The sequence below is a fragment of the Sprattus sprattus genome (assembly GCF_963457725.1).
Source record: "Sprattus sprattus genome assembly, chromosome: 19".
NCBI lineage: Eukaryota > Metazoa > Chordata > Actinopteri > Clupeiformes > Clupeidae > Sprattus > Sprattus sprattus.
This window is the reverse complement of record NC_137917.1, coordinates 6163239-6223961: the sequence shown is the minus strand read 5'-3', so window position 1 is coordinate 6223961 and position 60723 is coordinate 6163239. Positions and strand designations below refer to the sequence as shown.

Genomic DNA, 60723 nt, shown 5'->3' with positions numbered 1-60723 from the left:
CAGTGGGTTACTGGTATAACCTGCCCTGACAGCAGTGCATGAGGGATAATCTGTGAAAAAAAATAATGTTCCTCTGGCTCCACCAAGTGCTTCTAATGCCGAGTGCAAGAATCCACCGCGACTGAATCAAAACATCCAATCAGAGCTAGGAAGAGTATCTGACGGAGTGTCAGTCTCTGCTTGTGCACATGCTCCTTCCCCCACATACCCTCACTCCTGAAGCTCAATATCTTCTGTGAGTGGCATCAAGCACCAACGCTTTGGCAACCACCAGCAAGACTGCCCATCTCTCCTTTCCCAACAACATGTTACACAACAAAGTTAACTGAAGACGACCACTGAAGAAAAGCATGCCAAAAAGAGAATAAGACTGAGCCCAAGATAATACGGGGGTAAACCACAAAAGTGTTGTGGGCAGCAGAGGAGATGAGGACAAAGGCTGAAAGAAAATAACCCCGTAAATGGTCATATTTGAACATAAATGTCATTTGTTTGGCTTTTTTTAAGTAACGCGTTACTGTAATTCCACTACTTTTAGCGGTAACGAGCATGTAACTAAGTATTTGTTTAAATCGAGTAACGCAGTTACAGTTACTGAAATCTAAATGAGTTCGTTACCCGCGTTACTATCTTTTGTGGAAGATAGACCTACTTTAGCTTCTTCTGATCTGACGTCGCAGGACCAATGCGACCGCACATGAAAGACTCTCTGCTACCCAGATCCACGACCGCTTACACACACAAACACACACACATTGCACCTGCATACAATCACGCACGCACACACACACAAAGACACGCACAAGGCTGTACATACGCAACTGTTTCTCCCATTTTCCAGGACTGCTAACACACACACACACACATTGCACTTGCATACAATCACGCACGCACTCACACACGGATATACAACCGCAATTATTTCTCCCATTCTCCACGGGCGCTAACACACATTCATTGCACTTGTATACAATCGCGCATACATATGGAAAGAAGGCTAGGACACCGATCGTGGTTTCCAACATTTATTGTTTAACCAGAAAACGCGTGGAATCTATTACCAACTGGTTCGTGTCCTCAGTCATCTTGGCTGTCGGGGCAACGGCGAAAGAAGCGCCACCGGGACCGGTGGGAACTTATAAACAGTTCCTACCTTGATCAGGGTGGGGATTGCCAGCGATTAGGATGTATTAGAAAGATATTATTCTAATTATATATTTAGCATATTGTGAATACTGTGTGGGTGTTTCAGGGTATTTTGTGAACTGAACCACTAATTGATTATTTTGTATCCCCCTACTCTTTATATGGTGTTAATACTGTAAGCCAATCACTTTAACTACATTGGGCCTAATGAAGTTAAAAAAAAAAAAACACTGTTAAATGACAGACAGTTATTTTGTGTTAAGTTAAGTGTTAAAAGGTACATTTGTACTACTGCTTGATTTGAAGGCATGTTGCCCTGTTGTTTAAAATAATTAGGTAAAAAATATATATGTTTATTGTGTTTGACTGTTCAGTACTGTTCATATTCATTATATTAAACGCAGATATAAAAGTAACTTAAAAGTTACTTTCCCTAGTAACTAATTACTTTTGATATACAGTAACTGGGAAGTAATTCAATTACCTTTAAAAGAAGTAACTAGTAACTGTAACTAAGTACTAATTTTCAGTAACTTGCCCAACACTGCTAATCTATCTATGTATTTCCGCAGGTGTCTGTATTGAAGTTGTGAGCAAATATCGTTTGAAGGTTTTTTAACGTTATGTTAGTATATTGGCTTTGAACAAGACGTTTTACGAATTTGGTGATGTAGCTTATTTGTGTATAGTTAGCGATGGCAACGGTTCTCTGCACCCATCTGCAACTCTCTCTTGTGGATTCCGGCAGTAGATATTTTGCGTCCGTTGGAGGTTCTGACAGAAGGGGCTGGGATCTTACGCTTGCGGGTTTCTCCAGAATTGTTTACTCTAGCATGTCATTTGTAGCACACTGGGGGTTAGCAGGGCAAAAATAGCTGAATTTCAGTTTATTTAAGATTATTGCTTAAGATTATTTTATAAAATTTTAACTTTTTTGTATAGCACTTTGTAGAATTAAAGTGGGTGAAGTCATACAGTAATAACAATAATAACAAAAAACATTAAAATGAAATATCATTGTTAGGTATTTGCTTTGAGGAACAATACTTTTGAAAATGCATCTGATAACATTCATCATTCAAATTCAGAATTGTACTGCTTACTTGAGCAAATTGGTTATAAAAGAATATGGTGATGGCCACAAAGTGTACTCATAATGCTCCATGACATAGAGTGCCCAGTAGATGGCGCTCCTTATTATCTTGCAGGTAAGATAATCATACTGTGGCTTCATCTGAGAATTCTTTTTTTTTAGGATGCTTGAACTGAAGATGGATTATCATTTGGCACATTTATATTAAAGCATCTCTACCAGAACATAGTGTTTCTATCACATTTCAGTTCAAAGGTGGCTGTGTAGAGGAAATTAAGTTTTATCTGACCATATGAAAAGCACTTGACATGTTCAGTGTGTTCAGTGACAAGTTCAGTGTGTATCAGATAGTAAGTGAAGTTTCTGAAGTTGTATTTATCATTCTGATGCACTTGTAACCATTCAGTTCCTTCCCGACTTTCAGTTTCTTACCACTTCATCTTATTGTCTATTTCTCTTCAGATTCCTGTTTCACTTGTCGTTCCCTGCTCTCACTTGCTTAGTCCTGATGGAACCAGCCATAGCATTTGTCATACTTTCACAAGTGGGATTGTTACAATTCCTAGAGCCCCTGTCACCATTCTGGGGGACCTGGCTTTCACATGTATAACAAACAAATTTATAAAGCCCGAAGGCATTAGCACAGCTTTTGTTTCAAGCCAGTGAAACACCACATGAGACATGTCTGAATATCTACTCAATCAGGCACCAGCATTGAACACAGCTGTCAGAGCAGGCCAGAGGAAACCATGATGTGCACAGTTTGACAACCCTTACCCAGGACACACACCAAACACATACATCAAGGCTTTCACATCACTGACCATAAAGCTTGACATCCAACCAGAAAACTATTTACTTAAAGCCCCATTATTTTATATTATCCTATTTATTTATTTTTTATATCTGACTTAAGCGTTTTTATTACTGTGATTAATTGTTTAACCCTGTAAAGCACCTTGAGACTTATTTGTATTTTAAAGTGTGCTATATAAATAAGATCCTTTATTATTATGTGAGAATTGGTCTTTTTTTCTGCTAAGAATCGCCCTTAAGTTACGGAAATGTAGTTCACTTTTACAGCACTGTCATAAATACAAATCACGCTTTGAGACGACCATTACACTGGTATACATGTATCTGTAATGCAAGGACAACTGCAAAGTCAAAGAAGCATGTCGACTGACAAGGTACAGTAATAATACAAAATAATTTACAGAAATATAACTGCATATTTCAATTATTTGTGACATCAGAGAGGTATGTTTACAAAACAAAACAAAAAACACATTTTATTTTAGTAGTAATGGCACATTTTAATTGCTTATGTCTTCAACCTATAAACATCGTTTTCTAAGCGTTTGAAGCGAGACGCAACTGAGGTCAATGACTGGGATTTTCGAAAAACTACAAATCTCCATGAGACACTGATGAGGTTAGAACATATGCCGCATTCTTTCATAAATAAGATTGACATGGATGTTTTTGATGAAAAACTAGCGAGTTGACAACACAAGACAGTAAAACAGCTAATACGTTTTACTGACTTTTATCTGATTAGCATACGTTTGTCTCTTTTGCTCTGACTCAGTAAAAACCAGTCTGAGACAAACTCTTGTTTGGTCTCTTGCTCGGTTACTCTCTCTCTTTCTCTTCCTTGCTTCCTCGAACAACGTCTTCTTCAGTTTCTTCGCCGCCTCTGCCACAATGTCCATACAGAGATAACTGCACTAGCTTCTTGTAGCTAGCAGAAGGGTCTAGTTATTGTCTGAGGTGGTGCCATAAAGCATTATGTAGTTCTCACCAGATGTGTCGAGCCCTGTCCACCAAAGTTACATAGTGCAATACCAGGCGCGTGGCAGCCGCCATAATCCGTATTACAAGTCACTGTACCACCAATACGATTTTGAAGCTGCACGGTTCAGGGTCCTGATAATTAGCCCAGCACGAAGAGTTGATCAGGCTGTTGGAATCCCGGACGAGCCCCCAATTACGTTAGGTGAAATTTCACACTCAAGTTTACCTCGGACTCCGGAGTTGTGTATAAATAATATTTGATTTAACAACAACAACAAGCTTGTTGGGCTCACTCATGTCCTGGCAGACAAGAGAGGATGAGAAAGGATGTTCTGGAGGATGAGAGAAAGAGAGCCCGGGCTGAGAGAGAGTCCCAGACTGCAGCAGACGAGAGAGAAGCAAAGTTAAACAAATCACACAAGGTTCATATAGAATGAAGTAGGTGTTCTCTGACGCCAAAGCACTAGAGATAACCACATGGACGGTCTCCCTCATCCGAGGTCATCTGGCTATGCTTTTTGCAACGTAATGCATCAGCAAGGCAGAAAAGAAGGACTACTTGTTCTTCTTATCAGCTCCTGCTCATGCACACACACAGAAGGTACACTTTTAAGCACATACACAGAGTGGAAAACGTCAGCACTTAAGAATCAACAATATACAGAAACAGAAAAGTAATTTTTCAGCTAATGAGAGCATATGATTAACATGCATATATACTTGATTAAAGTCATATTTCTCTATCAATTTTAAGGTATAATTGTTGCATAATGTTTCTTTAAACTGGAATTGCAGGTGGCACTGCATCTTCACACAAGAATGCTTCATCCCCACCAAGCCATTGATGGACCATCTACAGGACCTAAGTGGTGAAGGCTTTACAAAGACTATGATCCAGGTGCTTAGAGTGATGGTGGCACAATTCCATGTCGGACTGTCAGAAATCAGAAGTGGTAATATGACATCCCAAAAGTTATTACTCACTCTACCATTAGTTTTATAATTTGCAGACTGTTGGTAGACTACTGTTGGTAGACTACTAAAATGGACTACCTGCAAATCGGGAGGCTCTGAAGCAATGATGCATAGAGGCCACACATCTGGCCTCGGTGTCTAGAATGGAAATGTGACTGTGGTCACATTGGGTGGTCCCTCCTTGCACGACGACTCTGCCCTAGATTCCCTGCAGCTTTGCAGTGCAATGTTTAGGTGCTGGCACTAGGCCATCTGCAGTAGTTGGATGCTGGTGTCTGGCGAAGGGCACTCTCTGGTTCTTCCTCTTCAGAGGCAAAGAGGACCCCTGCTGTGGCTGTCGGTATTGCCTCCACTCTCTGCTTTAGCCAGCACTATATGGGGAGACCTAGATGTGACCAGAGCAGCAAGTTGACATAATGTGACTTGCCTGTGGCAGGATCTTGCTTGCTCCATGTTTGGCTGCCAGGCGTCTGGCCTGGCTTCACTCCAGGCCTTGGCACCAGCATCTTACACCCAGTGTGGAGCCAAATTTGGAGTAGGGGTTTCCGCCGTTCTCTCTCAGATACTCCGGTCCCCTGAAGTCAGAGTACAATGGTACTGCCTAGCAGTTTACCAATATGCACTCTCTAATGTGTCATACTCCAACCACTCTTTTTGTGTATGAAATAGTGGTTGAAGCGTGAAGCTCATGTTTGCCGGCATAGGTAGGATGGCAGAATCCTCTCTGCTTTCTCCTCGATCAGGTCTGGGTGTACATTCTCACTGAACAGTAAAAATGCCCAAATGGAACCCCCAAAAATGTGAATTATGTCCTAAATACTTTGGCCGTGCCAAATCAAATGTAATCACATGTCTCATCAAATGACTGTGCTAAGTCAAATCTAATCAAATGTCTATCAAGTGTAAATCACAGGCAAATGGTTTATAAGATGCGTCACAATGGACAGCCTGCCAGAAGCCAGAATTTACAGCATCACCTCTGGCTGTCACTGCATATTGTATGGCTTCTAGCAGCCACTCCACTTTGAAACCTTTTAATCTTATATTAGCTTTGGGAAAAAGATGATGTAATCATGTCTCAGTGGACGTAAGTTTTTTCACATAATGCTGTGCTGATATAGCCTTATCGATGAGGTTTGGTAAGTCAGATGGTGGTGCCACTTCTCAGTCCCCTACCCACTCATGTACAGGCAACCTGTATCAGGCCTATTCATGTTAGAATAATGGTTTCACAGTTCATAACTAACTAAAGGAGCTGTCTGTAGTGCAATCAGTACTGCATTACAAATTCAAAATATTGGAGAGCGTTGTCTCCCTCCTCCCCATACTCGTAGCTCACGCGGGTTGCCAGGTTGAGGGCACTGCACCTGCACGAACAAGCTCAACATGAAACTTTGACAATGGCAAGTCTTCTAAAATGTGCATATGATTTCTCTTCAATATGAGAGATAAGTAGCTTGTAGCTAGGATGGGCATGAGTAACCTACTCTGTTTGGACATCAGTATCCGTTCAACATATAAAGTCATCACGTTCGACTGAATTTAAAGTCAAACTTGCCGTTTCTGTTGTATATTTCTGTCACACTGGATGATGCCAAGGTAGTAAACACTTGTGGCCCTTTGCTGCTTCTTCACTGGCTGTGTGTCTCAAATACTCTCTGCCTTGATAACCCAACTGCACATGGACCACAGAGTATGAATGTGAGTATTGGAATGTTGAAATGACTTAAAATGTGCATCCCTACTAGCAGCCATGATAAATCAGCTGAACTAACTAGAAGCCATGATAAATTAGCTGAAGCTCAATGCTCACCTGTTCAGGAAAAAAAATTGGGAACTAGGCATCTGTCTTAAAATCCTTTTGGGCTCTTAGCTGTCTACAACTTTCAAATGCATCTACAGTATTTACCCGCATTTACTACGTCTTTGGTCATGCAGCTTTTAAGAAGGATGCAGAGGCTTTTTTTTTGGTATGGTAGAATTAAACATTGGTTGGTCAGTTGGTCTACTTCAATGGCGGTCGGACGCTATGTTCACGTTCTTTTCTGACACCCAGGGTGTCAAAATAGCCCTGGAGGAATGGGCAAAGGGTGGAATCTCACAGACTGAAAAACAAACAGACGTTCCACTCCGGAACAGACATTTTAAAGGGGGAATACACTGACTGTAGCATTGTTGCCAGAGAAACCAGTATTTCAGTTTAGCGTAATCTCTGTTGACACATCAGGTTTATTTTATAATTTAGTACAGGACGTGTATTACATACGGGTCCTTTAAATCAGGTGTAAAGGCCTATAGCATAGCATCCTCAACTTGCAATGAGAGAGATAACATCTTCACACTTGATGCTTGTCTTTTTTATTAATTTAGTGTGTTTAATTGAGATATCCTGCCCTACACGTTCCACTCTAAAAGTATTGTAGTTCTCCTATGAATCAAAGTGACTTCTGATCAAGTAGTTTTGTTTGAGACATTCTTTGAAATCTGGGGCCGTATTCACAAAGCCTTTTATCTTACCACTAGGAGTGCTCCTAACTCGCGCTAAAACCTTTTACGTAGGAGTAATTTTTTAAAAGTGATTCACAACGGCTCTGAGACCTACTCATACTAAGGATAATACCAACTCCTAAGCTTAAGATAAAAACTCCGTTGCTATGGATGACGTCGATTCTCATGCACGAGTTTAGAAGGGGTGAGGACGGTGATTGGTTGTTGACAGGCTCTCTCATTAAAAACTCATTCGTGACGTCCCTCTAACAATCCCACTATATCAACTGAAAATAAGAGAATAACCTAGTCATATTAAATAGTTATGGACAGTGCAGTTAGCAGAATGCACACGCATGATGACAAGTTTGTGCATCCAACGGGAATGACACTTTGCACGATAAGATAATTAGAAAGCGATCAATATATAATATGGCAATTGCATGTAATCAAGGCAGTAATAATTAAAGCACCCAGCAAACTGTTAGGCTATTATATTTCCAGCCCTTGACCACTTCAAATATCAGCACATACGGCCCTTCAAGCCCTCCAATCTTAATTGATCAAAGCGAAACGAACGTGAACCGTAGCCTAGGCGAAAGCCTACTGGTCCCAGGACCAATAGCCACTGTCACCCCAGCGGCATCCAGCTGGTAAGTTCTCAAAAACCTGCGACCGCTCTCCGTTGAAATGCACGAGTCATCGGTACATCCAGGCCACGGTGGACGATTTATTGTAATGTGTGTCCCGTCACTGGACATTCCTGCGATCGCCATGGAATTTACTTTGATATTGTGTAATAGGCGATTGTCCAAAAGCAACTGGATAAACTGTTGGATGATGTGGGGTCTACAGTGCGTTGATAGTTTGATGAATTAAACGGCTGACTGATGATTCCCAGTGTCGTCATTTGCGTTTTCCGCGAAGCCAAATAAGGCTATCTTTATGTTTCCAAACATTTCACTTCGGGACACATCGTTGTTTAAAGGCGTCATTGCATCCCGCGCTAATTCTACGACAATATTAATACCTTCACGGTTTAAGCAATGTCTTTTATCAATTCCAAGTCGGCTGCAGCCATCTTACGATTTTTTGTGAATAGGTCTTAGTGATTTAGGAGTCCTCATGAGGAGTTTTAAGCTTTCCTAGACTTAGGTGCTACTTTTAGGGATAAAATATTTTGTGTATTGCTCTTAGTAAAAATAATTAGGAGTCCTACATTTAAGACTAACACGCCCATTATTTTTAGGAGTTTCTCCTAAATTCGCCACTTATGAGCTACTTTTAGCCCTAAGATTCTTTGTGAATACGGCCCCTGATATTTATGTTAAAAAACACTGATGTTTCGCTGTTTTTATCAACCCTCCCCCATACTAAGCTAGTCATCAGTCTGTAAATGGTGTTTACCAATGTGGAAAGAAAAAGAACTGTAGAAGCGCAGAAGCTGTTGTATCATAATATAGGTCATGCTGTTAAAGTGAGATGCTTCTATAACAACCTTTTCTGTCCCTTGTTATGCATTTGTATTTCCTATTCAACATCAACACACTTGAGTAAGCCCAGGTGCAGTTTACATTTTCTTGCTGTCTACTTTTATCAAGCTGCAGTAAGCTAATTGCAATACTATACTCCCTACTGTATACAAATTAAATCATATACAAATTCACTGAAGACAAGACCTTATGTCTGCCAAACGTTTTAATAGTGCAGTTGAAGGGTTATTTATACTTAGTGCAGAAATACTTCTTATGACCTTGGTAAATAATATGCACTGTCCTGTAAATTCGTATTTATTATTTAAGAGAGAAAATATGCATTCTGAAAATAATCTTTCATAGCATGTTATATGGAGGTTAAACTTGTAATGACAGAATCTCTTCAAAATGTGTTTATTTACCCTAAACCATTTTTGTATCAATATTCACATTTATAGATATATAGTTAATAATTTATTTATTGAACTTTGGCTGCTAGTGTACACACATACACAAGACTTCAGTATCAGCCCAGAATACTTAGAGAGAGAGTTTAAATCTAAACAGCTGTGTCAATTTGACGACCCTTCTGCCCACCCCTCATGGTAAAGTGCAGAGCGGCGTGTTTCAATGGGTCTATGATTATTTTCTTTAGATTCATCCACACCATTGCAGGGTGTCTTTTCAGACCCAGGCGGCCACTAGCCATTTTGCTGAATGCAGTTGAGCTCTTCACCTTCACACAGCCCTTGCCAGCGAGGCAGCAAATTAGAGCAGCATTTCATTAGCATGTCAACCTAGAAGGGTGTTTGGAGAGAGCAGCCCTCTGACAAGGCCAAATGATCTCGCAATGTTACAGAAAGTGAAAAAATTAAATCCTGGATCAGCCCCTTGGCTCCAAAATGTTATGGGTTCTTCCTTGGCCCATGTTACACCCCTCCACCAAATATTTTATGGAAATAGGCCTTTTAGTGGTTGTGTAGAGACAAGCAAAAAAACAACAAACAGATACGACAACATAACCCTCTTGGCTGAGGTAACCAGGGGCCATAAAATTGTCAGGGGCTTGATTCTCACTATGTAGGAAATGACAGACTAAGCAACAGACTCCTGAAGTGAGAGGCAGTTTTTTATGTTCTCTCTCAATATTTAAAAAAATAAACACAAAATACAATAGGCAGCAAATTGTATTATATAGTCCATTGTTCTCTCATGATCCCCTTGCTTTTCCTGGCTTATTTTGGCAAGGTTTATATCAAGCATTGCTTTCCGAATATTAACAGTCCACTATCTCTTCACCCCAACTCACACTCGCATTTAATGTCATTAACAGGTGGTTGTCCAAAATAGCCTAGACAAACACACACACACACACACACACACACACTCTCTCTCTCTCTCGCTCTCTCTCGCTCTATCTCTCACCATCCCTCTCTCACTCAGAGTGTTTTTGGCCTCACATGGCCAAACACAATCATATCTCTTGATCACAAGTCTTACGATCACAGGTGGGACAAGTGTGTGGTTTCTGCAAGCTTATATGTGTACACATATATGAGCCTATGAAACCACACCCCTTTCTCTTCTCTCTCTCTCTCTCTCGCTCTCTTGCTGTCACTCCCCTCAACTTTCAACTCAAGTTTCATGAGTCTCTTCCTCAGAACTGAACAACACACCAAGCAGGTCAGAACACATTTTGTCATTGTTGCTATGGCTATCCAGTGACTTTGATAGCTCTTTGAATGGCTGTAATATGATGTGTTTCAATGGCAACAGGGATTTTAACTTTGATAAACTGAACTGAGTTTCTATTACTGGACATTTAATTGGGCGTTAAACCTGTGCTTGTCAGCACTATTAAAACACTTGTCAGGACAGAAATGGGAAACAAATATGACAGCAGTGGTATTTTCACTCACATACTCTTTAAACATTTTGTATTTTTTAAATAAATATTATAAACAATTTAACAGGAGTTGACGAGTGGAGTTTTGTCACAGTTGTGGAAGTTTGGAGTCAAAACTGGTTAAAATTAACACAAAGCTTTCTATGATATGTTAAATATATGAAACAGCGTTATTATATGGTAATAATATAATATATTATGGTGTTTATAATGTAATGCATGTGTAAATGTGGAGGGAGATATCCATAATAGAAGATGTTCCCTGTGTGCATGGTTGCATCCATGCACATGTTTGTTAGATCTTCACTGAAAGATGATAATTGATCTCTTCCATAATGACAGCCATAGATGTCAGACAGACTTCCTGGCTGCCAATTTTGAAAGAGGCAGCCGTTATCCAGACCATAGTGTCCTAAAAGTGCTAATGTTGCGAACCATGTTTACAGTTGTTGCTGTTGTTGCATTACTGGCTGAGCTACGGTTACCCACAAGCTTGCTGACAGTTTTGTGAACTGTGAACTAGAGCTCTCACCCCCATGTTCCAATACTGAAGATGCCAAGCTTTCTGTATTTTTAGAGGTAACCCTAAAATATAAATATTCTAGTAGTCATGTAAAAACGTTGTGTGTATATATATATATATATATATATATATATATATACATATTATGGCATGCCGTTCAGGAAATTAACATTTGAATATATATATACAAAAGTCTGAATATATATACAAAACTCTGAATATATATACAAAACTCTGAATATATATACAAAAGACTGGATATATATATACAAAACTCTGAATATATAGGCTATACAAAACTCTGAATATATATACAAAAGTCTGAATATATATACAAAACTCTGAATATATATATACAAAAGTCTGAATATATATACAAAAGTCTGAATATATTTACAAAACGAAGTCTGAATATATATACAAAACGAAGTCTGAATATACAGCCGCGGAAAAAATTAAGAGACCACTTCAAAATTATCAGTTTCTCTGGTTTTACTATTTATTGGTATGTGTTAAAGTAAAATGTACATTTTTGTTTTATTCTATAACCTACTGGCAACATTCCTACCAAATTTCAAATAAAAATATTGTCATTTAGATCATTTATTTGCAGAAAAATGACAATTGGTCAAAATAGCAAAAAAGATGCAGTGTCTTCAGATCTCGAATAATGCAAAGAAAACAGGCTCATATCCATTTTTAAACTACACAATACTAATGCTTACACTTAGGAAGAGTTCAGAAATCAATATTTGGTGGAATAACCTTGATTTAAAATCACAACTTTCATGTGTCTTGGCATGCTCTCCACCAGTCTTTCACATTGCCGTTGGGTGACTTTATGCTACTCCTGGCGCAAGAATTCAAGCAGCTCGGCTTCTTTTCATGGCTTGTGACCATCCATCTTCCTCTTGATCACATTTCAGAGGTTTTTTATGGGATTCAGGTCTCGAAATTGGGCTGGCCATGACAGGGTCCTGATCTGGTGGTACTCCATCCACACCTTTACTGGCCTGGCTGTGTGGCATGGAGCATTGCCCTGCTGGAAAAAACACTTCTCAGAGTTGGGGAACATTGTCAGAGCAAAAGGAAGCAAGTTTTTCTTCCGGGACAACGTTGTGCTTTGCCTGGCTGAGGTTTGTAAAAGACCATAAGGATTGAAAAAGCGGACTGGAGGTTCTTCTAAGTTCGTCTTCTCTGATGAGTCCGATTTCACAGTAGGTGCAAGACTCTCTGGCTTGTAGGCCTCTCCAGGTCCCCGTCTAACCATCAGACGACCATGTGTTGGGCAAAGCTGAAAATTGGACTCATCAGAGAAGACGAACTAGAAGACCCTCCAGTCCGCTTTTTTCAATCCTTATGGTCTTTTACAAACCTCAGCCAGGCAAAGTACAACGTTGTCCCGGAAGAAAAACTTGCTTCCTTTTGCTCTGACAATGTTCCCCAACTCTGAAAAGTGTTTTTTCCAGCAGGGCAATGCTCCATGCCACACAGCCAGGCCAGGAAAGGTGTGGATGGAGTTCCACCAGATCAGGACCCTGTCATGGCCAGCCCAATTTCGAGACCTGAATCCCATAAAAAACCTCTGAAATGTGATCAAGAGGAAGATGGATGGTCACAAGCCATGAAAAGAAGCCGAGCTGCTTGAATTCTTGCGACAGGAGTAGCATAAAGTCACCCAACGGCAATGTGAAAGACTGGTGGAGAGCATGCCAAGACACATGAAAGTTGTGATTTTAAATCAAGGTTATTCCACCAAATATTGATTTCTGAACTCTTCCTAAGTGTAAGCATTAGTATTGTGTAGTTTAAAAATGAATATGAGCTTGTTTTCTTTGCATTATTCGAGATCTGAAGACAGTGCATCTTTTTTGCTATTTTGACCAATTGTCATTTTTCTGCAAATAAATGATCTAAATGACAATATTTTTATTTGAAATTTGGTAGGAATGTTGCCAGTAGGTTATAGAATAAAACAAAAATGTACATTTTACTTTAACACATACCAATAAATAGTAAAACCAGAGAAACTGATAATTTTGAAGTGGTCTCTTAATTTTTTCCGCGGCTGTATATACAAAACTCTGAACTCTGAAGCGCTCAATCCGTCTTTGTCCGCCATATTGGATTGAGCGTTTCCTATTAAATCAATGGTACCAAAATGTTTCTAATTACGTATTTTCTGCTTCATGAAATACTGTTTTTCTGTTATATTGTTCAATTTTGACATTGATTTCTCACTAGAAATGCAATAATAACACGTTTATTTTACACCGTTTGACTTCACGAAGGATTTTTTTAGAGGCACTTGCTCCATTCGCTTGACTGGGGTCTTGTCAAAACCTTCGTACTTCCTTGTTTTCTGCTTCATGAAATACTGTTTTTCTGTTATATGGTAGGGTGACCAGACGTGCTCTTTTTCGGACTTGTCTTCTTTTTGAGACCTAAAAAATGCGTCCGGCAGGGATTCCCAAATCGTCCGGGATTTTGCCTCGTCGGGTGCTTCACAAAATGTTACAATTGCGAGTAACTAAGGGCTTGTAGACAACCTTCTGGAAACACACCCGTTACCAATCATTAATTACTGAATGAAGTAGTACCTTATGGTATTTATACGCTTGGAATGGCCAACCTATCTAGGTCATGGTGAGTATTATTTTGTAGAAGGGAAATAGTCAGTAGCAATCTATAACACAATGATATGCATAAACTATGGAAACTATTAAAAAAACTATTAAATTCAATGAATAATGTCTTATTTTCATTGGTATATGCAATGAGGATTTCTGGGTAATCATTTTTTGTCCAATGTCAAGTCTGTATTGGATCATGTGACGAGAGGAAATGATGTATCCCATTTAAACGTAAAAATGTCCTTCGTTAAGTCAAACGATGCAAAATGAACGTGTTATTATTATTGCATTTTTAGCGAGAAATCAATGTTTAAACCATTTTAGCCATATAACAGAAAAACAGTATTTCATGAAGCAGAAAACAAGGAAGTACGAAGGTTTTTGACAAGACCCCAGTCAAGTGAATGGAGAAATTGCCTCTAAAAAAATCCTTCGTGAAGTCAAACGGTGTAAAATAAACGTGTTATTATTGCATTTCTAGTGAGAAATCAATGTCAAAATTGAACAATATAACAGAAAAACAGTATTTCATGAAGCAGAAAATACGTAATTAGAAACATTTTGGTACCATTGATTTAATAGGAAACGCTCAATCCAATATGGCGGACAAAGACGGATTGAGCGCTTCAGAGTTCAGAGTTTTGTATATATATTCAGACTTCGTTTTGTATATATATTCAGACTTCGTTTTGTATATATATTCAGACTTTTGTTTATATATTCAGACTTTTGTATATATATATATTCAGAGTTTTGTATATATATTCAGACTTTTGTATATATATATCCAGTCTTTTGTATTCAGAGTTTTGTATATATATTCAGACTTTTGTATATATATATTCAAATGTTAATTTCCTGAACGGCATGCCATAATACGTATATGCATGTATTTGAGCATGCACATGCATCTGCTTCTCTGAAAGAATATAATATGCATACGTGTGTGGTTGCAGTCTTGCAGCTGTTTATGTGTTCCCCTGAGGATACTGCTCCTTTTTGGCACGTTACACCCAGTTTGTGTAGTAGCCTTGCAGCATATGTGCAACATTAGTGACCCCAGTTGTGGTGTCTCTCCCCCTTCAACGATTGGCACAGTGTTAATCACTTTTAGCCCTGTTGTCTGTCTGCCAGTGAGTTGTATTAACACCTCTCTCTTTTCCCCTCTCCCACCTTCTCCCTTTGACTCTGGCCTTGTTTCTTTTTCTTTCACTCCAAAAGTGACCTTCTTTGTTTACCTGTCAGTTAAAGATATTTTAATTCAAATATAATTTTTTCACATAAAAACCAAACAAACCTATAACATACATGCCCACACTATGAGCGCTTCACACAAAAGGACATGAAAGGACATTGCCACAGTTGGACAGGATCTATCAGCACATGTAATGCTCTGGTATTTGTGACATCTTAAAATGGCTTCTGATCAAATGCAGGGGAGTAAAGTAAAATGAAGCTGGCTTATACAGGTCACCCAGAGATTGTTAAGGGTCAACATGTATAGTCATGTGACCCAGATAAAGCAAATCTCCTGTGCTATGCAAGCATTCTGGCAGCCAGCTTCCCTAAACACTGCACAGGCTCAGTGATCAAAGTTATTATTATGATCTTGTGAAGCTAGCATTAATCTCACTGGAAGGACACTCATTTTCTCTGTGCCTATCGCTACCTGGATTTTGCGCCACAATTCTTTGAGCATTACATTCAGAAAAAGCTGCTGCATACATTTGGTATCCGTCAATTGCTCAGTACAGAATGGTCAAAAAGAATATAATATTATTAAACAATAAGAAAGAGGAGAAAAAACATACTGATTTGATCATATCATTGGCAATGCTTGGACATTTAAAATATTCTTCAGACAGGTACATCTTTATAGCCTGGATACCAGCCTGACATCGTCAGGCTAACATCTTTATGCAGATATTGAAACTTGCATAGCTGTAGCGACAGTAATTCAGTTGAAAGAGAGGTCAACTGGCAACTGAAGAAAGTGTCTGCTCTAGCTCCTCCTGAGTTCATGTCAAACCCACCATGAGCAAGACATTGTAACCCAATTGCTCCCAACAAGCTGTTTGGCCTCCTTCACTGTGGAGTATGAGCATGTGATTCGTCGTGTGCCAGTCTTTGTGAAAGGCAGCCCATTTGGCATCACTTTACATGTGCATGTGCAACACCCCTTTATTTTATTTTATTTATTAAAGTATTACTGCCTTTGTCCACTTACACTAAAGTTGAGGGCGTTCAGTGTGACATTGTACGCGTTGTACTGTATGCATGCAGAGTTCTATCTGTTCTAGCCCTCTTGAGTATGACGGTATGTGAATGGATAAAAGGGTATATGCTTTTTTGGGATAAGTATTTCCTAGAGGCCTTGACAGATTCTTGCCGTTTCATATTATGTATTTTGGGCTGTGATGTCTTTATCTTTGAAATGTCTTGCTGTGTCTTTGATCTTATCAACACTGGCTGGCCATGCATTTGTTTAAGAGCCCAATCTCTCAATCAACCAAATGATATTGCTGTTATTTCGGTAAATTGCAAGTTTGTGTCCTCTCTTCCAGGGCTAGTGAATGGAGTAGAGCTCTCAGCAGTCGTCCCGGCCTCACTGCCCCCCTCTCTGTCTCTCTCTCCCTCTCTGCCCCTTGGACCCTTTCCTCTTTCTTTCTGCAGACTCTGCTCTTTGTGCTCTGTGACGCTCTTTCTGTCATCCACCACGCTCTCCCTTGTCCCTTCACTTTCCCCATTCCTTCTCAATCCTCTGCCTTCACACTGCCCCCCAACTCAACTTACTCCATCTTGTGCTCCCATCTGCATCTTAGGGTCTTGCTCTCCCAACTCCTCCTTTGCTGGTAACTTTTTGACTCATGTACTCATCAGTCTTTACTCTTCCCTCTATTTCACTGTCCTCCTCATTTCTTGATTCCCTTTCTGATCCATGTTCCGCCTTCTCCCCCAGTATCTATCAATTACCTTTTATCCTTACCGTCTTAATATTGGCACCCACTTAACATTAGCTCTTGCCATCGTCTTCATTTTATTTGTGTCCTTGTCCCCCTGAAACTCTAATATTATTACCCATTTCCTTCCTCTCTTCCTCTTCCTCTGTGGTCTTCTCTTCTCTTCTCGCCTTCCCTCTCCATCTCTCTTTCTCTCCCCCTCCCCCTCCCTCTGCATTGCTGCTCATCTCCATCACTGTCACACTGGCGAACCTCGCAGAAGTGGCCATGTGGTCCAACTACTTTATGCAGCAGGAGGATGACGGGCGGATGGGCGTGGCTGCAGGAGGCGGAGGCGGGGTGTCGGGTGTGGGGGGCGTGCGGAGCGGCAACAGGCGTAAACCCCAAATTAGTGACAGCCAGGACTGCAAGATTAAACTGGCCTTCTTCTTGGCCGCGGTGGGCGTGATGCTGAGCGTGCTGGGCGTGGGCACGGAGTTCTGGGTGGAGCTGGCGCAGCCCAAGCACCTGGGAAACAACCACACCTGCGAGATAGCCCACTACGGCCTGTGGAAAGGCTGCATACGCTCCCTCTGGATCTCAGACATCGACCCCGAGAGGGAGTCCTGCGGCCCGTCAGAGCTGCCCGGAGGTGAGCATGTCTGAGGCACTGCTGCAGCTGGACCCAGAGTGGCGCAGCTCTGCAAGGCAGGACATATCCCTCCAGCTGGAGCTGCCTGCCTGCCTGCCTGCCTGCCTGCCTGCCTGCATGAGCTGATGGAGAGGAGCTGGTGAGGCTGTGGCTGTAGTTCAGCATGAATGCCTCAACTAATGTGTTTGGTTAATGTCTCTATGTAGGATGGAAGCTCATACTTACACAGACTAGAATAAAAGGGGTGATTGGCTATTCAGGAGGTTGTGGAAGTGTTGTAGATACAGCTGATACCACATGCAAAGCCATACAAATATGGAAATTTATGATAATGTTTTAAAGTGTGTGAGACAGAGGGAGAGATAATAGTGGTAAAGAAACCACTGGTTTAATGAATGGGCTTAATAAAACACGTGGAAAATACCTGGTTGTTGAGTCCCATCAAAGCATATGCAATTACTGTAATTTCATGGTACTGGAGACATGATTTCCCTTGTCTTAAGAGCAGAGCAGCTTTATCCCGGCTCAAAGTGTCAGATTGCCGCCTCATCTTTTACTCCTCTGTAGCTCTCTCTCTGTCTCGCTCTCCCTCCCTCTCTCTCTCTCTCGATCTCCACTGCGGTTTATCAGACAGACGTGAATGAATTGGTGTGAAGTGATGCAGCAGGCAGTTGAACTCAGGCCTATTGTGATTCACTGCCGCTGCGCTGAAGGAGCTGTGAGGACTCCTGCCGAGCCAGAGAGAGGCTCAGTGCTGAATGCTGAGCGAGACAGAGAGGGAGAAAGGAAGAAAGAAAGATGGAGCGAGCGAGAGAGAGCGAAAGAGAGAGAGAGCGAGAGCGAGTGGCTGATTGGAGCTGATTGGACTGTGCCGAGCTGTAGTCTCCTTGCAGGGTTGCGCTATAGGATGAGCTCACTGCACACGCTGCCTGTTGTGAAATGTATGTATATGTATGCATCTGGGTCAGCTGGCGTCGAAGAGAGCATTCCGTCATTAAGGAGAAGGGATTGTTTTATCCGCAGGAAAAGGGCAAATTACAGAAATACATGCATGATTACTTATGTGTGGAAAACATGCTCTCACATCTTTCTCTCCTTTAGCATTGGGCATCTTGGAGCATACTCACAAGGATAAAGAATGCTATTATTTTTATTAGATGATCTGGGGACACAGTGTGTATGCTCGTCAGCTGCTGAATTGAGACTTTCACTTAAGGCTAGACTCTTGTTCTATTCAGGGATTTTAATAATTACAATGCCTATTTGATTCTTACTAGCCACTAAACAGAGTAACAAATAGTATACTATTTAATACTAAATGATACTATAATAATAAGATGACTAGCCTAAAGCCCATATGTCATTAGTCTAACCAGGTCCTTCTTAGCACTGAATGCTTGTGTTAGTGTGTGTAAATGACCTCATATCTGACCTTGTGCTATGATGCCATCATATCCCGTGCAATACAAAGTGTTGTGCCGTAGCAGTGAATTGTTTCCTGAAGTGCAGACACACATGGGAGCGTAACATCCTGCTCACCCAGCATGCCCTATCCGTGTGCTCTCATGTGTTCAACAGCTGCATCCCATGTGCCTTCCCATGTTTAAGACACAGATATGACAAACTCCATACACAAGCACATGCAAGTCTGTATCATGACTTCAGACCCATCGGAAACGGTGGTTGGAGAACATGCGTGCATGGTTTGTTTTTACGTTTTATGTATGTGTCCTTGTAATGTATAGAGTTTATTGAGGCAATGTCCCCATATTACTTCAACATGTAATTACAGAGTATCATTCCATGTTTTGTGTCTGTTTGCTTCTTTACTACACAAGCTAAAGACATCTGTACAGTATGTCAGCGTCTTGACGTGTGTGTGTGCCTGTGTGTGTGTGAGTGTGTGTGTGTGTGTGTGTGTGTGTGTGTGTGTGTGTGTGTGTGTGTGTGTGTGTGTGTGTGTGTGTGTGTGTGTGCACGCGTGCGCGTGTATGTGTGAATGATTATGTGTGTGTATGCGTGTGTTTTTGTGCATGCGCATGAGTGCATGCCTGAGTGTGTGTGTGTGTGTGTGTGTGTGTCTGTGTGTGTTTGTGTGTGTGTGTGGTATTGCATGTGTCTGTGAATGCTCTTTTAGCCAGTGGATGGCCAGATTAGCCACTCTGTCATGAGCTTCACTGCCACAGTGTGAGGGACAGCTCTACCTATCTGCATGTCTTTATTGCTTGTTGTGGGCACTGCAGAATTTGACCCTTTCTTTTAAACAAATGTGACCCTGTCTTGTGTTGATTTAGCATGTTTGACCTTTGCACACTGTAAACATGTCATATGGTATTTTTGTGAGTGTGTTTACAGCAGTGTGTGGTTGAAGCACTAACCAGCCATACACCACACACACACACACACACACACACACATACACACACACACACACACACACACACACAGTGTTATGCATTGGCTCTGTCTGTCTGTTTGTGTGTGTGTGGGTGTGAATGTACTCGTTGGCATTAGACGTTGTCTTTGAATGTTTGTCTTGTAGACCAAGTGGTCATAGTTCATAGGGGGGCAGTCATCACTCTGCATGGGTAAAGCTGACAAGAATCTGACTACTTCACAGTCTTGCATCTAAATATAGAGAGAAGGAGAGAGACAGAGAGAAGAGTGAGAGGTAGCGAAGAAGGCAAGTCTGTCTTATGCAGTATTAACCAGCAAATGCTGCATTCTCTCTTTCCCTCTCCTCCTCGCTCTCCTTCCCTTTCCCCCTTTCTTCCTCTCTCTCTCTCTCTCTTTCTCTCTCTCTCTCTGTCCTTCAAGCTCCCTTTCCATCTGCCTCTTTCTCTCCCCCTCCCTCTCCATCTGCCTCCCCTTCATTTTCTTTTCATCTCTCTCTCCCCCATCTCTCTGTCTTTCTCTCCGTAGTCTTCTTCTCCTGCCCCCTCCTTCTCTCCAGTGCCATATGTGTGAGGCATGCATGTATTGGTGGCTTGTGCGCGTCCCGCTCCCCAGCACAGCACAGGGGTTATAAATAGGGGATGATGCCTCGGAGGATGAGGGGAATTCAGCTGAAGTGCATTTCTCTGTCTCTCTGAAAGGCTAATATCTCTCCTCATTTCATCCCCCCCTTTCCTTCCCTCCTCTCCGCTCCTCTCCCTGTGCAGAGTCGAATTGCACGTTCTTTAAGTTCTACACCACTGGAGAGAATGCAGTCATTTTTAAGAAGACGACGGATAAGAGTAAGTCAGGTTCATCCGCTTTGTTGCTCCCTCTATTCCCCCCTCCCCCACCTTGCCTCTCTCCCTCCCTCTCTTGCTCTCTCTCTCCCCTCCCTCTTTTGCTCTCTCTCTCCCCCCTCCCTCTCTTGCCCTCTCTACCTCGCTCTCTCTTGCCCTCTTTACCTCTCGTTCTCTGAGTGTTTATCCTCTCTGATGCTCTTTTCCTCTCAGACCCACAAAGCTCACTGAGGCATATCTTGCTTTCTCTCTCCTCACCTCGCTCTCTCTCTCCTCACCTCGCTCTCTCGCTCTCTCACTTCCTGTTTGCCAATTCACCTCTTTCTCCCTCTCCCTCTCTACTCTTCCAAAAATCCTCTGTATTCCTTCTCTCAGTCTCTCCAGATTACTCATTTATTAAAAAAATAAAAAAAATGCATGCTATCAGTATGGCAAGAATGAATAGTAGCTATGCTCCAGGAGGCTAACTGCTCCGCACCCCCTCAGGTCTGAGCGTGGCTTCGGGCATGTTGGCCCTGATCAGCCTCACGCTCATGGTCATGGGCGCCATCTGCATCATCATGGCCCTCAGTAAAGGAGTAATGTTCTTCCTCAAGCCTGCGTCCTTCTGCTTCATCGTCTCAGGTGACTGCTCTCCTCCCTTCTTTTCTATGCTTGTTAGTTTGTCCCCACAGAAAGCACTCATACACCAGAGGGATTTGCATAATGTATCATGAAACACAGAAGTTAACATGAAATTATTTAAAAGAAGACACAAGTAATGCTTATATGTTTTTTTGAGAGTACTTGGGTTTTGGAACCCTTTTGGCCATCCGTTTTGTTGATGTGGAAAAGAAGAACTCCTGTTGAGGCCAATGAGATGTTTGTATGGAGCTTTGCATGGAACTTCATCTCTGCCTCTGCCTCTGCCTCCCACCCATCCTGTCTCTCAGGTATCCTGGTTCTCATCTCCATCCTGGTGTTCCACCAGTCTGTGCTGGCGCTGCTGGCCAGCGATCACACCATCCCTCTCCACCATGAGCTGGCCTGGTCTGTTTCGTGTGTGGGCTGTGCGGGGGCCATTCTCATCGTGGCTGGGACTCTCTTCCTTTTGCTGGCTCTTCCATACAGCCCCTGGGAAAAATGTCTGCCACAGCACAGTAGTAGTGACACCTAATTGCCCGGAGGACCAACTGCAGGATGCTTGAGGATTTAAAAAAAAAAAAAAAACTCCAAGGTGTTTGAGGATTTGGAAAAAAAGTTTTTTACTGTATGATTTTGTAGAGGGACAAATAGTTTGATGGATATTAATGTTTACTAAATACAAGAAATAATGTATGAATCTACACCATATTTGAAATTCATAACCCTCTAAGTGCACTTAAATATCAGCGTAGATAAGAGAAAAACCTGTGACAAGAAGCTGCACTCACACCACCTACCTACTCAGAGCCTAGATTAGCAACCTAGCTGAGGAGATGCTTGGCATGTGTGACCACAAGGCAGCCCTGTGGAGAAGCATGAGTGTGTGAAAATCAGGGCACACCCAGGGGCAGAGTGCTGGAGCACAAACATTATGTCTGTATGGCTCTGTGTGCTGAAGCAATGAGCCTGAAACACTTGCCCCACACATGTCCAGTTCAAACAGCTCTCTCTCTCCCTGGGAGTTCTGCCTCTGTTCTTCTCTCAGCCTCTGCATGGTGTTGTCACGCTTTGTGCTTAGATCTAGAGTCTTTCTTGGTATAGGAAGGTTTTTTGACCTTTAAAGCATATATATATATATATATATATATATATATATATATATCTTCCTAAATGATTCTCTGCCAAGTGTTATTATTTGAGATCAACTAAGAGCTGTGATTGTCTTAAATCTGGCCACTGCTGTCATGTCGTTGGCTCACTGTGGGGTTTGAAAGGATTCAGGGATGAAAAGGGCAGAGCGTCTCTTTCCAGGAACAGGTTTACCGCTAGCTATCGCCTGCACTGTGCCGGACGTGTTGCGCTACTAACAAGGACTGACTACTAAACACATGCATTAGATATGCAAAGGGCAACACAGAAGCATTATCACAACGATTAATTATTTAAGCCTTTTACAACTTATATTTGTTATATATTAATACATGTATTATAAATGATGTATGCAGGTGGGCATGAGTGGTATGTGTATGAGAGAGAGTATACGTATTTCTGTGGGTGTAACTCTGTGTATATATATATATATGATGTTTTTTATCCTCCTTGAGGCACAGGAAAAAGATGGCCACACAACCACAGTGCCTACACTGATGATCATGACTCACTGATCTTTTGTTTTTTTCAGAGAGATGGTCCGCTTTTCTTTCTCCACTTGTGTGTGTGTGTGTGTGTGTGTGTGAGAGAGTGTGTGTGTGTGTGTGTGTGTTATTCCTCAGACTATGCCCCTCTGTCTCTCGCTACTCTCCACAAACATATCTGGGCCCTAAATGTGTCTGTCTCCTGGCTCTCGTAATAAAAAATTAAAACCTGTTTCACACATACAATCTTGTCTTCCATTTTCTGAGCACATCCCCACGTTTCCTCCTCTGTCTCTCCCCATCTCTCTTTGCACTGTTTCCATCTCCATTTGTCAGCACGTCCTCTTTTCACTCTCCACAGTTCCACCTTTCTGCTGTCTCCTTCCCCTTACATCACTAACCCCAGTCCATTCGTCTAAAATTAGAGCGCAGCACATCCCAGTCTTCTGAAGTGGGTGAGAAACATAATCCTGGAATTTGAACTATGCCCCCCGCCTCCCCCATTTCCCCCTCCTTAGCCAAGTCTCTCTGGATCAGTCACACTCTCCACGCCTCTGCCTCTATAGGAAGGAACACGCTGGCCCCCACCCACACACACACCTACAGTTTCTCCTCTCCAAGTACAAGAGCTGTTTTTTCTGTGTATGTGCTACTCTTACAGAACAGAATGTGTCTTTTTCTGGTGTCGGTCACTGACTTTGTCAGCGGATTAACAGATGAGTCTGAAGTGGCCAGCATGAGCACAGCATAGGCTGTACTGTGTGCACCACAGTACCCAGCATGCCTGAAACAGGAGAGGCCTACGGACACTCGAGCCACTGGCCTTGCTGTATATATATAGCAGTTTAATAGTTTCGGTCAGACGCGTCGGCTATCCTTTTCTGCTTGTTTTCATGCGTCTGACACAGTGGGGAGTGCAGAAATTTGAGGTTGAAGAGCTCAACCCTGTATGCAATTGTATTAGAGTGAGTGTTTGGTTGAATGCTTTGTTTGGTTTACACCTGCACTGGCTTCGAGTGGTAAGTTTGAGTTGTCATCCAGGCCCGCGAGCTAAGACTGAGCATATAAAATGCTTAACAGTAGCTCTTGTCCAACAGAGTCCCCACTGTACTGGACACCACAGGCGGCTATGAATTGCCCCCACCCATCAGACGATAGCTGAGAGGCTACGTCTTGTCAGGCCAGGAGAGGGCGCTGTGTCTTTGCCCTGTCCCCTTCTGATTCCATAAATTGAAAATGATTCCAACCCACACAGTAAGGGCCATAATTCAAAAAATAACCCATGTTTCTCTGAGTGCATGTGGTCATAACAAGAAGGGCAAAGGTCATAACCAAAAATATATGAGGTATGTGGATCATCTGATACATGTACTCCCCGTCTGTGGACATGTGCACCTTTCAGTCAGAGAAACATCACAGAAGCACAGACGACAACAGTCTAAAGTTGTCTGTTGCTTTTCTTCTCTTTATATATAAAAATCGTGCAATACAGTGTTTGAGTTTATCACACATTTAGATAAACCATGTCATTTTTGTCTAAATACCTGTATGTCTATTCTCATACTACATACTAAGTATAATCGCCCACATAAATGCTATCTGTGTACTGTTTTTTTTTTCTCTTCAATTTCCCCTCTTTTCACGAATAAAAAAACACCCCTTACTCATGTCAATTGGTCTCTATTGCATTCGGGAGTTTTCTTGTCCTGTGTCGAGTCTAGACAGGGGGTTATTAAGCCGAGGGGAAGGGGGACTGTGAGACCGCTCCCGTGTGCTCACATCTCTCACAGAAGCAGAAAGGGCAGCGAGCTGAAGTACCAGGTGCAGCACAGTGAAGGTTTGTTTTTAAGGAAGCATCGCCATGGTGATTCGTTCATGGTCACGTGACATAATGAAGATACACAAGAGAAACACAGGGCGCACCCAAGACGTTAAAACTGTGCCCAACCAGGAAGTCAGAGCCATCTGTGTCTGGGTGTAAGTAACAGAAGAAAGGATTGCCAACCCCCGGCCCCCAAACAAATTAAATGAACTCCATCTAGCTAGGTTCAATAGACCCCAAAGAAAGTATCTATAGACTTTGAAAATGTCATTATGCATAAGTACAATGTAAATATTCCTTTAAAAAATGTTGGGAAGGATTTTTTTGCTCCACAGATTTTTCTGAAAACTTGGCTATTAGTGAAATTAATAGTTAATTAAATTATTTCTATTGAGGGCAGTTTGGATGTGAAGAACATAGCCATCCCTTAATCACTTTGTACAAATATATCTCTGATTTCAGTTAATGCCCCCAAAACACAACAAGACTACAGCTACGTCTGATTACCATAATCATAATAAAAATAATACTGATGTGGGTTTATATAAAATTCATAATCAGCTTAACACTTTGTTGGTCAGAAGTTTCAGTCCATCCATTATTCCATCATTTTGCTCACGGTATTGGAAGACAATGTACAGTATACACACAAGACTAAACTGCATGTTATCAAAGGGTAGAAAAAACAGTTATTTAAATAAAAGCCTCTCCACACAATAATAATAATAATAATAATAATAATAATAATAATCATAATAATAATAATACGCTCATTCTTGCACACATTTTTATACACTCATGCTGGACAGCAGTGACACAATTGCAGCCCATATGTCACTGTGTTAGAAAGTCACAGTTAATGTCTTCTGAAATCAAAAGAGTTCAAAAACTAGAGTCATTCCAAACAAACAAACAAAAAAACTAGCAACTAATAACCATAAATAATAATCACAACAACAATTCTGCAGAGCAGGACGCATGTCCATTTTTTATTATTAAACTAGCAATGTTAGTGCACCCAAAATAAATAATAAAAAGGTCTGATTTTCACAGTATCCAATGATTATTATTATTCATTTAATGCATTAAAAAATAAATAATTTATAGCACAAATACCAAAATAACTGTAAGGTGAAACGCATTGTTGTTGTTGTTGTTATCACTTGGTTATTAGTAATTTTCATCTTTTTTGTGAAATGGTATGGTTACAAGGGTAAAGGAGAAACAGATCATTCCATCACTCCTTTTCCCTCTCTCTTTATTCCCTCATCCCGATGCCCGCGTATCCCATTCCATCTCCCATTTCACCACCTTTTACTTATCACCCATCTCTTTCTTTTGTTTGGCTTTCTTTTCTAAACAGGTGTCGTCTTCCTGTTTAGGGTGTTGGAGTTGCTCTCTCTATCGCCCTTCCCTAATCTATCCAGCGTTCCCATCCCCCTTTCCCGCTCCACAGTGGAGCTAGAGAAAGGCGGAGGCTGAGAGGAGGGAATGGAGTTGGGAAGCGGGGCATTGGAATTGGAGGAATTCTGGACAGAAGAGGGGTTGTGGGACTTTAGCGAAGGCAGGGTGCCGCTCATCATCATGTTGCCGCCACCTCCGCCCTCCTTTGGGAAGCAGTTGTGGAGTTGGTAGAGGGTGGCGCGGTCCACCGTCCCATACAGGGGAGGGCCCCCAAGACCCCCCAGCCCCCCCATCTTGGGGTCACGGGACAGGGTGTAGAGGGAGATGTCACCCCCGGGCAGGTTGGTGTGAGAGCGCGAGTGTGGGTTGGGCAGCGTGGACACGGAGATGGGGCCCCCGGACATGAGGGCAGAGGGGGGCATGCCGAAGTTCTTCCCCCCCGGGGCTCCGACGGGCGAGGGGTCTCGGGAGCGCGAGGGGTCGGTGGAGCGCGAGCTGGAGCGGGAGCGGCGGCGGAAGCGGTAGCTGGGCAGGCGTAGCATGGCGTGCGTGGTGCTCTTGAAGATGTCGGTGCGCGAGCGGCAGCGCAGCTCCTTGTTCTTCTCGATGTAGATGTTCACGGCCAGCACGCCCACCATTTCGGCCAGGATGAAGGACAGCCCGCCAAAGTAGAAGGACCAGCCGTACGAATACTGCCACTTCTTGTCCTCGTCCTTCTTGGGGGAGATGTCGCCCAGCGCAGCCGAGATGTAAACGATCACACCAATTATATTACTCAAGCCTGGACCCACGGGGAAGAGGACAAAAACATAATGGTCATTTGTTAAGGTCATGCACCAAAGAAAGCTGGAACGGATCCCCAACTGACCTGACACTGACCACACATCTTCTGTACGGGATGCACTGATGTACTTGGATGTCCTTTATACTTTATTTAGATAAGGTAATGATGTGATGGAGGACTTTTTTAATGAGCAATGCCCCTTTATTTGTGAACACCTCTACCAAGGTAAGGTAATGCACAGACTGACATTCTGAAGACCTTCCTAAACTCCATACATTCAGTCACACAAATAGATACCCAAATCGCGCACATTATAAGAACCCATTGTGATTGTGGTTGTAGACATTTTCACATCAATACATTCAAACAGACCTCCAGCCATGATTACACTCACCACAACAAACAAAGACGCAAAACAAACAAAAATTACCTGCAGCTACAAACAGAATTCCTGCCCCCAGGATGATGTTCCTCTTACTCTTGTAGAAGCGGCTAGCAGCTATACACACACCACCCATGAGCAGCAGGATGGCACTGAGGATGGGGAAGATGTTAGAGGCTCTGACCACGCCTGCAGATAGAGAGAGAGAGAGAAAGAGAGAGAAAGAGAGAGATTACAGGGTAAATATATAAAAGAAGATGCCCAATCATGAAGGATTGTGTCAGGGGAATAGAGTTGGTGAGATGAAAAATGAGGGAGCACAGGAGGTTGAGAGAGGAGGGGAAGAAACATGGTGGCACGCAGAGGTAGGCAGGTCGGAAAAAGAGACAAGACAGAGAAGGAAAAGTGGTTGAGAGGAAAAGACCAAAAGTTGACTGAACGAAGGTTAATGAAGAGGTCTTTCGATCCCAACGCGCCTGGCTAAGGAAATTAATTACCATAGAATTACGAGAGTGAATAATTAAATCCTAACCATCTAGAGATTAAAGAAAGCTTTAGCAGCAGAATACACTGGAGCAAATTAGCATTCCTCTGAGGACTGTCCCTGCCATCTGGGACCTGTGGTTCTGGGCCTGAGATGGGAAATGCCAGCTAAATACCACCCAAATGCCATCCAGTGTACACAAAGTGTCCCACACACTAAACACACTGTGTGTGTATGTGTGTATTTTTGGTGGGGTATGGGGTGGGGTTGTGCGTGTGTGTGTGTGTGTGTGTGTGTTACAGCAGCATAAAAACCTGTTTAAGAGTATGCCTTTTGATAGCCTTTCAATAGACTCAAAAGCATGAGATATGACTATGCTTAAAAGACACACATTGTGATCTCACTTCCTTTATTCTAACAAAACTACACAATGAAAAATGTACCTAATGTGTTATGTAACCTAATTCATATAAACTATAGTTTCATTCATGGTCATTCACATCTACTACTTAATCTACCCCTAACTCACCAATGCAAAACTATCACTGTTGTGAACTGGGTTAAGGCTAAAATGTATAAATAATAATATTATAATTGGACTACCTGCTGGGCACATATTTAAATAATTCTACATATCGCCAGCATCTTCACTTTAGAGTTGTGTTATATTTTCCACAAAATTAGCCTTGGCATAAAATTCTGCATCACATTGCACTGACAAGATATAAGGCTCTCTTACGCAAAACATATTCGGCCCCATCGTGGTCGAAGTCTGCATCCTCGGGGAAGTGATTGATCTGAGAGCACACTCCCCTTTTCACTCCTGAGTGAGGGAAAGAAAAGAAGAGTTATTGGATCTATAATACATCTGAGGTGAGGGTAAGTGTATGCAGTAGCCTCACACTCTCTCCCTCTCTCACACACATAGATTGAAGCACACACACACATACAGCCACACACACGAGCTCACACAGCAGGGCCCTGGAGACATGCAGGCAGATGGATAGCTACCCACTCTAGTCCCGGGGGTCTACCGGAGACACACAGATGGACGAATGGACGAATGGACGGACGAACATGACTGGTGTTGACGGATGGAGTGGGAGTGTGATGGAATGATGATACAGACGGATGGAGAGACCGACAGATGTGGGGGACAGGAGTCTCCTGTCTTGCTTCTCCTAGCTGTTTTTATTTTCTCTCTCTCTCTTTCTCTTTACCTCTCCCCATGGAGATGGGTCTGTGAGAGAGAGCGTGAAAGAGAGAGAGGGGAGGGAGAAAGAGAGAGAGAGGGATGGGAAGGAACAAGAGGGAGAAGCATCAACTTTGCCCAAAGGAGAAACTGTTCCTGATATTCTGGGCACACCAGCTTTGGCTAGAAATCAAAAGAGCTACTGCTGTGGACTGACAAAGCTCGGCAAAGCCACAGTCCTCTCTCAGTCCCACTGTCCTCTCCTCACAGCCTGCCTGTCCCTGCAGCCTGGAGAAGAATGCACACCCCTGGCTTCACATCACCAACGCCTCTCACACTGATTGGCCTTGCCGGACATGGCGAACCATCACTGCACAAGGTAAGCCATGACATCAATTATGTAGAACCAAAATGGCCTCTGTTTCCACTCCACCTGCGCTTCATTGCACGGCTACTGAGAATCCATCTTGGCTCAATACGCTGCCGACGTCAAGGATTACTTGACCTCTAAACTGTGCCAAGAGTGCACGTCTGCAATGCTCGCACTGGAGCGAGAGAGAACGACAAGAAAGGGAAAGAGAGAGAGAGATAGAGAACGGGAACGAGAGTGGAAGGGATGTTAGCACACTGGCGCTCAAAGGGCAAGCTTATCTCTAATTGAGTGCTTTGTTATTAGGGAGCTTAGGCATAAGGACAAATTAGCTTTGCACAATGACCAGCAGCAGAGTTTTGACGGTTTTGTGTGAAGATAGGGTGTGAGGTACTTAAACATTCCCAGGATGGCGCTTCTAAACCCCACTTCAAATACGGTAGCATGGCTTTCCTTCAGATTTGAGTACATGAAGCATATAACACAACACTGCCTTCACCCTTGATAGGCTTAGCATGCGTTAGCATCTTTCACAAAAACACTATACATGATTCTCTGGAGCCGCGATCTCCAAACATGATACTACTCGCTGATGCTTCAATTTAATAGACAGCAGCTAGAAAACCAGATGAAGTGACTTATCAGAGTTGGCCTTTTCAGACGGTCAATTTTTCCTCTTTAGAGCAGGATATTTGTGTGGTAAGTGGTGCAGCCAACTGTTGTTGAAACAGTTAAAACAGACCAGCTGGCATGCAGCGGATTGCTGTTCACACCTTTTCACACTTACTGAGAGACTTCTTTAGATGTTTGACACCAACGCTGATGAATGACATAACATAGAACATGAAGGCAACACACAACATAAAAGCAGACACTCAAAATATACACACAAAAATGTGCCAGCCAATTTTACGCTCACTGAAGAAACAGTGTAAGAATAAGATTATATTTTTGGAAAATATCTCATTGGAATGAATTTAAAATGTATTACATACAGAAATGGTACTGTACATTGAGATTTAGATCGAATTAAAATACTGCTAGATTCAGGACTTAAACTAAAAAGCTTACTTGATGAATGCTTTCAATCTTAAAGTGCAAAGTGCATGTCATTATGTCTTGTGAATAGGAGTTTCATGAATAACGTTGATGTTTATGATGTGGACGTTTCCATCTATCCTGATGAATGTACAAAACAGCCCGAATACACAAAACCAAGCAAGAGCCTAACCCTCCAGGCAGCAGATCCTCCACAGGCCTGAATGGGTGAGGGCACCGGGGTCCTTCTTGTCCTTGTTGTGGGGGTCATCGGCTGAGCGGTTGGCTGTACTGTTGCAGATGGTGGCACGTGAGTACAGCCAGTAGTCTGTGCCGATTGCCACCGTCATCAGGCCGAAGGATGCAAACGCACCCACGATGGTGAGAAGGATCTGAATGCCCTTCTCACACACCATGCCTTCACACAGGAATAAAGATGGAAAGAGAAATGTCACCCATTCTATTCACCCACTGCCTCAAGACACAAAGGCCCAAAGCTTCATTGCTGGTGCTTGCATGTTTTTAAAAGGACAACTAACATTAAATGTTGCCTCACAGTTCTCTCCTTACCTGACGGCGAGTTTCTGTCCTTCGACTCAATTTTGAAATCTTTTTTTTCCTCGTTAATGAAGAATCGGCTGTCCCTTCAATCCGGGCAGCATCCATCGACTGTCTTCACTCTCTCCCCCAGTCCCTCACACTTTTTCTTTCACTCTTACACACACACTTCTCTGCCTCTGTTACTCTCCCCGTGGATCGACTTTGGTGAAAGCTTGTCTCGTAGTTCTTTACGTAGAGCTTTTAATCTATTTTCTCACGGTGGTGGACATGGCTGTTCAGATGGTTCTGGAAAACAAAGACACACAGGAAAAAGCAAGATGTAGTTTTGGGTTAGTTGTTTGTTGTCCGGTCCGCCTCATGGATTGTCTAGCTGGAGTTAATTTGAGTGAAAAAGGCAGCGTTGTCTGAATGAAGTAGAGGGGGGGAGGGCAGGGTGAAGTCTATGCTGTTGCCATGGTAACATTGACTTCCAAAGTCTGGATCAGCATAGAGCGATAGAGAGAGAGTGATGAAATGTGTATACTGTATGTGTGTGTGTATGTGAGCAAGGAGAGAGGGAGCAAGATGTGTAAAAGAGGGTGAATGAGTTAAAAAAAAAACAGGGAAAACATGAGAGTCGTGTTTCCATAAATGAAACCAATAGGACACAAAAAGAACAAGTGGCAGCTGACACAGAGAGGGAGAGAGAGAGAGAGAGAGAGAGAGAGAGGGGTATAGGAAGGGACCAAGGGAGGGAGTGCAGAGGAAAAAAGAACGTATTGAGTCATCCACTTTCAGCTCTGCACCAGGGGATTAGAGGCCCAAACATAAATGGGAGGATGACTCCATGGTGTCAGTGGGAATAATATTATGCCCACTAGACATTTTGACCAAACAAGAGACACAATCACAGCATGTCAGTACTAGAAAGCCCCTTAACACCGCTATGCTCACTGGGAAAAACGCACCAAACTCAGCAACAATCATGCAGCACGCATAATTTAGCAAACATGATTTAGCAAACATAACGCAGCCTCGGTCTAGTCGCTTAATATTTTATGATGCAATATGGCACCGTGATCAAAATAGGTTATATCCTGTTTGTATTGTCAAGGCCCGAGCATGGATCTGTGGCAGACGGTGCAAAATTTCTCCCCAGACAAACAAACACAAATCTTTCCACCAAAAACAAGCAAAACACATCAGCAGTTTGTGCCAAGAGTCAAAGCATGGAGCCTACCCAATAAATCCTTTAAAACATTAGCGTTTCTTAACATAGTGTTCTACTACTATACAGTCCTATATGATGTTTAGGTGACTCTACTGTGCTCAAGCATTATTATCACGGAGGATCCTAAGCGTTGAAGATGTTATGAATCATTTTAGTCAACGAGTTGAAAGCATCAACAGAATCCTGGTGTGAATGGCCTCTACAGTCAAATGCTTAATTTCCTTCTTTGAGAGTCTTTAAAAGTCTTACTACTCTATATCAATACAAGTTAACTGATGACCAACGACGCAAAAATACTCAACGCCAACACTGACCATACAACACGATACAAAACGTCGAAAATGAAAAATGCTTTAGTAGTGCATTTGACATCATGATAACCTCAACGTTCCCAAGGAAACCAGAAAAAGGGCCTGTTCTAAACCAAATGCCCATTGTATAAGATATAAGATGATATCCACACTTCCTATGATCAACGCTCCTGCACCAGACTATCTGGCTGATATTCACTGGGCTGTGCAGGATACATAAATCATACTCAAAGCAAAATGGGTACTTGCACCCTTACACTGACAAATACAAGGAAGCTATTTTGCTGAATGCAGCACCGTACATCAAGAGCGAAAGTATTTGGGGCAAACACCATGCCAAACAATAGTGAATTTATTCAATTGAACCATTTTGAATATGTGATCTTTCCCTGTTTTAAGAAAACAAGCCTATGTGGTTTTATTTTGTACTGTCACTTATAATAAAATCTACTATTTTGCTAGCTGGATACTTATTCCAGATGCGATCATGTGGTCTTTTTCATTATGGTGATTATCTGCCTCTCAGGACAGTGGTATAACATTTCTCAAACAGCAGCAATCTTTCAGATAAACAGACAAACTCACACACACACACACACACACATGCAAAACTAGGCAGTTGCCTCTGATGATTTCTGAATAAGTGTTTGTACACATGCTTACCAACACATTGTGTCACAAGCTGTTAATTTGTGTTTCACAGTCATCTGATTAACGCTGCTGTGAAGGCATGCAGGCAGAGGGCCCACTGATGGGTACCATATTTATTTATATAACCAGGTCTACCTTGCCTGTGCAAAAAGCATGACTGCAGAGAGAAATGAATGATTCAATAGCCAAAATGGCTATTTTCCCCAAATGTGTCCATTGCAGCGTCCAATAGCTTTGTGCCATAGCCATTATAACTTGCCTGTGGTAAAATAATAAATGGTCCATTTGCTTACAATTCACTCATTATAAGTGACTTGTCAAGACATACACCCGAGTAACCCTTCATAATAATTGGAAAATTAACCATTTTATCTTGCCAAAGTAAAGCCCAATCATAAGGACTTAATTCACACTTATGAGAAACAAATGTGATTATTATAATTCATGAGTCACAATCATTGGTAAATGAGTGTGCAATGATCATGACAAAGTGTGTCTATTATGACTTGGCTCTAAGTGCTTTAGAGGAAGCAACACAGAGAATCCCTGCTTCAGACTCTGGCAAAGAATACAACATTTTATACAGACAAACTTGCACCTTTCACCCACTGCAGCATCTACCAAACCAGCAGTAGACCCACCAGGCATTATAATAATGACATAATATTATCATTTCCTGCACAGAATTAAAATAGCATCTTTTGTAGATTACACACAAGACATCAAAACATCATGTTATCTGTTAAAGCACAGACTATATGTCTATAAATACTTTGTAGATCCATGAGAGTGACATTTCAGTTGGGTATTGATTCAACACCATTGCAAATTAATTAAATCATTTATTGTTCTTTCAATACTAGCCTTCAGATTGACACACCATTTGTACCACAAGTTAATTATGGAAATCAAATCAATAATTACTTAATCATTTGTACAACATTGTTTGATAAAGGGAACGGTTCCAACTCACACCTTCAAACAGACAAATCCTACTATCTATTTTAGTTTTACTTTCAATGAGTCAGAGTAGCTTTTAGCCACAAAAAAGGAACCCTACAAAACTACTAAAGGAAACACCAAGCACAGGCTTGCTTGACTTTGACAGAATGCCTGTTGGCCACGGTGAAGCTCCTGTCACTTTGCAACAGTGAATGTAACACTGCCTGAAAGGGCCAACTCCAAAATCTCATCTTATGTTACCAGTAGAAACAACCCTTCACCAGATTTTAAACTACTCTGAAGAATAAGGTTAAAGTACAGGAATACATTACTGGGGGTTTTCAGATGCAGTCATGAGGGCAGAGTTTTCCAAAATTGGACAAATAAAAACATGCCAATCCACACTGACATCCGAAGCAAAATACAACAAAGAATGCAATTTCATCCTTAAAGAAGAACAGCAAAAATAGATGCACAAAAAAAGCTCTTAAGTCTGAAAACTGGAAAGGTAAATTAGGCATGCTGGCTGCACACCTGAGCTCACACATAACTACTTTGCATGCATGTCACCTTGAGCTATGTTCTTTCATTATACTCAGGAGATCAACTGATAAAAACATCAACATCAACCTTTCGTGACTGACTCAAAGCCTACTGAAATGGTGGCTTGCCTACTTTTATTTTATTTCTGTACACTGTTACATCTCCTAATGTGCAGCTCACTGTATTCATTTCCACTGCAACACAAACTGATTAAATACACATCTGCTTAGCATTCATTTAAAAGCCCTATCAGGTCTTTCTCCTGTATATTTGTGTTAGCGTCCCCTACAAGGTAAATTCATGGACTACTGTCTTTTCTCACCAATACAACACAAACAAGGCTTATTGTAGTTGTTAAATAAATGTCACCCTGATTAGGCTAGGAAGTGCTACTGTGTTATTAGCACTAACCAAATGCGAACCCTTACATTGGTACACAAGACAGGCTCCACATGACTGAACAGCACACAGTCTCTAGCAGACAGGTTAGAATGTGCAGGAGTCCTGGAGGGGAAAGTCACACTGCACCGTCTCTTATTGTTACATACCTCAGCAGACACAGCCCTAATGACTGACAAAAATACTTCAGACGTAACGCAACCGCACCATCAAACTTCAGACCGTAAATTACACAGCTCTGTTCTGGCATAAATCACACCATCTATCTTTCAGTGCCTAGCCAATTTCTGGCATTGGTTTAGGTCTAACCAGATCCCTTAATACTTTAGATTTTCTAGGGTGCATGCATGCACTTTGATAGTACCCTAAGAGCAAAATATGATTAATGCGCGCACCAATGTGGTTATTTTGGGTGTAACTATGAAACAGTTGGAATCTGAAAACCTGCCCCAGAGGTTATAAGAAGAAAACCACTGGAAATGTAGAGAGAATACAAACCAAACCAAGAAAATATCAAAATGGTTCATCACAAACTAATTACGAACCAACACAGCCCTTGTGTTTTTATAAAAGTGCATTCCAAGACACTGTGGTACATGCCACTGCACACTGAGAAGCTTTCTTCCACCTCCTACCCCACCTCATGATGCATGTGTGCTTGACCAACCAGCTCTCGCTAGCACTGTTTATGTTTATTCTATACTTTGTAAACTAGCTATGCTTTTCTGGAAATTCACCTGGCAGAATTAATAATGTTTTGTGTAGTTCAGTTTTTATTTTGTAAATAAGCACAACGATCATATTGCAAATTAATTAATTAAAGTTTTCCTTACAACCACCATCCACACATCAGAACACGGATAAATATTTCTGTAAGCCAAACTGCACTGAATCAAACTGTGTCAAATAGTTGGTAGTTTAATGGTCTACTTTTGTATAATATCGAATACAGTGAATCAAGATGTGCATCACACTCTCAGAAAGGGAGAGGTACACGCTTCTACCATCCATCCATCTATATATCTCTCTCTTATCAATTCATCCCTTTCCATTTTCTCCTTTGTTTCTTTCTGCTTCTCCTCCTCAATTTGCCCCTCTGCCTGGCCTCCCTCCCTTCCTGTCCCCTTGGCCATGATTAGAATAAAGGACCCCTCACACATGCCTTCACAGTCCTGCACCTCTACACCTGTTTGACAAGATCTCTAGCCCGTGTCGGGCCCCAGCGTCAGGGCACACATGGCCAGCTCCCCTCTCCTCCACTCAGAGCACAGGTGGCACTGGGATGGTCGGAATGGAAATGACCGCAACTGTCACCAAAGTGAAACGAGATGAGCATTAATATTCCATAAATATTAATCGTACATATTTTAATACTGTACAGGGGTCACCTGTGAATTTCAGATGAGCACAATGATTTTCTAAGTGGTGTGTGTTAAATATCAAACTGTAATTTGAAAGCTACTGATAAGGTGGCCGAAGATCTAACCTTGAATGTACAATGTGAATATGATTAAAGTTTTTATGGAAGCCTCCAAGCTGAGCTAGTACAAGCTCTCGGTCTCTTAGGAGGCCTAAACAAGTCTTAGAGTTAATTATTTGAGCCTCTCAAGGCCTCTTCAAACAACCTCAGCTCATTTTTTCTCTCTTCCTTTCACCCTCCTGCCCCTTTCCTACCTGAGACCAGTCCCTCATTTACCTTTTTTATTTATCAGTCCGGTCACAGAACATATAAAAAGTGAATTGATAGGTTTGTGACATGAGCACCTTCCTTTATTTTGTGCGCTCTGGGAACTAATATAGTTGCCACTGAGTGTGGGGGCAGGGATGTGTTAAACCTCTCTAATAATCTCTGTGTGATAGAAGTGATATTCACAGACAGCCGAATGCAGAGGTTGTGCAAGTGCAGGCATGGTATGGGATGAAAGAGAGAAAGCAAAAGAAAAATGGAAGAGGAGAAGGATTAAGAGAATGGTGTCTCACTGAGTTATGGTCCAGCTTTAAAAAAGTGCAAATGCAAAATCATGCATCCTGCACAGTGTACATGCATGTATATATAACTCCTACTATTGGCATACAAATCTATATGTGGGCTGTGTATAGAAGTATTTCAACCCAAGACAGGTCAGGATGAGAGACTGCAGAGACCATGGGGTCTCACTGGGAATGATTTTACACTAAAGACAGGTACTGCAGCACTGCTGCTGAGCTTAGCCAATGGATGTGTGAGTATGTCACACATCTTCAGTCCGGTGGAGATGCCGTAAAGCCAATCAGCAGACATTTTTACGGGGTGAATGGGGATGATTACGACCATAGAGCCTAATTAATGTAGAATTTATGTAGAATTGTCGTTCACTGTAATAGCATTTCAAAATGTCGGATTAATTAGCTCACCGACCATAGTTATCAAGAAGATAAAGATCTACGCATCAATGCAGTCATCCGGTGGGAGAACTGGCTTTTGAGATCACTGTATTGTATTTATAGACCTTACATGTGCCCAGACTAGAAAACCAGCCAAACCATCAGTTAAGAGGCCGAAAGAAAGTATCATGTTTGGCAGTGACTTTCACTCACCAGGGTACTGATAAGCCTGGGTTACACTTGGAAGAAATTTGACCCTGGAATAAGTTTAAACAAAGACACGCTGCCCCCCCCCCCCCCCCCCCCCCCCACACACACACACAACCCCCGCTCCCACCCACATAGGAACAGCACCCAGATGCACTTATAAGAGCTGGCCTGGCATTCACTTTTTATGAGGCCCAGAAAAAGGAGGTGAAACACAATTTTTGGCATTAGGCCTTTTTCCCCCAGATAATAACATGCGAATGCTCTTTCCTCAAGGAAAAAAAAGTACTGCCTCTTATTATGCTGGCCCAAGAACATAGAGAAGTCTGTCATCTATCTGCAGAGAAATGATAGGCGCATCCTAATTCCTTTTGTAAGCTACTTCAAGAGTTCACATCACATGATCAGCTGGAATGCCATTCTGAAGAAAAACATCACATTAATGCTGAAAGGGGTAACAAGATGTGGAGGACGTGTTATGGGCAATAGTTGGAGCACTGCAGCTGATACATTACACATTACTACATAGGCGTTGGGACCCTGAGTATTCTGTGAATTTCACTGCCAGCTTCATTTTGCATTCTCAACATATAAGCTGTGAGCCGCATGTTCTGCCATGTGTTAGGGACACATTGTTTCAGTCATTATTTAAGTAAATGGAGTTGTGTGCCAAATCTTACTCCAAACCGAACAGAGTTGATTGGTTGCTTAAGCGAATAAAGCATAGGGCCTCTTGACAACCTGACAAAAAAGCTGCATGTTCCAGGTCATGTGGTCTGCTATGAATGAAACATGCAGCAATCACTCCTTTTGCAAATTCTATGCAAAGCCACATTTTCATTTACTGTAACGCGAAGAAAGACGTTGTAGATGACATATTTATCGGTTTCAAATAAGCGGTTTGTGGAAGATGCGTATACAGGAGTACACCAATGCAGACTGCAGTGCATTCATTAGAGGCTAACTACCGTAGAGCTTGGATCTCTCCACGGGCTGAAAATGGATGCCCTGTACAGAACGTGAACGAACGGAGAAATACCAATCATTCTGAACACTTTGTTTTGAAATGTTCTGGACGAGTCCACAATTGCCCGCGAAAGAAGCAACCTCTTTAACAATTGCTAGCATCCGTTTTACTGTCTACACACGCAATTTAGTTGGTATGCTTGCATATGCATAATGAATATAAGGCGTTCGTTGATTTGCAGCATCAGGAATGCATTTGGCCATTTAATTACATAACTCGATGTTTCTCAGGTCGCAAATCTCAAAATAACTCATATTGGAAGGAGAAGCGAATTTTACGCTGAACGAAAAATCTAGTTGAGCTTGCATTTTGTCATTGATCGCACAGCCTTCCACTCGTAACATACTAAATGTACACGTGAATGAATCCTCTCCCAGCTTGGAGGCGTTAAGAGGAGAAGCCTCCTGAAAGAAATAAACGTTTGCTATTTAAGGAAGTCTTACCAGTTCAGATGGTATTTCGGAAACCTTTCGAAGACCGTCGGACTCCTAAGAAGGAGATGAGGATAGGAAAGAAATTGACAGGGTGGCCGTGAAACAACCGAAATATCGACAGAATGACTGAGTGGCGAGTGTGTCGGTTCTGGCCAGAGACTCGTATCCGCTTTGAAATTATATCGTCAAGTCTTTACATAAATATAAATTACTCATATGGCGGTATGGTTTAGAACCGATATACAGCGCACATGCGGACACGTCACTGGAACACGAATTTGTCTACAGTCCATGTAGCCAATGCGTGCGTATCCTCAGTGAAATGCTTGTCCCCCTCCCTAGCCGTTGCGCTCCCTGTCTGACTGTCCGTATCTCAGCCACTCTCACACGAGACATCGACGTAAGCAACTTGTCGCATCCCAACTCTTAAACGATGCTAACGGAAATCATTACACACAGTGATATACCTAGCAGACACCGTGTGTTTGCATCCTTAGATGAAAAACATTACCCTTCGTTCGCGCGTCAAACATTCTCGGAAACCAATCGTTCAGAGCATGATTACTGGAGCGTACGCAAATTGTGTGTGTGTGTGTGTGAGAGAGAGAGTGTGTGTGTGTGTGTGTGTGTGTTTGTGTGTGTCAAAGAGAGAGAGAGAATGTGTATTTCTGTTTGACATCAATGCACCGCACAGGTTATTGCTGTAATCTTCATCGTGGTTGCTTTCAACCGACTAAAGATATCAAGGAGGTTGCTCGGCTGTTTTTCTAATGAAATGCAGTGTTACCCTGCCAGGGCAAGAACTGTGGTATTGGAGTTCCGCAGAGAGAAGGGGGGTGGAGAGAAGGAGAGAGAGAATACAAGAAATGACAGGAAAACATCAGAGATGAAAGGTTGACACCGAATGATGCCTTTTTGATGCCGTTTTCTTGTGTTAAGCTTCTCCCGCACCTCTTTTGTCTTAGTCCATGTCTTTTCCACCCTGAACGTTTACCACATCTGGACTTTCCTGTTGCCTATCCTCTTTGACGTTGGCGTGTAGATGCAAAGGGGCGCCTAGGGATGTCGGAGGACCCATGCAGTGGGGTATTTGGTGATTAGCTTAGGTTTGTCCGTTAGAGGCAAGATTAGCAGGAGGCTGCTTAGTGTAATCATTGCAGGGTCTTAAAAACGTTTCTAGTAAGGTTTAGTGCATACTTGCTTCTTACTGAAGACAGGTCTCATTAACGGACTGACAAAAGTAACAACAACAGCGAGAGAGACTAAATTGAGATTCTTTAGTGCACTATGACCTTCAATGCTTTACCCGACCACCCCCGCCCCCTCTCTGTCGCTCGCTCCATCACTCCCGCATGGAGCTAGAGAGCAGAGAAGGACTAATGCAGAGTGACAGGTCTTTCATGCATTAATGGTGATGGTGAAAAGAGAGATTCACTCAATCCTAGAGTGGTGCATATACACAGAACGGCGCGCGCGCGCACACACACACACACACGGGCATGCACGTCCACAACCACACATGCAGACATATGCACAATGCACACATTTTCACTAGTATATCTTAAGCCTACACTGGCCACTTTACTGTTCTGCAGACCCCCAACGCAAAGATTGACGTACAAACATACTGTCTATCTATCTTTGTATTTACGCACGGCAAAAAAGAACTAAAATTTAAACAGATGTTGGAATTCCCGTCAGGACATGTCATGAAGGTATATAAGACCACGATAACAAACACACACCATATGCTCATCAACTATGAGAAATATGTAAAATAAGTTGAACTTGATTATGAAAGTGATTATGCTTCATTAAAAGGCTGAAGAGACATACTCATCCTATAGCTTGCCTCAATGAAACTACAGCATCTTCCCAATAAATATGGCCACGTTGACTGTCTCAGAACATAATGGCTGGGTGACTATGAGACACATTGTACATCTGCTGTAAACCAGACATGCAATGAATACATAACACACACACACACACACACACACACACACACACACACACACACACACACACACACACACAATAGCTCTGATCAATTTGTGCATTGCCCTTGGGTTATGGTAGCACCATTTAGGGAAGTAAAAATAAAGGAACAGTGCTCCAATTCACCAGTTAAACATAGTGCTGCAATGCAGATCAACAGCAGTGCAACCACAAATACAGTATCTGGAGTCACTGCATGTGTACAGTATGCACTCTCACATCACACACATACACACCTGCATGTCTACATGGGTAAACATGGGTAAGGCAATGCAGGAATCAGCATGTTACAAAAATGCCTTATACACAGGCAAGTGCACTCCAATGCCTGCTCTCTGTGTCTCTCGCCCTCTCTCTCTCTCCTGCTCGGAGTTCAGCACAGTGTGCACTGCATTACAATAAAGCTCCGCAGTGAGTCAACCCTGCCTATATCCACTCAGTGTCAACACAGAGAACTGCATCAAAGCACACACATGCACCGGCACACGTTACCCTGAACACAACCAGACATAGACACACACACATGCATGCACATTGCACACACACACACACACACACACACACAAGCACGTTACCCTGCACACAACCAGACATACTGTAGACACACACACACGCATGCACATTGCACACACACACACAAGCACACGTTATCCTGCACAAAACCAGACATAGACACACACACCTATAGAGTGTATACGCACAAACATTTACTCCCTCAAAGGAGCAGTATGATATTGTAATCTACATCAGACAGTAGCAAATCAGATGAGAGAAGAGGTGGGAGTATGTCTGCATTAATCTTATAAACACAAACAGTCAAGTGAGAACATCACAGACATCACAAGCAGCAGGGGCTGCCAGAAAAGGGATCAGGTGTTTAGCACCACTACCCGAAACAAGAAACAACACACATACACACACACACACACACACACACACACACACACACACACACACACACACACACACACACACACACACACATACCCACAAACACACATAGACATCTGCATGTCTGTACTTATGGTTGCAAGCAGATCGTTAGAGACAAAGACCCTGGTTCAAACCCCAACTCACTCAAAAGTGTTGTAGTATCCACTACTAACAGATACAATCCCAGCTTCAGCACCATGGACAGGGCGTTGAGCGCAGTTGCAGACCTTATCCACTAGATGGCGCAAAAAGGTGAACATATGTTGTACACTGAAAATGACCGCTAGTGGATGAAATCTCGTGTGCTATGACAGCGCAGTGGCAGATAGTTCTATTTACCCGAAGTCAGGTTTCAAACAAAGTCCTCCTATGAAAATGACAAGATGATACTCAACATATCAGAGCAAGAAAATGGTTGTAATAAAAATCTGCGGTTAATCCAGTGTAATCCAAAAGCACTAGTGTGACCATAAAATGCATGAAATCACACTACAGCAGTTTTAGTGAGAGTCCATATAACAGACAAGAGTGGCGAAGCCTCACTTGAAATCATCAACAATGACACACGTGGATACAGTAACCATCAAAACTAATGAAACTGTTGCTTCTGGTCCCATGATGCAGCACAGCATAACATTCCAGTTGAATAAGCTGCATAAAATTATCAGTTTGCACTTCTTTGTAAAGCATGTTGAGGAACATGCTACATTTTTTTATTTAAAAATCAGATATAAAACAATATATGATTTACACACGAGAAGGACTTTGTTACCTGTTATGTCATCTTGCTCCAAAATAATTATGTAAATCATTGTGGCAAGGTTTCATCCATGATAAAAATGTGGATATACAAAAATGTGGATATGTAATATTTGTATTAATACTATTTCTTTACACACAGCCTGTAATTCATCAACATATAAATAGAAATTAATGATTTATTTCAGTTTCAATTTGTACAAGTCTACTCATTTGGAAATTTGATCTCATTCTTGTGTTTATACATGTGTATGTATGCACTTAATGAAATACATTGGAATTGTATCTATATCACTGTTGTTTCCAGCACTAATAACAATAGCAATAGTGGCCTCCTACATTAAATGAATGAATCTGATTGTATATTCCTGGTCATACATATGTAACAATAGTAACAATTATATTATTCATATGAATGCACAAAGAAATCAATAAATATTTAAGAAATTAAAATGAAAAGTGACATATTCATGTTTATATACAATTTATGTACAATATATATCTATATTTACTTAATCAAACCACTGTTCCTTGTGTTTTACAACAGAATTCAGTTTTGGTCATCAGTCTTGTGCAACAAAAGTCTCTTCCAGGGTGATATCAGAGCCAAGTATCTCTCTACAGAGGACCCTCTCTGAGGTTTATCTCTCTAATCCATTTCCTCTACCTCCTCAATCTCTCCTAAAGTTTTCTCCCACAACAATAAATCTCTTGATAGTCTCCCATATATTTATCCCTGTTCCCTCTCTCTGTCCTTTGTCCACTGCCCTGGCTTTGTCTTTCCCCTTGTTCACCCTTTTACTCTCTGGTCCCTTCTTTCTCTTGATGTTTCTCTACAGCCTTTCTTCTTGACTCCTCTTTCTATCCCAGAGTTTATTCTCTCTATCCCTGCAGCACCAGACACACTCTCGCTCCCCCTAGCAGGGAGAGGCACCCATGCGCATGTGTGTGTGGTAGTGGGGTGGGCCTCCAGCAGAAGGGGGCATGGAGATGGGCAGCGTTTGGGTGGCTCCAGGCCCGTGTGCGGAGTGCAGTGGGTGGGAGTGGGAGTGGGAGTAGGAGGCAGCGCCCGGAGAATTAAGATGGTAGCTAGACCCAGAGGACTGGACGGAGGTGGAAACCATCCCCGCGGACTGTGCGCTATGCTGGGGGTTGCCCTTGGATGGAGGCTGGGGAGTCTGGTTGAGCTGTATGGAGAGGTCGCTGGAGCCCTCAGAGGCGCTGCGCACACGCTGGGAGGGTGGCCATGACTCAGGGTGGAGATACTGGCCACTGTAGTCACTACACTCCGACAGGCGGGGGCGGTAGAGAGCAGGATGTGGCCGGTACATCTCTTCTTCAGCATAGCGCTTCATGAATAGATAAACAGACATCACACCTGCCCCCTATATGTAAAAAAAAAAAAAAAGCAAGACAGGGTAAGGTTAAACAAAACGCAAGTGCAAACTGTTAGGTAAGAGACAGAAAAAAACATATGATTGAAAGCTGTAGTCAACAGAGAAATATTTGAGAAGGGCAAAGCTGGAGGGCAGCGACACAGACAAAAGAGGATCAAAGAGAAAGAGGCACTGATGCGTGAGCTAAAAAGTGGAAGGGATGAGTGAAGAAATGAGGTTGTGGATGAGGTCAAATCAGGCAGGCACAGCATGGCGGTGGCGAATTGGTTTGGACATTGCATCCCATTAGAGCAGTAATGCTGACAAGGAAGATGTATCCAAGACTAAATGTGAACAACTGTGTATGTGTGTGTGTGTGTGTGTGTGTGTGTGTGTGTCTGAGAGAGAGAGAGAGAGACAAGCAGAACGGAGAGAGACACAGTGTGACAGCATCAGAAGGATATTTTAAGCAAGGGAGAACAGACTATGATTAAAAAACATAGCGAGGAGAGCAATGGAGATGAAATTCTATCTGGTTGTGACAGAGAGAACATCGCCACATAACCAACACATAAGTCCCTCCCACAATGTCTGATCTGAGGCCACCTCAGTGTGCGGCTCTGAGAGCCCACACAAGGGAACCCTGCCCCCCACCCACACGCTCTCTCCGCCTCCACCACATGAATCACAGGGGAGTCGTGTGTGACTGAAGGGGATATGGGGTGGGGGTGGGAGTGGGAAGTGTGTGTGTGTGTGTGTGTGCGTGTGTGTGTGTGTGTGTGTGTGTGTGTGTGTGTGTGTGTGTGTGTGTGTGTGTGTGTGTATGTGTATGTGAGTGTGTATGTGAGTGTGTGTCTGTGCGTGTGTGTGTGTGTGTGTGTGTGTGAGAGAGAACGTGTGTGTGTGTGTGTGTGTGTGTGTGAATCCGCGCGTGTGTGTGCACGCATGTGTGTCTTAAGCACGCCTCCTTCCACCCATGGCTGGCTGATGGAGTCTGACGGCACTGGACTCCTGCTGACTCAGGGGAGTGGAGTTTTGGGCTCAAACTCCCATTCTGCCAGATCTGCACTACATCAGATCACACGCAAAATGGCTGACTGGCTGAGAAACAGGCTCTCGAGCTCTTGGCCTGAGCACCTAGCTGCAGCAGGGCTGCGCGTTAATTATTCCTGGGCCTGGCTGCACTTCAATTGCATGGCTCATTCCACCGAGAGAGGTGAGGGAGAGAAAGACTAAATCCGCTGGAAATGAGATAAAGGGGTGCAGGTGTGCAGTCATTATGGGATAAACAGTGAGTGAGTTGACTAAGTCAGCAGAACCGCATAACTCCGTTCAGTCTAAAATCTACTCCAGGGCCTTCTGTGAAAATGATGAGGGGAATGGATGAAAATTAGGTACAACCTTAGAATACTGAATTAGTGAAGTGCATTGGCCGAACCTTTTAACATCCTGTGCACAGTGCTGGCTAGTTTGTTTGGTGTTGTTAGAATGCACTGAAGTGGGATCCTGAATACAGTGACCATGGCAGCACTGTCTCCTGAAGCACTGAAGTGGGATCCTAACTACAGTGACCACGGCAGCACTGTCTCCTAAAGCATTGGTCCCCAACCATTAAAAGATAAGCCTTAGGAGTTTTTTGAAAGAAAAAACGTGAGCAAGAAGGACGTTATGGTGAGATGTATTTTCCACGTACTTAACATTCGTTTTTATGCCGGTCGTGCTATTTTATTTTTGCTGTATTTATCTGCCACACCTTGAAGGCCAGTCTTGTGAAAATAATGCCTACATTACCGGTCCGTGGTGCAAAAAAGGTTCGGGACCCCTGTCCTAAAGCACTGAAGTGGGATCCTAAATACAGTGACCACGGCAGCACTGTCTCCTGAAGCACGTCTGACAGTAACATCTGCACGGCCACTCAGCTAGAATAAATCGAACTGACGTGGTCAACTTAAGGCACCAGCTGCTTCACTGCTCATCCATATTGAATGGGTCAAACTTGATGTTCACCCGTGGTTATGCTTGAGTCAGGTAAAAGGTGCATAATGACACTGGCTGCCTGAAGTTAACTATGATATAACCTGAGCAATTTACTGAGCCTTCCATAAGATGGAAAAGAAATTCAAAATGCATTAAGGGGTTTTGAGACCAGAGGTTAAGCTAATTAACATAGAGTCCACTATGCAATCAACCAGCCACCTATGGTTACTTTGTAATGAACACCCTCACTCATTTCAGCAGGACTAAGTCACCTATTTCCTTTGTACACATGGAGCTACTCTCACCACCGGACCCCACCTTACATTAACCCCTTGACCTCTGACCTCTTTGAGGAGGAAGCTGCTGGCAGCGAAGGCGAAGGACCAGCCATAGCGGTAGTTGAAGAACAGCTCAGGCTCCCTGGGCCGGTTCATCACCTCATCGTTTATACTGGAGATATACAGCACCAGGCCCACCACAAGACTCAGCCCTGAGACAGAGAGAGAGAGAGAGAGAGAGAGAGAGAGAGAGAGAGAGAGAGAGAGAGAGAGAGAGAGAGAACAAGTAAGGCAAGTTGAGTGAGAATATACAAGACAAGACAGAACCATCATCTACAAAACAACAATAAGAGCACTGACAAATAATTAATCTGAAATGCGTGTGTGTACTTGTGAAAGAGATAAAGAGAGTGCGACAGTCAGAGAGAGACAGTGAGAGCAGGAGGGACTGTGCAAGTCGAGCGTAAGTGAGAAGTGCTAGCAGCGACTGTGGGCTTCCAGTGGAGATTGTGTGCATGATGGAGTCACACACACACACACAAACACACACACACACACATAGAGGCAAATGCATAAACTATGCCTCTGTCAAACCGCAGCACACACTACAGTAGTACGGCCTAAATAAATGACAGTGTCAGACTGTGTGCTGTGCTCACAGGAGACAGACAAGAGACTGGAGAGGAAAGATGGAGAGCTCTTTGTGGAAGACGGCACATCAGAGATAACAGGCAGTTTGTGTATTAGGATGACAACGTCAGGGCAGCCAAAATGCTACCAACGACGCGTGAATTATGGGACAGAAAAATACTTTAGAAAGGTAAATACAATTAATCTGACTTCATTACATCATTAAATGACCTCCAATATTACCGAGCAGTACACAAGCCAGTTTTAAGCTGGAGTGGTATGCCACACGAGGACTTATGAATGGTTAATGAATGTTTATTACAATAAACGGTAAGCTTAAATGTTACAAGAATGTAAGGTAAAATCCAAATGGAGGTTGGATGCAAATTTGACTTAATATTAATAACCCAATCCTGAAATGAATAAGAGAAGGAGGTTAGAATAGAGAATGGAGAATAGAGCTGAGGAGCAGGAAAGGAAAGGATCCCCAATCTCAAAGATAGAAGAAGAGAAGAGAAAGACCTAGACGAAGAATAAGATAATTTAATGTTACAAAACGTCTGGTTTTATACCTCAACACCCATCTATACATCTGGCCCAAACCAAAAACATTATGTCACACTATGGCCCTGCTATCTTAGGACAAAATCCTGGCCCAAACGACCACTTTATTGGAGGTGGATGTATCAGCAGGCTTATTTACATACAGATCTTTAATGATACTCCAAATTACAAAATATGTGCAGGTATTTGAGCCCATCTTATTCTCAGAGTCAAACCAGTATCAGACTGCTGCTCGCAGAGCAAAAATCAGTAGTTGCCACAAACATCGTGGGACCTCCCCTTCACTTAGGTCAACATGAGTGGAGGTTGGGAGGTGTGGGGAGGTGTGGGAGGTGTGGGCGCAAATGTGACTGTAAACAATGCAAGCCTTTTGTTATGAGAAGATCAGAGAACATTTCTCTGCTATTCTGCCTCTATGCTCAGACCTTGGAGATTGGGGTGTCCATTTTCTAAATGTTAGCATCCTCATCCGCAGAAAGCTAGAGGGAAAATAAGTTGGGAAGCTATGAACTCTGCCGAAATGATGTGACTAAAAAAATGGACAGAGAGCGAGCAGGATGTGAAGGAGAGATAAAGGGAGGTAGACTCACAAGAAAAGATCATTGTAAGATGAACTACTACACCATGTCCCTGGGCCTGAGCTCATAGCCCCTGTCAGTGTTACTGAAATGCAATGTTAACAAGTGCAGTAGGCAGCTGCATAGTTATCAAACCGTGATGCTAAATAATAACCACGTTAGGCTGGCACTCTGGAGAGTTAGCTGCTAGGATTTATACCTCTTACTTGTTTGAGCTTGGGAGAGACGCACACACTCCTCCCAGTTACAGTAGAACACAGTGGCATAAGAGGATCAAAGGTCAGTATTTCAGAGGCTCTGTCTATGCACCTTGCATAGCAGGTCACATGATACTTCAACCAACACCACTCATTGATATTCCAAAAACAATCTGGCCAATGCCAGGACATAAGCAGTTCTACCTATCTAAATGGTGTGATATGAGAAAGGGTATTGCCACCTTGTGGTCAGAATAGGGCATTACAGAATGAGTCTTGTCAGCAAATAGGTCGCACAGCAGCACAAGACTGATGCGTTAAGCGTTTCCCTTTCATAACAGACCAGGGGGAATAATCCCAGCATTGGCTTAAAACTGCTCACTCGACAGGTATCATACTTAGAGAAGACAGGGACAAATGCAATCTTGCTACATATATTCAGAGGTCTAATTAAAACCCAACATAACTACTTTTCTGTGGCAGGGGTGACAATTAATGTTGTCGAATGTACTGGCAATCAGAAATCACACATTGATACAGGCACAACATGACATAATAGTTTGGTGTTTGAGCATGACAATAAAAAAAAATCACAAATGTATTTTGCATATCCTATTGTTCAAATAAAAAACATTTAGATGGTACCTATCATTGGTCTAATTCATTGTCATCATCAAACGTTTGAATGTTGAATAGTTTAAGAAAAACAATGATTGGCAGGCAAGTGAAATCCCAACTGAAGAAAGTGTTGTGTAATACCTGAGAGGATGAAGAAGATTCCAGAGACGAAGGCTAGAATGGTGCGCTGTGGGCGGATGTGTCCGATGTTGCTAATGATGAAGCCGGTGAAGACGAAGAGGAGGGACACCATGGGGAATGGGGTGGCTGTTCGCACCATCTCTAGCAGAGCATAGGGACAAAACAGCATTACAGAGAGAACGCTTAGTGCATGTTTGTGTGCGTGTGTGTGTGTGTGTGTGTGTGTGGGGGGGGGGGGGGGGGGTGGGTGGGTGTGTGTGTGTGTGTGTGTGTGTGTGTGTGTGTGTGTGGGTGGGTGGGTGGGTGTACATGTGGGTGTGTGCACAAAAGCAGCTATTGATCATACATGTATGTTCCATGACAGCAGTCTCTTTATGGAAATTAGACATCCACTGTTACTGTAGTATTACAGGGAGATTGAGAACACATGAAATTATGTAAGCTTGCATTGAGCAGTATTTCTCTCAGTGTTTCTCTATGATAAGGGAGGAATTGTCCATTGTCCTATTGGTCTTATTTTTCACAGAACACTTTTTTAATGTAATGTTCATTCAATAGAAGTTTATTTTCATTTTGGTATGCTTCAGAAGGTTGAAATCAGCATAAGTTCTCTCACTAATAAACAACAGACAACAGAGACAATTGATTCCCATTTCCATCAATCTCTCAATCTGACACAACTTCAGTATGATCCACATTGTTTTTGTGAAGCTCAGCTATTCTCCAGTGTAAGATTATGCTGAACAACATCTGTGGACAAAAGGCTTTACAACACAGACAGCATATTCCCCTCTTCAACATGTCCAATAACACATACAGTTATAATTAACATATTAAAATACTCTAAATGTGTGAGTGTGTGAGTGTATGTGTATGTGTATGTGTGTGTGTGTGTGTGTGTGTGTGTGTGTGTGTGTGTGTGTGTGTGTGTGTGTGTGTGTGTGTGTGTGTGTGTGTGTGTGTGTGTGTGTGTGTGCGTGTGAAAAGCTAACTTGTATAGCACGTCTGTGATGTTCATGCATGCTCTAGAGGGTCTTGAAAACAGCAGGGCATTAAAAAAAGAAGATGAAAGACTGATTCAGAAAGAAAAACTCACGGCATTAGTCATTCAGTTTGAAAACCACTACTTATAGAGAGCTATAGATGTTCACTGAGTGATGGCCAAAGAGGTCAATGTTGCTGTTGTAAGGAAGTATCAGGGACCAGCATCAGTATAAAAACGTGCTAGTCTAACACGCTAATTATCAATGTGTAACAGCACACTAATACTTACAAGTACTCTAATCTATTATCACTCCCTATGTTACACTGTACTCCACTGTACTAGGGGCAGTTCATCATGATTATGTCACAGTACCTGACAAGCAATACAGTCACAGAGAGCCTATTGATCCCTGTTTGACTCTTCATCCAAGATGTAGTTTGCTTTGTTATTCATGCAATCTATATACAGTATGGTTTGACAAGTTACTTTGAACAGATGTCTTATCAGTGGAGTCATACACATTAAATAACTGCCCTCAGAAGAGACAGTTATCTTCTCGCACTTATTTTTTTACACCTACGACGTTACACGACATTAGCAAGGTGAGGTCCTGGACTTCCGATTCCACTTCTGCTGAATGTGCGCCCTAGCTAGCCCAGATGTTAATTCAAGCACCATGTCATCCAGTTTTTTACGTTGTTTTTTTATGATACCCTGATAAGTGGATGAATACATTAAGTTCACTTACTCAAAATGTTTGCTGTGTTTTCTGATGTGATTTCAATTTCAGGCTCATTGAAGTATTCTGCTGCAACACATCTCCCCTTCTCTGCACCTGAGAGAAGACAGAGAGGAGGAGAGTAAATATTGTGATAGTACCTGCCATAAATAAGACCTTCTCAGAAAGATCCAGTAATTGCACTGCTGGTTCTCTGGAGAGAGACGCCATAACAGCATGAATGTCTGAATCCTCTTGTTTCTAACCGGCTATGAAGCAGGTCCTCCAGAGTCCTGAATGCAGCGCCATCTTCACCTCCATGGTCTGGTTCTGCTGCAGCACGATGCCCTCCTCCATAAGCAGCCAGTAGTCCGTCGACACGGCAACCCCCACCAGGAGAAGCCCACACGCCCCAAACACGGAGGAGAGCAGCGTCAGAGCTCGGCTGCTGCACGAGCTCATCTGCAGGGACACCGGTGAGAAAAACAACGACATGAGCCTTATCATAAACCATTAGGAGACAGTGGTCAAACCAACAACCAGGAACACAAGTGAGGTACAAGTCCATGCCTAAGATGCAGTGATGAGAGATGGCAAATTAGTACCATGGTAACGCCACATAGAAAAACAACACTGACACGGAAGCAGTGGATATTTCACAACAGAAACACAAGAGAATGAAGACACATATGTTAGTAGTGTCTCTCAGTTAATGCTCTTTGTAATGACAGCACATCAATGACAAGCCACTGATGCATGAAGAATCATCATCAGTGAGTATTATAGTAAGTATAAAATTGCTTGGATGGGGAGCTAACTGAAAGTGAGAGGAGGTCTGTGTGGAGAGGAAAGAGAAAGAAAAAGTAGAAGGACAGTCAGGGGAGATGAGATGAGAACAGAGACAAGTCTCTGTTACAGAGGGACAGAATAGACAGGGACAGAATGAAAGAAGGTTAGAGCTGTTTGAAGTAAGTAAGTAAGTGAGTGTGAGTGTGTGTGTGTGTGTGCAGGGGGGGTCAACTGAGAGTTAGTTCCACCTGCTGGGTCGTTGTTATCTCAGCCAACCACATTAAAGGTCAAAGTTCACCCAGCAAGGATGGTGATGGCAAGTCGAGCAGAAAGTGAGATATCATCAAATGATGTCTGACAATTCAAAGAGCACAAAACTGTTTTGGACACACATATGTGCACGCACACGCACACACACTCACACGTTCACACACAGACACACACACACACACACACATACACACACACACACACACACACACACACACACACACACACTCACACACGCACACAGGGGAATGGTCAATCCTTTCAAACATGTTCTCCTTCAGCAAGTAATGACTCACACATGGAGATCCCATACTTTAAATCTGCTCCACTGGGTTAAAGCAAAATAACCCATTTATCCCCAACTGGTCATACATGCACGCACACATACAAACATGCACACGTGCCCCCACCCACACACACATCACAAACGTTCACGTCACATCACACATGTGTATAAGCACACAAATATACACGTGCACACTTACACATACAAAATCCACATGCATGCACAAACACATGTGTGGACACAAAAATGTATCCACATGCACCAAAGGGTACACAGGCGCACCAGCACACCCCTTTCAGATTTTGGTCCCCTGTCCATTCTTACAAATCAATACGTGGTTGAAGACTCCTTCTAGTCAGCCTGCAAATGGCAGCCTTTTGCTGTAGCTGTGCAGGGAGCTGTAGAATGGCTTGAGGTTAAACAGGCTGAGTTGCTGAGCATGCCGGTTACGCAGGTCATGCAGTGACCTATGGAAGACGCCGTTATTGTGCAATGAATGGTGAAAGAGATGCACAGTGAAATAAGGCTGCTTTGAGTGAAGACATGAGGACTGGCAAACACAGAGATAAAAGAATGGGAATGAGAGAGAAACCAAAAGAGAGACCTATAGTAATTTGTATTCTTTGTTTATTTATAGCCTAGCCATAAAACCTTGCCAAATGTGCCATGCCATGAGAGCATATAGTTCTCTATTGCAATATAATCCTCTATTTAACAGTGGTGCAGTAATACTGGTGGAGTTCTCATGTATTAATTTAAAGTATACATTTTGTACACTCTTAATTATGCTATGGAGACACTAACATGTAGTGTGTACTACTCCATCAACTCAAATGTGCCTTTACAGTATGGGTGTGACATCTTCAGGGTGAACACAGCCTACTGACTGCTTGGTGGCCATGCCCTGGACAGCAGTGCCATGTGGGGGACGCGGCATGCTCTGTGTCATGGCATGACCCTCACACCCACTATCTGGGTCCACTGTTTACAGGTTTTAATCAATTCTTAATTACTCAAATTCACTATTTATCAGAAAGCATCATGACTGGGTGGGAGAGTGTGCTTTGCTCAGCCAGATATTGGGCCTCATGCAGGAGGTATTCAACCAACACATTTCCTCCTATGTTTGTTCATAGTCAACGATTTGTTCTTATTTTGTTTAGAGCCACTGATTTCTGGGATTCACAGATGTTTTCTTATTTTTGCTCTTCTAAAACATCTAGTTTTCAGTCCACGAAAAAAGGGAGATTGCACAGATCTACTGTATATGATGATACAGATGGACGGCTGTGCACCCTTTCAGATTACCAAAAAATACTCTTTGGCATGTGCCAGGGTATTTCCACACGGCACAGCAATTGCCCTAATGTAGGGTTTAGGGGGCGTTGCCTACGCTAATAACAAAACAATCAGCCATGATCCTCCAATTTATGATCAAATGGGATTCATCACTCAGGGAAAGAGCAGAGTTGGATGGAAGAGAATGTGTACTGCATCTGGAGTAGGGATGGGTATCGTTTGGGTTTTTTCCGATACCGGTACATAACCGATACTTTTAAAACGATACCGGTGCCTAAACGGTGCCAGAACCGATACTTTTTTTTTTTTTTTAATTAAAGACATTAGGCTTATTTATTGCCAAGGCAAATCGTTTTCTTTAAATTTAACAATATATTAACTGTTTGAGGTATACTATAAATAAAAATAAATACAAAACACTTGGCTTCAAACCTTTTAACTTCAAACTATGAACAATATATTAACTTATAACAACTGTTTACAGTATACTTAAATAAATATAAATAAATACATAACAAACTCTGTACACACACTTCACACTTCAGTAGTACTTTTGCAGAAATATGAGCATGTTTGCCTTCAGAGTAAAACAAATATTAATTAGTTTGCATTTATTTAAACCCACTGGTTTCGTGAATGTGTACTGCCCCTTTAAAAGTTTAGCTTCAGGGCCTCTTGTTGTATGCTGCACGTCGCGTTGTTTGAATCTTTTTGTGCGAAATACAGCCACACTTTTGATCGTTTACCTTTCGACATTTTCTCCGTTATATTGATGGCTAGCTCTGTTTGTGCTTGCTCTGTGCAAGGCTGCCTGCTCTTCGCTGTCAGACTGTTGCAATGTTATTGTAGCGTCCAAGTTAGTGCTCTCTTAAGAACTCACATTGAGAAGGAATATCTTTGGATGAGACGGTAGCTCTCCGTTTAATAAAGCGTATCCAACTTCTGCTTAGAACAACCACACTTATCTTGAAACCAAAACCACACGCAAGTCAACCCATTACCATGGCAACTCCTCAACACAAATCCCGTTTCCACTAGTCCCATACGGAATGCAGCGTGAGCGACACAGGCGAGAGTCTATATTGGGAGATGGAGCAGTTTTATATGTGCCCCACGAAATCTGTTATCAACACAAAAAAGTATACAGATCGTACTCAGAAAGATCTACGCCACTAACGTTACTTCTCGCTAGCTATCGCTAGTTTTGTTAAATTATAAAAATTTTAATTAAAAAAAAAAAAAAAAAAAAAAAAATTATCTGCTCAGGCACTGAAAGGAAGCACCGAAATCTGCGTTGCATTTCGGTCCGGGTAGGTATCGGTTGTATGGAACCGGTGCCGTATTGGTACCGGTTCTCGGTACCCAACCCTAATCTGGAGTTGACGTCACTTATTTTTTCTTCAACAGAAAATTAAGAGAAGATATAACACAAATGTAAGAGATTGTTGCTGCATAAGGCTCTGTGTTTTCGTTATGAGGAGAATGTTGGGTAACCCCACGGGGCAGAATGTCATGCCCTTGGTGTTGCCTTCTGTCTGGTCATTCGCTCTAATTTGAGGGTTTGGAGGTTGAAATCAATTGCTATTTAACTAAAATCAGTCTGCCAGTCTGACAAGATGTTCTCTCTCTTTGGCATGACTGTGAATCAGGATGTGATGGTCCCATTTTAAATAATTATAGTATAGGAACAGACTGTGTCCTCTCTCGCTCTCTTTGTGTATGTGCCATAACTGTGTGTGTGCATGGGTATGTGTGTTTAAGGGTGAGTATATATGTGTGTAGGCCTATTTGTGTGTGTGTGTGTGTGCTTGTGTGTGTGTGTGTGTGTGTGTGTGTGTGTGTGTGTGTGTGTGTGTGTGTGTGTTTACGCGCTGGTATTTTTTGTCTTGTCTTGTTTTCAGCCTGTCATTTCTTGTCTGTCTCCCAGTGCTGGTGACTCAGATCAGCACCCTAAGCACTCTCACTGCGTGAAGCTCACATTTAGCAGGAGAGGAGGAGAGGAGAGGAGAAGAACATTCTGAAAAGAGACATGGAGAGAGGAAGGGAAAGGAGGGCAAGGAGGGAAGAGGATGGAAGAAAAAAAGAAGGGGAGGGAGCGAAGAACGAACGAGAGGGCAGGAAGGACAAATGGAGGAACAGAGTGGGAATAAGGGACGGGAAGACGGGGGACTAACAGAGCAGGAGCAGATAAAATGAGTGAGAAAAGGGTGTCAAATGGTAGAGATGTTCCGAAAATGTACGCCACAGTTATTAGGGCAAGGTCAGGAATTGTTTGGTTTAGTGTCTGGACACCCAGTGACAGAGTGCCAACAACTTCTTAGTTAGCACATCATTACATAACTCACTGACAGACAGATGAAGACGGCCTCTGCCAAAATGTTGTCAAAAGCCTTGCAGCTAAGTTCATTTGTGACCTGTCAACTGTTTTATGCCTGTTCCCACTAGAACCAGCACCCTTATACTGACTGAATGCCTGCTTATGGCATCCTGGTGGAAGGAGGTAAACACCAACGATAAGGTCAGACTTCACGTGCAATATGTAGTTTTTGTTGTAAAAACTAAAGTGCCTTACAATTGAATCAATGATTTGGATATAATTCTCAACATTTCTGTGCATTTTACGGTCTGTTTGAGATGTGGAAATTTTGTTTACACTTTCCTGTCCCTATAAAATTCAGCTTAGCGCAAGATAAACACCTGAAACCGTTTCTTTGAATATTACCAATTTACAAACTGCTTTACACACTGAAGAGACAGAGTAAAGAGATAACACTAAGAGATGATAATAAGTCAAATATCAGGGGTCCTCCACGTAGTGGGCTACAACAAGATGGATCTGATTACATTATTGATCACCACCATTACTATCAACAAGTACCATTACCTGTATAGACACTATAATATGATTTAAATATGTTCGCACATCACTCAGCACTGAGACTAAACTTTTGATAAAATTGCCATTGGAATTTCCATGTGTTATGAAGCCTATACACACAGAAAAAAAGAATAGTAAGAATGGACATGTCAAGAGAATGATAGGGGCTTTGAGACCAAAAGAGCAGTGATGATGGAGGAAGATTCACCCAGAGACAAAGAAACAAAGACAATGGGTTTTTAACAGTGAACAGCGAAAAAAATAAAATAAAAACACAACATCAGCATCAGCATGGACTATCTTCACTAAAGCAGACGCCCCTGATGGAGTCCGAGTCACACAGGAGTCGTAGCACAGCCAGAGGGCAGTCACAGCACAGACTTGGGGAGGGGGACAGGCGTGCGCTGGCTACCACCGTACAGGGGCACAGGGGGACACCACACAGGAGTCAACGAGGAGTCTTAAGTGCTCACAGCTGTCTGTTGTTGCATAATGTGAATGGCAGATCGGAGCGGCACACACACACACACACTCTCCCAGGAGCAGACAAGGCTGCCCACTGATCAGAGAGGAGCCCTGGGTGCCTAGAATGCAAGGCTGAGTGAAGAGAAGAAGACAGCTTTTGGAGAATGGAAAATGCAACAGTAGAGATCAGAGTCAAAGTGAAGGTGTGCATTGTTGAGTGTCCCATATGTAAAAATAAATATACACAGTAAAGAAAATACAAACCATCTGTTTTTCTCCCTATCATAGGTTAGTGTTTTCTATGTGTTTGTAAAGTAACGGGACTGGATTTGCCGAATACCGGTAGGCTAAAGGCCTTTACAACACATGCACATTACAACATGGCAGCGGCATATTCTATATTGACTGTCATCCTCAACAAGTAATCCCATTCCAGCACCCGTTCGACTTCATCTCCTGTGTCAAGGTGAACATGAATGACTAGGAGTTTGAATGTGTAAGTGTGTGAATGCTCACTAATAAACTATCTAATGACCAACCAAAAAGTCTGTGTTGCTAAAATATCCCCATTTTACCTGACTTGTTATTACCTTTCAAACCAAGTCGACCTTGCAACACTTGCAGTTTGTACAGTTAAACTGAACGACTAATAAAAACAACAATATCTAGCATACTACAAAATGCTGGCGACAAATAATTAACTAGTTTTCATGCTACCATACAAAGCGCGCGGGATGCAATAACAGCTCAGTTCTAGGTACGCGTGCTGTAGCTTCACTTATTAAACCACCGAGGCATCAAATGTATGGGCATTAGAAACAGCCACTAACCGTTACACCGTTACAGTAACACGTTTTCACGTTAAAGTTAAAGGAGCTTTACACAATTCTAAAGCGAACGCTATAAATACCCGCGTCATGCAAAAGAGAGTTCCACTCACCCTTTCAGTTAAGCCAACACAATGGAGCGGGCGGACAGAGGAGTCGGGAACCTCACGCCACGACTGCTTGGTAGATTTTGCTGTTCTCTCCCTCTCCCTCTCTCTCTCTCTTCGCCTGTCTCACGTGTGTTCCCCCTCACGCCCCCTTCGCTTCTCTCTCTCTCTCTCTCTCTCTCTCTCTCTCTCTCTCTCTCTCTCTCTCTCTGTCCCTCTCGGCACTGCGGATAACTGGTCGACTGTGCTGTCTCTATCACAAGGACAGGCAAATTGAAAAAAATGGACATCCAGATAGAAGGCAAATATTGAGCTCGTGTCACATGTGGCAGTGTTCTTAAGGTAAGGACACACCCACCAATAACTGCTTCTAGGGGCTTCCAGAGTAGACTACTTGTAGCTGATTCTCAAGTGAAATTTGACTGTGAGGAATGGAACTGCTCAGGGGCAAGAGACCACAAAAATCAAAGCAGCAGGGTGGAAATTCAAGGGACTGAACTAAAAAAAAATAGATGTATGGGAGAGAGGGAAACAAAGAAGACAGGGAAAAATGTATATACGGTAATAAATTGTTAAATGCCTTGCAGATGTGCTTTATCAAAGTGACAGACACAAGTTTCTGACTAAAGTGAGAGAGACAGAAACAGAGCCAGATAGGCACTGTAACAAGTGTGCAGTTCAGACAGTTGTGACACTGACTATATCCTCCTTTGAATACGGAACTGGCGCAGTCAACTAAGAGAAGCTTGTTCAAATGGACACTGTTAGGAGACCTATCTTAATCATACCACATAGTATTATACTTCACTGTCACCACACTCGCTTCCCACTCTTCATCTTGCCCCCTCCTCCTCTTTCTCTCCTCTCCTGTGATCTCTCCATCCCATGGCCTATTTTTAGATCCATGGTGGAGAAATCCTATATTTTTAGAAGTGATATCAATAGCACACAGCACACTCTGACCCCAGGGAGAGAAAATAGAGAAAAAAAAGAGGTAGAGCGAAGAGACGGGTCAGGTTGTGTCAGAACTAAGTCATTTTCATTTCATCGTGGCTGAAGAAATGCATTTTACATGTCTCTTTTTAATGCTTTTTATTCATTAAAAAAACAGAGCTCACCAAACGGTGTGCTTGTCATTGTTTGGATACTTGTGGATTGTGTATGGTAACTCAACTTCAGTTCCTTTCGCGAGTATACTCAATAAATAGCTAAAATCCTAAGAAATCAAAAGGAATGAACAAGTATATGGATGTAAATGGATGTCATTGAATGTGAATGATCTTGTGAGGCAGAGAGAATGAAATAAATATATGAAAAGAACAGGGATGAGGAGAGGTAAAGGAGGGAGGTTGTATAAGTTGTTAATAGCTAGGCTATCTGTGGGTACGTCGTTATATCACCATCTTCCAGAGGGACAACACTCTAGCGAACAGAGGCGACAATCATGGAGAACTCGGATAGATAGGAGGGGGCCAAGGAGACAGAAACTGAACAACCAAGCCAGTGGTTCTGCTGCTTCAACAACTTCACCACCGCAAATGGAGAGAGTGAAGGAGAGGGTTGGGGAGATAGGCTTGTACAGTAGAGGTTAAAAAGAAGAGCAACACAAGAAAACACTGGGGAGTACTGGACTATGAGTTAGAACTGCCCTAGAATGAGGGTGGATGGACCAGCCAAACACAATAAACACAACATTCCTCCATTTTGAAATAGAACTGATTCACTTTATTTTATTTCAGAAACCCATGGGCCAGACACAAAAGATGACATGACCACACTAATAAAGATACACGTTTATCTTATTTGAGTAAACTTCACAGTCTTTCTTTTTTATCTACTGCATCTATTTATTCATGGTCGTATAATATTAAACAAAAATACATTAAAAACAACCTCTGCTTTGTGTAAATGTGGCTTTGATGACAAGCTATGATTTACGTTACAGAATTAATAGGTATGTTTTATTTATGCTTTGAACAAGGGCAAGGGCAAGACAAGGGCAAAACATTTTCATTATTGTTCATCAGTAGATATTCAGCTTCCCCATGGCTGTGGCATGATTAAACATTAGAGACGGACAAACAAGAACATGCTTAAGTCAACAGAATGTATTTACTGTAACAAGCCAGGGGGATATCAATGTGTGTAGGAATCTAAAGTATATTAATAACAACCTTGAACCTTCCCATGGGCGGTGCGAGACAAGTGTAGGCATTGATTTAGACAACGGCATTTATAGTTCATGTTCATTGTGTGGTACATGTACTTCATGCTTGAGTGTTTACAGGGTATGCTGATTGGCAACTGGTTATGTATTTGATGGCACATTGATTATGAAGCAGTTAAGTCTGACATTACTCTTGCATTCATGTTGTCTCCATGTCTATGGACACAGAGCCAGACTGAGCGCTGACACTATTTGTCTAGAGAAGTGACATGAGATGACTTAAGTAAAGTACTTTGTGCAGCTAGATCAGTCATTGAAGAAGTCCATTTTCACTGAAGGACAGCAACTTGAAAAGCATGACAATAAAAAGGAACAACACATTTCACTGTGAACATGCCCTGCCCTTCATTTCCTAAATTAAGTAAAGGTCAATTGTAACTTCAGACCTTATATCACCCAGTGTGGCTCAGAGATATTTTTTCTTCACTGTAGAACAAAGAGTCCTTCTATCTTTTTACATCCTCTCTGTTCTCTAGTGGAGTGGGAGCATTAATTGAGTTTTCTCATGACACATTTAACTTTTGAGGTCACAGCTCAATGATTGAGTCCTATGCTGCTTCACTGGGTAAAAGAGAAAGATC

The 60723-nt window shown here is 42.4% G+C and overlaps 3 protein-coding genes across 9 annotated transcripts; 1 reads left to right on the top strand and 2 right to left on the bottom strand.

The window, feature by feature from the left end:
• Positions 1–10476: 10476 nt before the first annotated feature.
• cacng6b (calcium channel, voltage-dependent, gamma subunit 6b) lies at positions 10477–23363 on the top strand. 7 transcript variants are annotated; one of them, XM_080858511.1, is made up of 7 exons: positions 10477–10656; positions 11326–11458; positions 16858–16887; positions 17255–17626; positions 20788–20862; positions 21346–21483; positions 21792–23363. In XM_080858511.1, exons 4-7 carry the CDS (start codon positions 17263–17265, stop codon positions 22013–22015), a joined length of 801 nt encoding a protein of 266 aa, XP_080714637.1. In that variant the 5' UTR covers positions 10477–10656; positions 11326–11458; positions 16858–16887; positions 17255–17262; the 3' UTR covers positions 22016–23363. The 7 variants fall into 7 exon arrangements, 6 of the variants coding, with proteins under 6 accessions (XP_080714637.1, XP_080714638.1, XP_080714634.1 ...); XM_080858508.1 differs by having other exon boundaries at positions 10478–10656; positions 16709–16887; XM_080858512.1 differs by lacking the exon at positions 16858–16887.
• A 2931-nt stretch (positions 23364–26294) lies between these two features.
• cacng8b (calcium channel, voltage-dependent, gamma subunit 8b) lies at positions 26295–31009 on the bottom strand (the record flags this gene model as incomplete). Its single annotated transcript, XM_080857928.1, has 4 exons — positions 26295–27124; positions 27558–27698; positions 28733–28816; positions 30787–31009. 4 exons carry the CDS (start codon positions 31007–31009, stop codon positions 26295–26297), a joined length of 1278 nt encoding a protein of 425 aa, XP_080714054.1.
• Positions 31010–43849: 12840 nt separating this feature from the next.
• Positions 43850–57007, bottom strand: cacng7b (calcium channel, voltage-dependent, gamma subunit 7b; the record flags this gene model as incomplete). The annotated part of the gene is made up of 6 exons (XM_080857781.1): positions 43850–44317; positions 46630–46775; positions 49292–49432; positions 51025–51111; positions 51261–51456; positions 56990–57007. The coding sequence occupies 6 exons, from the start codon at positions 57005–57007 to the stop codon at positions 43850–43852; spliced, it is 1056 nt and encodes a 351-aa protein (XP_080713907.1).
• Between the last annotated feature and the right edge of the window lie 3716 nt (positions 57008–60723).

Excerpts from the sequence above, each read along its gene's own strand:
- cacng6b (XM_080858507.1), top strand. The coding sequence starts at position 16,347 with ATGACGGTATGTGAATGGATAAAAGGGTATATGCTTTTTTGGGATAAG. Across the intron at positions 17,627-20,787 it reads CCCGTCAGAGCTGCCCGGAG|AGTCGAATTGCACGTTCTTT; the intron begins GTGAGCATGTCT and ends CTCCCTGTGCAG. Across the intron at positions 21,484-21,791 it reads CTTCTGCTTCATCGTCTCAG|GTATCCTGGTTCTCATCTCC; the intron begins GTGACTGCTCTC and ends CCTGTCTCTCAG.